At 43.8% G+C, this 72,089-nt stretch overlaps 2 protein-coding genes across 4 annotated transcripts in view; one reads left to right on the top strand and one right to left on the bottom strand.

Annotated features, from left to right (window-relative positions):
- The window catches only part of Zbtb20 (zinc finger and BTB domain containing 20), a 560,418-nt gene extending 545,674 nt beyond the window's left edge, over nt 1-14,744 (top strand). For all 3 annotated transcript variants that reach the window (XM_059276799.1, XM_059276800.1, XM_059276801.1), the window contains 2 exons: nt 2,636-4,240; nt 11,991-14,744. In XM_059276799.1, the coding sequence (XP_059132782.1) occupies nt 2,636-4,240; nt 11,991-12,412 (2,027 nt within the window). In that variant the 3' untranslated portion in view covers nt 12,413-14,744. The remainder of the gene's footprint in view (nt 1-2,635; nt 4,241-11,990) is intronic.
- A 27,587-nt stretch (nt 14,745-42,331) lies between these two features.
- Tigit (T cell immunoreceptor with Ig and ITIM domains) lies at nt 42,332-59,323 on the bottom strand. The gene is made up of 4 exons (XM_059277014.1): nt 59,260-59,323; nt 57,394-57,723; nt 53,922-54,019; nt 42,332-42,559 (listed from the first exon to the last, which is right to left on the bottom strand). Exons 1-4 carry the CDS (start codon nt 59,321-59,323, stop codon nt 42,332-42,334), a joined length of 720 nt encoding a protein of 239 aa, XP_059132997.1.
- Between the last annotated feature and the right edge of the window lie 12,766 nt (nt 59,324-72,089).

Raw genomic sequence — 72,089 nt, 5'->3', positions numbered from 1 at the left:
TGACCCAAACTAACTTGGGGAGGAAAGAGTTTACTACGTTTTACAGGTTAGAGTCCATTACTGAGGAAAGTTAAGGCAGGAATTAAGAAGGGAAACTGTGATCTGAATATATTGTGTATAAAAAATTTTTTTCAATTAAAAAAAAAACGGAAGGAGCAAGCCTACAGGGAGGAGCACCGCGTGGTCCTCTGAATAAGAATGGCCCCCATGGGCTCACATATTTGAATGCTTAGTCATCAGGGAGTGGCGCTACTTGATAATAAGGAGCCAAGTGGCTTGGTTGGAGTAGGTGTGGCCTTGTTGGAGGAAGTGTCTCACTGGGGGAGGGCTTTGAGATTCCAAAAGCCCAAGCGGGCTCAGTATCTCTCTCTGGCTGCCTGCGGATCTAAACGTGGAGCTTTGAGCTAGTTCTCCAGCACAACGTCTGCTTGTACGCCGCCAAGGTCCTCGCCATGATGCTAATGGACTAAACCTCTGGAACTGTAAGCAAGCCTCAATTCTTTACTTTATAAGAGTTGCCTTGGTCGTGGTGTTTCTTCACAGCTGTAAAACAGTCACTAAGACAACTTGCCTCCTACTCAGCCTTCTTTTTCCATACTCCCCAAGACCATCTGCCCAGGGCTGAGAGGGTCTCCTCCATCAATTAGCAATCAAGAAAATGCCCCCAAGCCGGGCAGTGGTGGCACACGCCTTTAATCCCAGCACTTGGGAGGCAGAGCCAGGCGGATCTCTGTGAGTTCAAGGCCAGCCTGGGCTACAGAGTGAGTTCCAGGAAAGGCGCAAAACTACACGGAGAAACCCTGTCTCAAGAAAAGAAAAGAAAATGCCCCATCGTAACAGTTTAATCTGATGGAGGCGATCTCTCACTTGGGCTTCCCCCTCCCTGGTGCCTCTGGTTCATGTCAAGTTGACAATGCCTAGCTAGCGCTGGCAGGAGAGATTTCTCTCAGCGCAGGGTTTCAACCCACGCTGGCTTGGCCCCATTGTAATAATGGACCCATAAGGCAGGCCTGAGTCTTCATTTCGTTGTATATAGGAAGCAGAGAATTCAAGAAGCCACAGCAAGATCAGCCCCAGAGGGTCCCATGACCAGTGGTTACCTCCTCCAACCAGGCCGACCTTGTCCCTTTCACCACCTCCCCAAAGAGTGTCTTATTTTTATCTATCTCGGGCTTAACCAGCTCATTAAGTCAGACCCCTCCTAATCTAGTCATCATTGATGATGCCCTCACAGACAGAACCAGAAGTGTCCCTCACTAATCTTTCAGGCACTTTTAATCCAGGCATGTCTTCTGTCAAAAGAAAACATTGCCGATTGTGAAGTTACAAGTGTGGTTCTGACTGAAGAATGACTTGTAGAAAGGTATTCTTGAGAGACATCTGAGCGGTGAGATAGAAAAGTGGAAAATGCCTGGGACTGGCCTGTAGCCGTCTGTTTTGTTCTCTGTGTGGACTGATGTTAACAATGGTATCACCTAGCCAGACAGCCTGAAGCATAGGATGGCAGCTGGTCAAGCTAGCAGAGCTTCCACAAAGATTATTGTCTTCCTTCTAGGAGCTGTTTAATAGTTCTACAAACTATCCTGTTGCTCAAAGTAAGCTTGTATCCCACCTCCAGTTTATTCCTGCTCTCTTGGACTAATTATTAACAGTGCTCTCTTTCACTCCGAAAGTGCCCATTTTGAATACTAAATGTGATCACCTAGTGTGATCACACTCAGCACATCCAGCACCAGCCTTTTAAAACATTTCTTGTACTGTAAAACATGTCCTTTTGCCATGTACTTTAATTGCAGAGGCAGGCAGATCTCTAAGTTCAAGGCCAGCCTGTGCTAGATAGTGAGTTTCAGGACTGCCTGAGTGACACAGTGAGAACCTATTCCTCCCGCCCCCCAAAATCTACCTCATTAAAGCCTCAACATCACCTGTATCATACATACCCATCCTTGAAAACGCTCAGACGGCCAAGGCCAGTATGAAGAGTGTAGGTACTGAGAGCAGCCCGAAAATGCCCCTCTGCATTCCTCATCCCTCTGGTGATCTGGAAATCATGGTGGAAGCAGTTTGGTAAACATCTTAGTCTGGGTTGAGTTTTCCTAGAACTTTTGCATATGTGATATGGGATATGGTAATATATCATGTAAACTAGGAAGGGATTCATCTTTAAACTATGAATATTGTTGCTGCCTACCAATAAAAATAAGAAACTTCAGCAACCTGAGGAGGGGGGAATTAAAATTTCCCAGAGGACTGGGATTAGGCCTGTCCAAAGCGAGGCGGAATATTCCCTGAACACAAATGCACCTTCGCCTACCCAGTTCTTCTTGCCACAGTTACAGGAATAGCAGGCATCAACCCATCTGGTTATCCTTTCAGAAGACAACGTTGCCTGAATTTTGGGGGGGATCAGTACAAATGTGATATCCAAAATAGCTGAAACACTAAGACCCCGAGGTGGGGAGGAACTCAAGGCATTGCTTGCCTAGGCTACATGTGCAGCCTGCCCAGCTTGTGTGTGCATCTGCAAGGTTCCGGCTTTACTCTTCTGAGACCTCAGTGTTAGAAATCTCAGTGTTAGAAATCCGGCTAAATCTCACTGTGTGCCCTGTCTTGTATTTGCCTCACTGTACTGCAGGTGACATCAGTTGCAAGGGGATGACCGAGCGCATTCACAGCATCAACCTTCACAACTTCAGCAATTCCGTGCTCGAGACCCTCAACGAGCAGCGCAACCGTGGCCACTTCTGTGACGTGACGGTTCGCATCCACGGGAGCATGCTGCGCGCACACCGCTGCGTGCTGGCAGCCGGCAGCCCCTTCTTCCAAGATAAGCTGCTGCTGGGCTACAGCGACATCGAAATCCCGTCGGTGGTGTCAGTGCAGTCGGTACAAAAGCTCATTGACTTCATGTACAGTGGTGTGCTGCGAGTCTCACAGTCGGAAGCTCTGCAAATCCTCACAGCCGCCAGCATCCTGCAGATCAAAACAGTCATAGATGAGTGCACACGCATCGTGTCACAAAACGTGGGCGATGTGTTTCCAGGCATCCAGGATTCTGGCCAGGACACACCAAGAGGCACACCAGAGTCAGGCACATCTGGCCAGAGCAGTGACACGGAATCAGGCTACCTGCAGAGCCATCCACAACACAGTGTGGACCGAATCTACTCGGCGCTGTACGCTTGTTCCATGCAGAATGGCAGCGGCGAGCGCTCCTTCTACAGCGGTGCAGTCGTCAGCCACCACGAAACTGCTCTCGGCCTGCCCCGTGACCACCACATGGAAGACCCCAGCTGGATCACACGCATCCATGAGCGCTCCCAGCAGATGGAGCGCTACCTGTCCACCACCCCTGAGACCACACACTGCCGCAAGCAGCCCCGGCCTGTGCGCATCCAGACCCTGGTGGGCAACATCCACATCAAGCAGGAAATGGAGGATGACTATGACTACTATGGGCAGCAAAGGGTGCAGATCCTAGAGCGCAATGAATCCGAGGAATGCACGGAAGACACTGACCAGGCCGAGGGCACAGAGAGCGAGCCCAAAGGTGAAAGCTTTGATTCCGGGGTCAGCTCCTCTATTGGCACCGAACCTGACTCAGTGGAGCAACAGTTTGGAGCGGGAGCCTCAAGGGACAGTCAGGCGGAACCCGCCCAACCTGAGCAGGCAGCAGAAGCCCCAGCTGAGGGCAGTGCCCAGCCAAACCAGCTAGAAACAGGTGCCTCCTCTCCGGAGAGAAGCAACGAGGCGGAGATGGACAACACAGTGATCACTGTCAGTAACAGCTCTGATAAGGGCGTCCTACAACAGCCTTCAGTCAACACATCCATTGGGCAGCCATTGCCAAGTACCCAGCTCTATTTACGCCAGACAGAAACGCTCACCAGCAACCTGAGGATGCCTCTGACCCTGACCAGCAACACACAGGTCATTGGCACAGCTGGCAACACCTACCTGCCAGCCCTCTTCACTACCCAGCCCGCGGGCAGTGGCCCCAAGCCTTTTCTCTTCAGCCTGCCACAGCCCCTGACAGGCCAGCAGACCCAGTTTGTGACAGTGTCCCAGCCCGGCCTGTCTACCTTTACTGCACAGCTGCCAGCGCCACAGCCCCTGGCATCATCTGCAGGCCACAGCACAGCCAGTGGGCAAGGCGAAAAAAAGCCTTATGAGTGTACTCTCTGCAACAAGACTTTCACAGCCAAACAGAACTACGTCAAGCACATGTTCGTCCATACAGGTGAGTGTCGCTTCTCTGAGAGCTTGGCAGCAGGATATGGAGGGCTTGGGGGTAGGGGGAGGGCTGGGGAGAGAACAGGACAATAGGTAGAAGGGAAGGGTTGGAGTCATCTTTCAAATTTCAAAGAAACCCCACCACGGGCCCCTTGTAGAAGTCTAGCTATACCCGTCATAGGAATAAAGTACCCCAAATCATAAAAACCCTTTATGGAAAAAGGATGCTCCAGGAGTGTGCAGCCTGCAGAAGAGAAGACTCAGGGCATCATATTCAAGTGCCTGAGTTTTGGAGGTGACACAGCATAGGTTCAAAGCTTGCTCTTTGGAGACAGACTGCTCAGCCTGGAGTTCAGGCCCAGCTACTTACTGCTGAACTCTGCCACCTTGGAAGAAGTCACTTAACTACTTTAAACTTGATTTCCTTTGGGGGTAGGGGAGAGGAGAGAGAGAAAGTAGTGATGTACCTTCCTTGTCCTGCTTTTGAGAATTATATTGGCATAGATGACTTAAAGGCGTTCCTAGCATGGTAAGTTCTGTGTAAGTTGTAGCTGTTATTACCATGATTAAGATGACTGGGAAGAAGAGGTGATAAGTTTGTTCTATTTGCTCCCAAAAATAGAATTGAACCACTGAGAGCGCTACAGAGTCTTCCAACTAAATAAAAGAAAAAGTTGACCAGTCCAGGCTGCTCTGGGCTGTTTGCTTCTCAAAAGGACTGTTTCGTAAAGATACTGTCCAGAGGACCAGGGAAGGATAGTGGTCTCCTGGACTCTTACAACTCCAGAGATAACGCTCGGCAGACCTCTGAGCCTGCCCTTTCCCTAGCTGTATAATGGGACACAAATACGAGTCTCCACATAGGAGATCATCCGAGTGGTTATGGCTTCCCACAGGTTCTCTTAGAACTAAAGTCACTGACTGCAACAATGATAGTCATATTTGAAATTCTTACAAGAGTCGCTCTCCTGGCAAAGTTTTTAGTCTAGGATAGTGATGTTAGATAAAACCATTCGTCAGGGAATTCTTACATGCTTGAATTCCCTCACAGAGCAGCCGCACATCTCACACCAGGCTAGCACAAATCTAAGGGATAAGGTAGACGGCACATACATTTCAATGGAGGATCAGAAGAAAGGGGAAGCCATTGTAAAGCTCCCTATGCAAGTGGGCAACTGAAATAGCTCATGACCTAAGCTAAACTTGGCCTTCTTTGTAGTTCAATCTAAGTCAGGACATGCAGTTAAGTGTATGTGGCATTATGTCAATCACCTGTGCTTAAATCTTCGTTTTCACACATCCAAATAAACACAGAGATTCATTGCTGGACTTAGAAAGAAAATTGGGTAGTGATAAGTCATATGTTTAATTTACTTAGGGCAAAGGTGAATGCAGCAATAACCTGAAATCAATCAAATGAGTTAACCAAAGAGCCTTTTTTACTTATGGAGTATTATATTGCAAATGGGCTCTCAAGTAGTTTTATCCTTTTCATCCAAAACTAGCTGATTTAATAGCCTTGAAAAATTAAGAATTAGCAATTAAAAATAAGAATAGTGGGAGAGCCATTTGTGCAAGTATGTCTTCAGCCCAAGTTGACTTTGTTCATCTTGGACCACATACATACCTTCTTTCCTCTTTAGTGTCTTCTATAGACCCATCAAACAGAAAATACATACATCCTGTCAGGTCATGTACTGAAATAAGATCTTAAATTTGCAACATAAAACTCTCATCCTACCACAAATTGTCTTTTCAATGTATAAATGCATTTCTCCGGTAGGTTCACCAAGGAATCCTGTAGTTAATCCAAGTAAATGGCTTTGCCTATGATAAAAATCAGCAGTGGTTTTGTACACTTACATATTACAGAAGCAAAAAGCTATAGGTAAAGACATTCTTATAAACCTGAGCTGTATTCAAAGTGTGGTCTGCATAATGCAGTAGATGACTAAGGTCCTCAGTAAATCCTGAAGCTATTTAAATGTATGTAATGCAGGCACATCTGAGAACAGTCTTGTACCTATGCCAGCCAGGCATTTAGTTCTTTCAAGTCAGCTCTTTACCTTCCATTCTAGAGTTATTTGGCACTGGCAGATTGGAAAGTCTTATCTCTATTTCAATAGTGAACATGGAAGCAAAAGAGTTAGAGAAAAAGAAAGCTAGCACCAGCCGTCCTTCATGGGACGAAGCAGGGTTCTCTCTCATTTCTCCCATCAATAGACAAAACAGAGGTCAAAATAAAGGAGCAAGAGGGATCAGAAGCCAGAGATGGAGGACATTAGAAGGCTAAGCCTCGCTGTTGCCATGGATTTCAAGGCAAGCAACTTAACAGGGTGTCATATATTTTATCTGGAAACTCCAGGTGGAACTTTCTTTTAAGATCCAAACTTAGGGCATTTTACTTAAAAAAAAAAAGTCTATAAATGAATATGGGCTAGCATATGTAGTTTCTTAGCAAATGTTTGTTGAGTGAGTATGTAAATGAATGTTCAAAAATGTGGACATGCTTTCCAGGAGAACTTAATTCAAGGAACTTATACATAAATGCATTCTTTTCTCTGCACGACTTTTAGATTTCTTTCTTTAAAAAAAAAAAAAAACAACTTTAGAATATACTGTAGGGTATCTATATTCCCACTTGTGGTTTTTCACCAACAAATTATAGTTCTTTGGCTTTTTTCTGAATCATATTATCAACAGCCCAGCCATTGGTAATGCTTTTTAGCCCATTGATGTCCTGTGCACTTAAGATAATTCTGCTCGTTTGTTTGGGAGCTCAGCTTCTCCAGCCATGAATTCCGTGTAGGAAGAGTAATAACTGTTAACATGTCAGTGTTAGCAGTAGGGAACTAAGAGAGACACAAGACAGTGCTTTGACCATCCATACAGGAATTGGACTTTGAATCTTGTCAAGATAGTGGATGTATTTTTAGAGGAGGAAGTCTTGTTTTACCACTTGGTGACTGAGTGACTTTAAGTGAGTTCTAGTTTGAACCCGAATCAAACTAGTTTTTCAGGTCTTAATAATAGGTTACTCTGAGGACTAAGTAATGGATACAAAAACTCTAGAGTGTAAATGCTGTAACATTATCACAGCCACTTTGGAATATATATTACAGAGACACCATGCATTTTTCAGCAGGAGCTAGGGGGAAGGAACTGGTCACATTGGGAGGAGGAGTTAGCAGGAACTGAGCGCTTGCTTACCTTACTCTCGGGTATTGTTCATCTTGAGGACATTAGTACAAAAGTAACAGAAGATACTATTTTCTGGGGTGTTAATATCTACCCCATTCATACCACTATAAGAGGTCAGATAATATAGACAAAGTTCCCTGGGTATTTAAAGTTCTACTTACCACCAAAATATCTGAGTTGTCAGTGAAGCCACAGAAGTTTGTGAATGTGTATGTCCCAGTTAGCAGTCCTTCCTAGACAGTCAGCAGGGACTAGGCAGAAAGGCCAGCAGGGTATCATACCAGCTATATCCTGTTACTACATGCCCTCCCTCACCAGACACCTCTGGATGGAGAGTTTGAGCAAACCTGCACTGTTGGTACCAAGCCCTTTCCTGTTTTCTGGTCCAGTCTTCATTTCCCCATTCAGTAGATCTGCACTTCCAGGAATACCTCTGTTTCCTCATCCTCTGCCTTCCTTGATGCTCTGTGCCTCACCAAGCATCCTGTCTGGGTTTTCTGACCACCCAACCATCCCCTCTGTGCTCACCCAAGGAAGAGGGTAGGCACTGTGCTACAGCAGAAGATGGAGAGGCAGTGACGGAGGGAGGCATAGGTAGAGCTGAAAACTGCATTTACTGCTCTCTACATAGCCCTGGAAAAGCCTGACTAGAATAAGGAATAATCAGTAGAATAAGTGAGTTCTTGCTGGGCCCCCAATGCTAAGATCACAATGCAGGCCTGTTATGACTCTCACTGAAATGGTGTGAACCCTCGGTACCCATTTTCCAATCATTATTTTTCTTCCTCTTCCTTTCTCTCCCTGTCTGTCATAATAGTGTTAAGTGTCAGAGCTGTTCCTTGAGGGGCCAAAGAGCAGGCTTTGAAAAACTGAGGAAAGCAAACTTTTACCACTCCATCCTCAAAAAGGCAGTATAGGCCTCTCCCCTGATTGTTCACCTGCTGGTTGGCCTCTCAGCCTCCAGGGCTGAGTTGCTGACTCCAGGAAATACCGCCCTGACCTTTTTCTTTGCAGTACCACTTCTTCCATTGACATGTAGACGTAAGACTGTGTGCTTCTCTTTTCATTGCTAGCTTCACCAAACGGCCTGCTTTAGGGCTCATCTGAAACATTATTTCCTTTATTTTGGTTTGGCTTTTGTTTAACTCAGGATTCACTCTCCTATGCAGTGAAGTGATTTCTCACTTGGTTTACTGTATCCTCAGTTCCTGCAGGCTGGGTGGGACATTTTAGCTTTCCTTAAAGTGACCTGTACTTTGCTTTAAGTGCCTCATCAATTTTCAAAAGCAGTTCACACACATGCACTTTTGGAACTATTATTAAGTTATCAATAAGGAAACCAAGATTTAGAAAGCTTGGATAACATGCCCAAGTCACTCAGCTCAAGAAATACAATTCCTCTCTGACTCCCCCAGAATGGATCGCTTTAAAGTGAAGGGCTCCTTGTGCCTGCTGCTTTTTATGTTATGGTTCACCTTTCCGCTTTGCATTTGGGGACCCTTCCTAAGCTCCCAGACTTGCTGATGTGAACCACAGGCTCCCACCCGGAACGCCATCTGTAACTGTTTACCCTCTTCCTCTCACGTTTCTGCACGTGGAGAACCATAGTCTACAGACCATTCATTTCATACGTAGTGCCCCATTTCCTCTCAGGTTTGCTGGAGGGAACATGTCGGGAAAGTGAGATGATAGGGAAAGTGTTAATTCCTGCTAAGTGACATTGTTTGAATGAGCGTGAGAAGAGCGAGTGTGGGCAGATGACTGACATGAAAATGCACCCAGGTCATCAGGCAGTCCCTGAAGTGCCCAGCTCCATCATCTCAGCACTGGAGTCATTATAGAGAGCACCTTTCTCAGGGCAGCTCCCAGGTGCCTTGTGCACACTTTTCTCATTAACTCGCACTCCCTTTTCCTGTGGCAGGGTAGAGAACCGGATACTTTGTCCTATTTAAAAATGGGGGACTGCCAAAGCATTGAGTGATTAAGCAGGTTGCCCTCAGGTCATTTGCTGACAAGGCCAGGACTAGAGGACTCAGGGGTTGTGGACCACCCTGAGATGAAGACCAGGAAATCCACAGAGCCATAGCAAGTGCTTCGTCCAATTTGTCACTCAGAGAAGGCAAAACAAACCCGGAGAGATGAAAACACTTCAGAAGCCCAGGGTCACACAAATAATTACTGGATAACCATACTCCATGCATACAAACAGCGTCCGTGTATGTGAGGTGGAGGGAAGATGATAAGTGTGAGCAATCAATTTAGAGTTGGATTAGAAGGGTGTGAAAGGCAGGAGCCCTGCTCGGTGACCTTGCCTGAGGAAAAGCACAGGCAGAGGGGAAAGTTGCCCACAGCAGGAGCATTTAACAGAGTCTCACCTTCCTAGCAGCCAAATACCATCTGCCCTGGAAGGCATGCTTCCCGTTAAAGGTGACAGGTGGACATGCTTTAAGAGATAGTTGGCCAGCGTCTCACGGCCACTAGAAATTGTACTGAAAGCACAGGAGAGCGAAGACCAGCCGAGCTGCAAGCATGTTGACAGCCGACAGAAATGCCTCAACTAAAAATAACACGCACGATTGTCTTTAAGGGAATCTCTCATTTACAAAAACGTTGCCCATGTAAACACCATGCATAGGCTGAGAACTTTAGCAAGCTGGACTTATTAGCAGTAAGTCTTTCCCAGATTCTCCTATTTTAATCTAAAAATTAAATTATTCTCTTTAGCCCTAGGATCCTGTGCATCTCCTTCCCCATTAGAATGCTTCAGTTCAAGCCCCCTTATGTTCGAAAATACCAAGAAAATTGTCTAATGTGAGAAAGTTCCACAAGGTGCAACATAAATATGAAGCATTTGACCCAGAACCTGGCATGATAAATATCCAGTGCATAGGTGTTTGTTTCATTGCTGTCGTTACCATGATACATCAGCCTCCTTCAGAATGGAAAATGAGAAGAGTGGTCAAGGCCCTTTTTATTTTATTTATTTATTTATTTATTTTGGTTTTTTGAGACAGGGTTTCTCTGTGTAGCTTTGCGCCTTTCCTGGAACTCACTCTGTAGTCCAGGCTGGCCTTGAATTCACAGAGATCCGCCTGCCTCTGCCTCCTGAGTGCTGGGATTAAAAGGTGTGTGCCACCACCGCCTGGCAAGGCCCTTTTTTAAATGGGAGTTAACTCAAGCTGAAGGAGTGGACCTCTTGTCTCGCTGCACATTTCAGATGTTGAAACATTGCCTGAGAGGGTCTCAGGCTTGAGGCTTTGGGCACTGAAGCAAATGCCTACTTCAGGCTATCAGTAATGAGATGGGAAAGGTGGATCATACACGGTAGAGAGTTGATGTCAGCCATCAAAATCAGAAAGCAGCAAGTGTTGCGAACCAATACTACTAACAAAAGCTAGTCTTTAAGCAGTTATCCAAAGTGATGCCCCACACCCATGGGCTTTACTTCTAGGAGGGTCCCTCATGTCATCATCCAGTGACTATTCTTACCTTACTATTTTTAACTGGCAAGATCATTTGGTTTCAGAGCCGATGGTCGACAAAACAGTAAACACACAAGAAAGAAGGGTTTATGCCAGCTGGCTAAGAAAAAAAAAATAGACAGAAAAAAACTATTTTAGAAATTGACCTAAAAGTTCAAAAAACATATGGAACCATTTAATGGGGGAGGATGTAGCCTTGTAATAAGAATGCCATGCAAGTATTCCCACACCACCGTTGGTGGTCTACAAAGTGATTCCATATGTATTTCATGTCAACACCGTCACAGTGAGGTAAGTGGGACTGTATACCTCGGAGACTCTTGGTGATTAGGATAATGGTGCACAGTGTGCTGGTGCCTGTTCTTGAACAGGGCCATGTGACTCAGAGATGAAGGGTTGGGCACCATCCATTCAGCTTCCACAGCCAGTGAGGTCAGTCTGCAGACCAGTGCAGTCAGCACAGAGCAGCCGGTTCACTCTTAGGTTTCATGTCAGGGAGATTTTCAGTTAGACACAGATAAACTGAAAGCATAGACCAGCAGCCCAGGGCAGGAGTCAATAATGGGGGCATTTACTAGGACGAATAGTGGAAACGGAGACTTCCCCCAAAAGAACCAAGTTATGTGACCAATAGTCTCACTTCCCAAAGGTTATAGAAAAGCCCTGCCTCCAAAGATATTCTCTTAATTCTTATATTTTTTGCTAATACTAACTGGAAATACATAGACCTTTAATAATGATACCGAGAATGACTCTTACCATTTTTTTCTCTTCCGGATGACCTTTGAAGAGTTGGGTGGTAGTATGCTGTTGCTTTCCAAGAGAGCCATTTTTGGCCATGGGGAAATGGAAAACTCTAGACTTTCCTGGCATCTTGAAAGCAAGCTTCTTCTGAACAAGAAAGGCCAGGAAGACCTAGATCTTTCCAACCCAGGATGATCCAGGAAACAATCAAATGTTATTTTTGTTGTAATTTTTTGTTTTTCTTTTTTGTCGTCTTGTTCTCCTGTCTCTCATTCTCCACTCTGGCTGTGTCTCCTTCTGTTCTGCTTGCTGTCTCTCCCGCCTCAACAGGTGAGAAGCCCCACCAGTGCAGCATCTGTTGGCGCTCCTTCTCCTTGAAGGATTACCTTATCAAGCACATGGTGACCCACACAGGAGTGCGAGCCTACCAGTGCAGTATCTGCAACAAGCGCTTCACCCAGAAGAGCTCCCTCAACGTGCACATGCGCCTGCACCGCGGGGAGAAATCCTACGAGTGCTACATCTGCAAGAAGAAGTTCTCCCACAAGACCCTGCTGGAGCGGCATGTGGCCCTGCACAGTGCCAGCAACGGGACCCCGCCCGCAGGCACGCCCCCAGGTGCCCGCGCCGGCCCACCAGGCGTGCTGGCCTGCACTGAGGGGACCACTTACGTCTGCTCCGTCTGCCCAGCAAAGTTTGACCAAATCGAGCAGTTCAACGACCACATGAGGATGCATGTGTCTGACGGATAAGTAGTACCTTTCTCTCTTTCTTATGAACCAAACAAAACAACAACAAAAGAAATAAACAAACAAACAAACAAACAAACAAAAAGCTATGGCACTAGAATTTAAGAAATGTTTTGGTTTCATTTTTACTTTCTGTTTTTGTTTTTGTTCCGTTTCATTTTGTACTACATGAAGAACTGTATTTTGCCTGCTGGTACATTACATTTCCGGAGGCTCGGGTAAATAATACTTTTCCCAGTCTCCCTTGGATGGTGGCCTTAAGGCCTGGTAGTGCTTCAAGAGGTCCACTGGTTGGATCTCTAGCTACTGGCCTCTAAATACAACCCTTCTTTACAAAAAACAAAACAAAACAAAAAAACAAAACAAAAACAAAAAAAAGCAAAAAACCACACACACAAAAAAAAAACAAAAACAAAACAAAAAAATCTTTTAAAAAAGTTTAAAAAAAGTTTAAAAAAAAAGAAAAATTGTTTTTCCACTCGTGAAGAGCACTACAAAATCTATAAGGAGATGTAAAGGCCTGCTGTCTTTAAAGTACACCGCTCACAGTGTTTCAGTGGACATTTCACAATTCTGGCCACGTGGACTTCACAGTAACCAGTTCAAACTGTGGAATATCACTTCTGGTTGAAAGCCCAGAGGAAAGGCCCTGCTGTTTCCACCTACACATTATTAAAGGGCTGTGGGATGGGAGGGGGCAGGGAACCCAGTGGTGTGGAGAGAAAGTGGCCCGGCAGGCTTCTCCCCCAGTTCTGCCGGCTCCACACACCCTGGCCCACCTCCTCCACCTCCCTCCCCCCACCCTTTCAGCAGAAGCCAGAAGACCTGGACAAGCAACAGTGGCTATCGTATTTATTCAGTGTCTTTGCTGGGCCACGGCCTCAGCACAATCAAGAGGGACTTTCATGAAAGGCAGGAATGCAGAGAAAACGATAACAGATTCACACCTATGTTTCTAGGTACAAGAGAAGGATTATTTCCAACAACCTTTGCAAAAAAAAAAAAAAAAAAAGTGTCAGGATATATTCTTGTGGAAGAGAAAAAGAAAGAGAAATGGAGGGTGGGGGGAACGATTAAAGTTCTTGAGGCTTTTTTAATTCAAAATTTTATAGAGGGGCAAAAGTGATGTTTACCAGATAGAATGCTGATTTTTTTAATATATTTACAACAGTATTTGTGTAAAAAAAAAAACAAAAAAGTGAGATTGTTAAAAGTAATTTTTTTCTCATTTTGGTTTTGCATACACTGCCACCAATCCCTTCTCATTCACTTTGTCTATCACACACATATATATATATATTTTTTCGTAAGTCAAGACTGTTAAGGTTAGCGATACTGCTTCCAGATAGAAAGAATAAAAGGCAACTAAAGTTATATTTGAAAGAGAGGAAGGATATTTTCTTCATATTTTTTTCTTAATTTTTTATTATTTTAAGTATTGCCTGGGTTGCTGAGGGCCCCAGAGGCCCACACACCCCTGCTGTAACTTCAACTGCTGCTCTGTTTTGCTGTGTAGATCTTTGACTTCTAGCAAGCTTAAGTTGTTCCACTGAATGTTTTTTCATCGATCCATCTAGAATTCTGTCCTTTTTCATGGGAGGGACATGATCTTTTAGCCGATTTCTTACTTTTCCAAAATTTTCAATGAGCTCTTAGGATTCTAGAGTGTCCAGTGACCTTGCTTTTTTTTTTTTCTTTGATGAAACACTAGTAGTCTAGAGATCTTGACAAAGGGGTTTGTTTCGTTCATGGTCAGCCAGGAGGACTCCACAAAACTCTACCCTCCCACTGTGTGAACGCCACTCTGAGAAGCTGTTACAAACGACAATGCGTCATCGATGCCAAACTCCTTTCTTCCTTCACACATCACCTGGGACTCTTCCCAGCATGGCTCAGAGGGTGAAGTAGGATGATCATTCTTTAGTTGATTCTTAACCCTTGCTTTTGGATGTTAACAATTTCCCTATGCTAACATCCAGCTTCCAGAAGGCCCTGGAACTGTGGCCTCATCCCAGATGCCACTCTTTCTAGTTGAGATTCCTCTCCGTGGTCTTGATCAAGAAATCCTACGATTTTCTAGTTATATACAGTGTCCTGAAGGGATTCCAGCTCAAAAATAGGACTTTCAAAACCTAGCTAACACTCACAAAGTAATTTCATGATGGGGCATGTTTTAGCATACTTAAAAGGAAAAATAAATATTCCAATAATGCAGAAACACCAAACTACACTTTTAAAAAGAAGAAAAGAGAGGATATTTTCGTTTCTAAATTACTCTACATTTTAATTTAATTTTCCTCCTAATTTTCCTGTTAGCATTTTATTTACAAAAAAAAAAAAATGCAGCAAACGAGGGAAAATCTTCCAAGGCAAGCAACTCTGTAATGACTAAATTGGTTTTATTCATATATTTTAGACAATTGGTTAAGTTGGATCTTTTCCATATGTTCTTTGTGATGTTTAGTAGTTTGTGCAACTGGAGTGTTTTGTGGAGTTTGAGTCCGTCTTACGGTGCTTCATTCAGTGGCTATTTTGCTGGAAGTTGTAGTGTGGATTTGGATGGTTAGCTGACTGCTAAGAATCACCCATCATGATTGCTAAGAGGACAACCAAGAACTTGTGTGACCTGTTTTAAAAATGAGCTTCAGAAATGCAGAAGCCTTCCCCAGCCTTCCTGCCTGCTGGTTTTGCTGTTGGAAGGGTCAGTGAGGACTTCAAGTTTCCTTAGCACCAACAGAAGGAGCATTAAGTCACTACATCATAGAATCATTTTCATATTTTGAAAAATGAGTCATTTAACCTATTAGAAAAAAAAAGACTGACATTGTGATAATTTTTTTAATCTGGAGGGAAAAAGACATGAAATTACTCATCATATAAAACCAATGAAAGAAGGTCAAAACCTAGTTTTAGTTATTTTCACTGTTGTCAGGGGTTCATTTAAAATAGTGTCTCTCTTCAAACCTTAGCAAAGTGGGCAGAGTTCATATTGTTTCTAGGAAAACTTACCTTGAGTACCATCAGGCTATACTTCCCCATCTACTTCTTAAATCTGACAGAGACCCATTTGCCTTATTGTCAGAAGCTAAGCAACTGGGTTAAAAATCCAAACTTTGTTGTAGAGCCTGTAAGGAAAAGAAGAGGTGTCTGGAAACCCTGTACACATCCTTTTCTTAGAAAAGGGAATATCTCCTTTAAGAAAGGGTGTGGATATCCCTAAAGAATTCTTGGTACTACTGTCTAGGCTCATTCCTACTGTATTTTTTTCTCCCAAACGTCTCATGGCCTAAAGTATTTGACATTGTTCTCTAGAACTGGGAGCTCTCAAGCAAAGATGCTTCTATAGGGGTAGTGACATATATCTAGCCACTAAAGGGCTGCTTCCATCTGACGCATGTCTTAGACCAACCCACTGCACCTATTCCAGAAGATACAGGCGCTTGATTGCCGCGCACACCTGCTGTCATGGTCACAAACAAGGGAGGGGCGAGAAAGAGGCTTCTCATTGTTTGGTTCCCAGCCCTACAGTTTTTATGATGGGATGCTTGTAAAACTAGAGAAGGAAAAAAAGTCTTTTTAGTATTCGGGAAAAAATAAACACAGAGAGAGAGAGAGAAGCAGAAGTTCCAGACAGAAGACCTTAAGAGAAGTTTGGGGAACAAGAGCTGGTATGCAAAAAAACACTAGTGTAATTTTTTTTTAACAATCTATGATTTTTAAATGGAATTTGTTAAATACAAAGACAGAAAAAAGTCCGAGGAATGTTTGTCTTAACACATTTATATTTTTCATATAAATTATGAAAAATAAAATTCCCTAGTTCTAAAAACATTGGTAGTGTCTCAGCATGGTGGGTAGTTTTTCCTGTATTAAGTACCAACATTTGTATAAAAAAGAGCCCCTAACTGTAAAATATATCCCCCCAAAAGACAATAATAACTAATGAATGTTCAGTTCTACAGTTAAAAAACAAAACTGAGAAACAACCCCCCCCCCCAGGAATCTGAAATGAAAATCTATATCAAAGTATTTTCACTATTGTAAAGCTACCCTCTTCACAGCCGTTTTGCAGGCTCTCCCATCCCAGTTCTGTTTGCCAGCAGTGAGGGTGGGAAGTAGCCCTGGCTCATGGCTCAGATGTACCATTCCTTCCTCCCTGTATCTAGGAGGTGACGGTAGCTCTTGGCCTTAAAAAGACGTGGGTTTGCCTTCTTTCTCTAAAAGTCAGAGCTTTATTTTATATCCTGACGCCATGTAAGGGCCAAGAAAACCCTCTGCAACCCACAAACAGGGAGAGTGTATCTGAGACTTAAGGAGCAAAAGGTGTCCTCTGGGTGTGCAAGCATGTTTCCATGTCAGTCTTCCTGTCAGGATCTGCATGTGCTTCCATCTCACACACCAGCCTGTGTCCTGCTCAATGCCCCAAAGCAGTGTTTCCTGTCAGCATAGGCATTAAAAGGAAAGTGGTGCCTCATAAAACCTGGGTCCCCAGGAAAATGCAGTAAAGTTCCTGGTTACTTTCCTATTGCAACCCTCTAAGACACTCCCAACACCTTTGCCCCAGGAATGATGAAGTGAGATCAACCTGGCCAGGAGGTAGCGGATTGGCCCATTCTGAGCCTTCCCCGGATGTTGCTGAATGAGTCATTCGATTAGTTAGGGCTGGCCATACAGAGTGTATGATTCTACAGCAGATCCCATCAGGCAGGCTCTGCTGTGACCGGTGTGGCAGCTGCAGCAAAGGAAACAAAAAGGTGTAGCCCAGGAGCAGACAGGAGATGCCCTGTGGGGGAAGAGAACAGAGGGTGGGTGCCTTTTCCGCTGTGACTTGACTCTTAACAGAAACTCTCCAAAAAGAATTCTTGAATTTAGTAATGAGTTGAAGTCCAGGGTAGTGGAAGCTCTGGGGAGGAGAACAAAAGAATTGCACAATGTATTCAGTACCCGACAATACCAAACCAGAAGACATCCAATCACAAAGCTAGGAAGTTTGGCAAGAGGTACTTGGGGAAACCTCCAGCCTTTTGCATGGGTAGGGTCCGCAGACTTTCTTTTGAGTGATTTCTGGCTCGGAGAAACCTCTTTACTCACTAGAAAAGAACTTTATTTAAATGGCCAATTTTGTCCCCCAGGGGGAAAAAAAAAAGAAAAATTTTAAAAAGACAGAAAAGAAAAATAGGACACTAAAGACAGAACCATGTGAGTTGGTAACAGACAAAAGAAAGGGGACGCTAGAATTTCAATAGACTCCCCAATTGGATAGGGAGGGAAAAAAAAAAAAAAACTACCCAGGGGCCTCCCAGCTCCAGACTCCAGTCTGCTGGGAGGGACAGAGTGCTTGAGCTGACCCAGCTGCTGGCTTTCTGGGGCTGGACATAGTTTCCCAACTGGGACCCTGGCAACCCCCACTTTCGTTCTGTGTTTTCATAAGGAAAAAGGACTGTTCCTTAGGTGGCATGGGGCAAACTTTCAAAAACAAGCCCTGCCTGTCCTTAGGCTGCCCCAGAAGAGCCTCAGCCTAGACGTGTGTATCCTTAAGTATTCCCAAGGGCTTTGTGTGCAGTTACCATTTCCAGTATGTCTCAAGCCTCCACAGGAGGCAGACTGTGTTCCTGTAGAGTTGCACATGTGAAAGTTCCTAACACAAAGCATCACTTCTAGCACAAAGATCAGCCCAAGCCAAATACCCCAAGGGGTCTCTAAGTTTCTCAAGATGCTTTTCTGCTTGACCCCTGAATCCGCAGCAGAAGTAATGTGCATTACTAAGTCCCAGGGATGGCTGTGGGACTTTCCATTCCCTCTGAGGTGAAGAGGCGAAGATAAAGGCTTGCAGGGCACACGTTCTTTTTCAGAACCACACTGGAGGAGGAATAGAAACCCCAGGACTAAAACAAGAGTCTTAACACATGGCTGACCGACAGCTGCCCTTCTCCCGTGGCGTCTTCAGACCCCATCTGTTGCACCACTGAAGTAACCTCAGCTAAGGAATTTTCACAAGAAACCAATAGGTTGTAGACTTATTGCCTTAAGTTATAAACCCTGGAGGAAAGCAGACAAAAAAAAAAAAATACAGAAAATGAAAGGCTGTGAAGATAGAGACATTTCTTACTTTTTAATGGTTCCATAATCACAAAAATAAGCTCTATTCATGACTGAGGACTATGGAAACAGTGACTTCCTGGGGAGGCACCAAACTTGTAGGGGAACCGGCTGCTTTCAGGAAGCAGCTATTTCCTGTCGACTCTATTTCATTGGTAGGTCGAGGCTGAATATAAAATGAGCATGTTGCTAAGGAGCGAGTCCCGTTAAACATAATCACAGGTGCCTGGATGAGTTTTTAAATGTCTCCTTAACGGGGAGAACAGTCACAACCAACATACAGCTTTCTTTTTTATAAAATCTGTATCTCTCCAGTCTGCACTTCGTTCCATCTCAGTTTTGGAGTGCATTTCATTTATCTTGGGGGTCTTCGTTTAATGCAGAATCAAAACTTTCAAGTCTTTATTGATGAGGCATAATGTGCAGAACACAGACAAAAGTTAGCCATAATCATGAAGCCCCAGCCTCGGCAATGCCTGGAAACAGTCAATCTCTCTCCTTGGATCTCTTGTGAATTGAGAGGTTTCTTGGTTCAGAGTACTTCCATGAGATTCTGATACTCCTGCAGCAGAGAGAAAAAAGAATTGACCCCACAGGAGACATCTGTTTTTACTGCGGTTGCAACAGTTGTTATAGCCTGCAGCATCAGTGATATGCACACATACGCTAATAACAGAAGTGGCTTACCCCATCCAGTTTGTCACAGCTGCTGGCCAGAATGTCTGTAGATGAGCGCACCTTATACATGTGCACGCATGGTGTGAGGTGCTCATACCACGAAACTTCATTCATATTCTCCAGTGACAGCAGCATAGACTTGGGAATTTACAGCTAGAGTCAAAGGCCTGACGCCATGCCTATACCTGCTTTCTCCTCTGTTACCTTGGTTGGGTGCATCAGTATCCGAGGTGAGGCTTTAGAGCATTGGGAAGTAGCCCAACCATCAATAGTTTGTGTATAGCCTTTTGAGAAGAAACTTGAACAAATGCTACACTTCTGTGGATTTACTGGTAGAATGTGTGTGTATGTGTGTGTGCGCATGCACACGACTACGCACATTTGTATGTTTGTGTGTATTTCTGTTGTCTGGGTGTGTGTGCATCTCTCAAAGGAATCACACCCAGGCAGAGTTCCTGGTGCATAGATACAGTTGCCTCTTCTACCATTGTGCTCAGACTCATGGCTCTCTTCCCAGGAAGCAGTCACCTGCCCACTCTGTTGCTTTTTGTAGCTTTTCAGAGTTGGGAGAAACAAAGGCAGCTTGTTGGCTCCACAGCAAACCCACAGGGACAGGCTGTTTCCCTCCAGGAGAGGGTTGAGTACACATATTCAACCAGGGAGCAGACCAGAGGGAGCCATCCAAGGCACCTTCCAGGACTCCCAGAGGAGAGGCACCCATCCAGGCAGGTAGCACCCAAGCATCCCAGGATTAAGCCTGAGCTCAAAGGCCATTCCTGGCCTCCCTGGAACCTTGGAGGCTTTCGAGAAGGAGCGTGGATCTGCAGATCATAAAGTCTAGCCCCAGGCATGAAGTCCCAGCTCACAGCATGTGCACACACTCACATACAGGAACTACATGGGAGTCCTGCTTCCAAACTGAAACTCCCTGATGCTGCCTGCACCTGCAGGACACCACTGTCACTCACAGGCTGTATGTATCTCCTGAGACCAGTGTGGCCTTCACCCGAGTCTTTCCAGGATGCGTTGTTTACCATGTCTAGCAAACCAATAGAATATCAGAGGGATAGCTTGAGGGGAATCTCTAAGACTCAGCGGCTCTTGCCTATGTCAGACACTAAAGTCGAATGCTACCTTAGTATAATATACTGAATGACTGGACTTAGCTCTCATAGGTAACTCTTGATGGCTTGATGAGCTGGAAACAGTTGGCTTTAGTTTTCTCACTCCCATGCCCTTCTTTTACTAGATGGTTTCTTTCCTTCCCTTTTTTTGGTGATATGTAGATTATTTCTGCTTTACAGAATTCAGAGGACCTTCTTTCCTCTTATGTTTTAGTGACATTTCCCCTTCCCAATGCAGTAAGGCAATTATTTTTTGTTTGTTTGTTTGTTATTTTTCAAATGTGTATTGTCTTTCTGTATTCAAAAGAAGTCTGTGACCGTAACCACAGGTATTCTTTTTACTGGAAAAGAAAAAGTTCATTTCTTGTTTTTGTTTTTATTGTTTTAATTAACAGTACTAGTGACTTTGTGAAAGACTATGGTTACTATTTAGGTATGCTTACTTAAGTACAATACACTACATTGCAGTGTTTCTGAGACCTAGAACATACACATTATAGATAACAACTCTGTATTGAAATATATTACATTATATTCTTTTTAACTTTGAATCTGCAATGATCATGAGTTGATCGAAATATTATTTCTTCACATATATCACCCATCACCACCCGCTGCAGTTAATCTGGTGCATTTAATCACCATTATGGTTCTAATTTGCTTTTTATATTATCAGCTTCAGTATTGTCTTTAGAAGATTTTAGGATTTTTTTTTAAGCTCAGACTTAGCACATGTAGGAAAGTGAAAACTGTTTAAACTTTAAAAAATTATTTTGCTGTGGCTAATACAAAGAAGTTCATATTCCATGTGATCTTGTTTAGCTGACCCTGTCAACATCTGAAGAACAAAGGAAGTACATATGAACGTATCTGTGACCTTCCTCTTTAGGACTGCCATCGTCTATATTTGCTTTAATAAATAAGACCAAGAAGCTGCGTGTCCGTCACATGACCTGACCAACTATCCTAAGCTGCATTTCAAAGGGCTGCTTTGGTGAGAAGCAAAGACAGGGAAATGCCTCGCTGTCCCAACTGTATCTCCAAACACTGCTTTTCAGTATTGATCCTTCACTGTCTACTCTCTCTCTTTGGTATGCCGGCCATTATTTTCATTAGTCCACAGCATTTCCCTGGAGGCATCTTGGCAATACACTGTTCATTTCCCCCGGAGATTTATTTTTAAACTAAAACCACATTTCTGGACACTTTTTATTGACAGAACTCAAAAACATATATGGCATTTTCCAGCTTCGGTGGCTCTTGGTTCCCTGGTCCTCAGCATGTCTGCTTGCTTTCTTCCAAGGGGGCATTGAGAAATCAGATAACCTGTATTCTAACAGAAGCACTTTCAGGTCATCTTTTCAATTAGGAACTTTCTAAGCTGCCCCCAGCTATTCCATCCAAAAGTCTGGACATCAGAATCAAGTCAGCCGAATCCCATCTCATTCTTCACACTCTGTATTCAGGACAAAATGAAGTAGAAAACCTCCCCGTGGTGGACCAATATTTAGGCTTCTCAGTGTGAATGTGCCACTTTCTTCTTCAATCTTCCATCATCAATTATTGTCTTGATGTCTCATCACATTCTGCTGTGTCTATCCAGTGTCTCTCTGCCCCCATCCCACCCACACTCTCCTTAGCATCTTCCATTTGTGACGCCTGGCATTCATTAGGGAGCTCTCCTTTAGTCTCCTTTGATGGTGCTAAACTAGAACCGAGTAGGAAACTGCTTGTGTCTCATCTGTTTTCAATGAGAGACATGCCAGCTGAAGAGCGTGATTCTGAACTGAGTGATAGTGAGGCTGTCCCTTCAGTGATCAGGTATGAGGTAATTTGTCCCAACTCCATTATTTTTGCTTTTCTTTCCTTGCCACATTCTCATTTCTTCTTGTTTCTTTTTAAAGGTAACTTTGAGCTACCCAATCATCTCTTCAGTACTCCCCCCCCAAATTTTACATTATGACCCCCAACTGTTCATGTCTTTCTTTCCACCCTTCTTAGCATCTTTCTTTAAATGAGTTCATAAACTTGAGACTCGTAGGCAGAATGAAACATGTCTTCATTTCAGCTTCAGATTTTAAAGGTTGTCAGTATCTTTTGAGAGTAGGAGGACCTGAGTCACAGTTTTAAATGTCAACTGTACTAGTTGAGATCATTAATTCCTCTCACCTTTACATTAAACCAAAGATAAGTATTTTCTGGGGTTTTTTTTTAATACCACAATTTTCAGATTCTTGATATGAGTAGACCATTTCTGAGGGAGGAAAAAAAACCCATGTTGATTATTTCTGATTGTGCTAATATTTAGCCAGTGACATGTTTACCAGATACTAGATTTACAAGAGTCTGAATAAAGAGGTAAAATTTCAAAATAACTTCGGTAGCTCTTCATGTCAAAAGCCAGTGCCATTGAAAACAACGTAAGAAAAGTTTGAAAGAATTTCTTCATGTATTACATTTTTGAAAAGCCAAATATTGGTTGGTCTGAAACTTTTGAGAGGTAATTTATTAATGAATAAAAGGACCTATAAAATGTATCAAATGCCTGTTTTATAAACAAAAATTGCCTTGACATAAACATACTCTATGTTAAAAAAAAAAAACAAGAATAAGGCTGACTGGGTCCTATATTAGATTTGATTTGAGGACTTGGTTTATAAATACACGGTATGTTATTTGGCCATCAGTCTAGAGGTCATTCCAGTTACAGCTTTCTGGTCTCCAGAACACTGATGAAGAAGACTGAAGTCATTGTGGGTGTAGCCCTTTGGGGATACTTGTAATGTCATTCCACAGTGACCCTTTAGCACAATGCCCTGACTCACTATGATACCACATTGTCCCTCTGCTCATACAAAGATGGAGTCTGAGACAGTTTGGAGTACCTAGGCACTCACTTTTTGCTCTACCTTGACACTCAAAATCTACACTTAATATGAAAAATGTATTGTCACTCAGCTTGAGGCTTGATCCAGCCTTTGTCTTAAAACAACTTATAGCATCAGTTCGCACACAGAGAGCAATGAGATAAACGGCAAGTTCAGAAGTCTTCCTGAGGCCAGCATCTCTCAGGAAGCCACCATGTCTTAAGGCCAATGTTTACGTTGCTGAAGACTGTGGTCTTTGCTTGGCATGTCCTCCAACCTAGTCTTCCCTTCATCTCTTCCTTTTGCCCTTTGGAACTCCTGCCATCTCTTTTGAAAGTATTCTGTATCCTAAGAACACTTGTCCTCTGGCACTGCTTTCTGAAGGCACAGAAGTCTCTTTCAGATCACCAAATACTGTCATCTCAAGTGCAGTGTGGAGTGGGAGAGTCTGGATCAGAAAGATCTCTTTTGGTCCAGTTGATCTAGGCTGCCTTCTTACCGTTGTTCCTTCAAGCTCTCCAAAAGATCCAACCCTAAGACCCAGGATTTCTCACCAGAACCTCTTAAGTTCGTCACAGATGAATGTCTAAATCCTGTTTAATATTCTAGAGGCTCCAGGGTGTGAATTCTTATTGCTCAGGAGCCTCCTGTTTTTACAAGCTGGCACCTGTCAAGAGCACCAACAGCCCCGGCAGTAACTAATGCAGCAAAAGAATGGTCAGAAACTCTATAGTGTATATTTGAGAGATTAGCAAGTGATTTTTTTTCCTTCTTTTACCCATTTTTTTAAAAGCCTGCATACCACCCCCCAACACATTTCAGAAAACCTGCATCTCATTTTACAGTTAAGTAGTTTTAGTTTTGTGAATGTAGATTAGGAAATGTTCTGGAATTGAAGCTGGTAGCAAACAAGTTTATTTTCTGCACTGGACGTTAGGACAAGTGTGTATGGATGCAATTCCTTCAAAGAAAGTGAAACATGGTAAAGCAAAGGGACAATACTTTTACACATTAAAACAGTTGTCTGCTATCTGTAAACCTTGATTTAAGCATAATTATTACTTTGTAGAAATTTGAAACTGGAGGAATGTGTATTTTAGTAGAGTTTGTTTGTCGATTTGTTTTTCTTTATGTCTTTCTTCTCAAGCTAGGGAAATGTTTGGACTCTCTGATTTGACCCTGTCCCTGCACATCAGGTGCCTGCCCCCCACCCCACAGTAGTCATTTGCCTCTTAGGAAAGCCTTCAATCTTCCGCTGAGAAGTCCTTTCTCATGAAAGTTGTATGTTCCTTTTCTCCTGTCACTTAGAGCTTTGAGAAGAGATTCTTTCTGCACTTTGGGGATGGAATAGTTAAAACAAAAAACTATTCCTTGAAGAAGAAACTCTCTTTATTTAAACGAACAGGTCTGGGGCCAAAGAATGGAACTGACTGCTGTTGAAAGTCATTCTTGTACTACAGATGGTCATTGCTTCCTCAAATCCTTTTTGGAATACATCTGGGGATAAATTTATTTTCTCTTATTGGGAGGTTTCTTATGAGTATCTAGTACAGAATTCCTAGAAAGGAAAAAGAATGAGCATTAATAAAATATCATCTAGTCTGTCCATTTTCACAATGGTAGGGATTTCAGTCCTGTTCATTTTAAGCTGTCTATATTCATAAGGTCTTAAGTATGGAAACATCTACTTCCGCTTCACTCCTAACTCCTCCCTGGCACTGAGATGGACATAAGCAGGAAATCTCCACACTGCCAGTGCTTTTCCTGTCCACACCCAGCATCACAAAAGAGAAAACCACCAAATTAAAAATGGGGAGAGGTCTTAGTACTACTCATCTGAAGAATACTCTGTGCAACTCAGCTTAACTTACAAATCGCTGGACAACCTTTTATAACCTGGCTTTTGTGCTATAGTTTACATTCTTGGCTCAAACTTGGGAAATAAATGCAATTTCAATTAAGTGAACAGAAGGAAAGCAGGGGGAGGGCAGGGTAACTCAATGGAACTAAACTGGTACAATTCTACATTCTTGAAACCTGTTTTCAGGGTTACCAAAGAATGACCTCACCCTGGCCCTGTCATTCTTTCCCTTCTCTCTTTTTGATGGTTCTGAGAATTAATACAACTATATTCTTTTGCAATTTGTGACTTCTCTTCATGCTATTAAGACTATCTAAAGCATGTATAGAAGTCCTTGACTGCTCTGCACCTAATCTTCTCTCCAGGGAACATGTGATGTGTGCATACAGATAACCAAAAATGGACTAATGCTTCAATAAGGTTTTGCAATAGTCTGAAGTGCTTTAGCTCACAGCTAGGGGATCTTTAAAAACAAAGCTCACTGTTCTACTCTTGGCTCTTCATGGGACAAATCTTGGCTTGGAATCAGCAGTAGAGTCAAAGGAGAAAATGCCCAAAGATGCTTGAGCAGTAAAATTTCATCCTTACTCCCATCGATTTAGACTTCAAGTTTCTAGAGGAGCCTATTAAAGTATACATTAAGGATAATTTGCTTAGGCATATCTAATTAAGATCCATTTTGCACCATTGTTAAAAAATTGTGATTGTCAGGTGAACAGGGAGTCTCTTAGTAATCCACATCCTTCATAGCACACAAAGGTAAGAAGCCCACGACAGAGGAGGTCTACAATTGCTTTGTTTTTAAAAGTCCCACAGTGCCAAACGTCCTTGTTTCTCTCTATCTGACACTACATGTTGATTCTCCTCAAATGCCAGCATGTGTGTGTGGGTGTGAGCAGTCAGGCCGATTCACATGTGCAGAGGGAGGTTTCAGATACACTGACGAGAGATTCTTGAGGGTTACCACATACCAAGTGCTTCTCCAGATTCACCCACATGGTGAATCCCAAACTGACTCTTTGTCAACTTTCAGAAAGACATAAGCTCCATAAGAAATCCCACTGCAAAGGTTTTCTTTTTTAAACGGAATAATCCAAGAAGAGTTACAATGTAGAACCTGCATTTTCGTATAATAATTCACTTGTATTTAATAGTTCTGCTTTTTGCATAAGTGTCACTGAGTCATTTGTACCAATTTACAATCCATCATTTTGAGAGAGGCCTTGCAAATTTCTGTGTATGTGGACGTATGTCTGTACATCTGTGTAGCCAGACAAAACCAAAAACAAAACCAGAATGACATGAGTGAAAAGTAATCGATGCCGAAGCAGGCCTATTTATTGATACTATGTAAGGTGGCTGCTGTGTGTAGACCTTGATGAATAGCTGATTCTGCTACTCTAAAAGAGCCGTGCACTGTTAAATTTAGGACTGAGTTTTAGGAAACAGAAAGGCTCTCACTCTTCTTTCTGTACTCATCTCCTTAGTATCAGTCACCTGCTATGAGAAACCCATTAAGTAAAAGCACTACTGACCTTTTCATTGAGGAGCCATTTTCCTCCTCCAGCTAACCTCCTTGATTGCAACTCAACTGTATGCCTTTCTTTTCTGCCTGCCGGCTTAATGCTTTCTAGAAGAATACAGAGGTACAAGCTGGTTGTTTCTCTCCTTTGAGCTGAAACAAACAGGAACCACAGAAGAGATGAGTCACACAAGTATGAGGCAAAGACTGTGTTTCCCACTTTTGTAGGACTAGTAACCTTTAGTAAGAGCTGCTTATGGTTGGGCTTTGAATCTGTAATCATTTTTAGTAGTTTTTTTGGTTTATGGGATTTTTTTCTCTTCTCTCTCTCTCTCTTTCTCTCTCTCTCTTTTTTTTGCACTAAGCGTGACTGCACTGTGTTGCACTACTGAGATGCATTTATTCATGCCAGGAGCGTGTGTTAGGGACGGGAAGAAAGAGGCAAGCTGGGAGACTAGGGACATCACAGAGATGGAGGTTACTTCCATTATGGTCTTAGCAGAGCCAGTGAGAATCTGTGGAATTTTTGCCAACTCTTAATCAAGTCTAGAAACTGCTATGCTGACAAAAACCTGTTTTCTTATTGTATAGAAGTGGGTTAGTACAACAAATAGAGAATATTTCAGAAGAAATGTATCCAATCTTGTTTCCAAATAAGCATACAATAAGAGCCACAATAGCAAGAAAGCTGCCTGAGCTGACAGGAAGCCTCCATCTTGGCTCACAAGACAACATGAAACCTCTCACTACAGCACACCTCGGTGTTCCTGAAGGTCATGGTGTCCATGTTCAGATATCCTTTCTATCCATGGCAGGACCTAGATCTGGGTAACCAAAAAGGAAGGCCGTGCACGTGGTGACATTGTAAGTGACAGCAAGGGATCAGTGCAATAAACACTGCCAAACAGTGAGGTGAAAGGCTTATTCTGAAACAAGGTAGGCCAACTAGGAAACTGGAAGAAGGGTCAGAGGTGTCGTCCGAATCCACGAGCTGCTCGAGCTGCTCCATCCTCGACTATCCTTAAGCAGAGACCTTGATAGTGCCTAAAAGTGGACAGTTGTTGCATTTCCCCCCAACTTTTCAATTTATTATTATTGCCTTTTTAAATCTCAGAAGCTCGGAGTTTGATAGCTCTTTAGTAACTATTAACAAGAGGATCTTGTATCACAGGAAAAGCAATAGACTGTGTGGGGAATGAAACAAGTGTGAGGATTCTGAGGGACTCCTCCAGAATCCCGGATGACAGCTTTTGAACAGTCTTGTTCACTAAGAATCACAACCCATGTTGAGCTAATGTTGGATTTCTTTGAACACTGTCTCATGTGAGGGCATCAGTTTGGAAAACTCGTAGTTGCGTCACTTTCTCCTTCCTCCTTATCCTCTGTCTCAGTCTACCTTTCCAAGCTAAACGTTTCTTCTTAAATATACAAAAGTGTCAGCCTTGCTGGGTGAACCCCACATTAAACCATCCAGAACCACCTTAAAGAGCCCCTGAGGCACTCAAAGCATTATCTGTATTTCAAATAGGAATTCTAAATAAGAGATCTTAGCAGATGCTGAGAATGCATCCTGGGAAGGCACAAAGAGGTCATGGAGACTCCCAACCAAAGCTATGAGAAGAAATAACTGGCCTTTTAAAATACCCTCACATTGACTATTCTTGGATACCTTTCTTGAGGCTTTGGGGGACAAGTTTTTCTTGAAACTTGGATATCCAGTCCAGTTCTGTCACCAAAGATTTTCTTCTCCAGATCATAGCCTCCTCTCTCCCAGGCAAAAGTACCATGACAGGCCTAGGGATGCTTTCAGTGACTGACAGAGGACACCTTCCTTCTGTTCACAGTAGTAATCACAGATCATGAGTGTAGAGGGCTACTGAACACTCTGTGACTTGGGAGTTAGTTAGAAGGTTAAAAAAAAATACACAGTACTACTTGACACTGTAAACTGTGCAAAATACACTTGTAACCTGGAGACTTGTGGAGAGAAAGAAACTTCCATGGAAGAAAGTGAGTTAAATCATTTAGAACCAAGCAAGGATCATTGGCGAGAGGGTCATTGGGCAATAAGAAACAAGAGCAAGCCAGGGTCAATGACAGTGGCATGTGGAAGTGTAGACAACAGGCCAGGGGACTCAAGTCCTGAGAAGCCACAGTGTGGTAGGTCTTTGGTGATTGCTGAAGTGGGTGAAATGCTCATGCCATAGCAAGGGAAATATGTGGAAGCAGATCTGTGGTGATAGTGCCTTTCTTGTTGTAGCAAGTGATGTATTCAGTTATGCTTGTCTGGACCATTGCCCCTATCTTCTGAGGAGGTCTGAGGGATGAAGGGATAGGATATTGCCCCTGGAATGCTGTGATTTGAAGATGTTTGCACTAGATTCTAAGCTCTCCTTTAATGAGAGAATGAGAGAGAGAAAAAAATGACAACTCAAAGTTAAAAGAAACCCAAAGCAATGTTTCTTATAACATATCTCTCCTTCACTACTACATCTTTCCTCCTTCCCTTCCTTCCTCTCTTCCTTTTCTTTTTCCTCTTCCTCTTAAAGGAAACTTCACATTTGTTATTACCAAACCCAACTCTTAACAATTCTTTTTCTTTGTTCCCCTGCCCCCAACACTGAACCATAAGTTCACCAATCAGTCATTGACTAGGGATAGCTAGTAAAGAGCCTCCGCCCCTACAGTTTTGCTCACCTTCTCTGCCTTATCAAGGGTGGGCAGCAGTGAGTGATGGGAGGAGAGATGGACTGGACCCACCCAGCTTGTATGGAAGCCAGTGCATCTGGAGTTCATGTCAATAAATGAGCTGACACATATTTACCCAGAACACATTATGGTCTGTAACTCATCCAAAAGGATGCTAGAAACAAAATGAAGCCACTGTGTTTCGGCATCTAATGAAGGTAGTGCCCGAAGCTCCCCTGCTCCTTCTCTCTGCTCTTTCCCACCTCATCGCCATGTCCTCTCCACCAGAATTAAACTTCATCTCTGATATATGTCACCAGAAGAACTCTTTGATTCCTTGGTTTCTCTCTTTATCACTAGGATGGTAACTCTTCCAAAATTAAAACCAAGCAAATACTATTAACAACTCCCTTATGGTTGGACAGTTTCCCAAGTGGTATCTGATCTTGATTATCGGTTCTGATAACTTGGTAGTTTTGGCTGGCTCAAACATCTGTCAACTTTATTTTCATTTTGTTTCCATTTCCATTTGAATCTTGAGTGAGAGTGGAAAGGTAGAATCATGGGAAAGATTTGGAGGCTGCAATTCTAGGGTATAGCTTGTCAGAAGTCTGTATTATCCAAAATAGAACTTTCTACACTTGTTTCCAATTTAATGTTACCCTGAATATTATTTCTATTACATTTATTGTTATTTTTATAAAGATAGAGTCCATTTGCTATGTCTAGTTGAGTGCTCTTTTTCTATTTCCCCACATGGATGCAGTACCAACCTGTTACTTAAATATCTTTTTATTATATTGTTAATATGTAATTCTACTGTAGACCAAAAATATAAAAACAAATTTGCTCATTTTAAACATATAAAGAATCTAGTGAGTAAGGATGAAGAGAAAAGATGAAGAGCAGTGGTTAACTGTGTTGTTAGAAATCTAAGAGTAGCCTTACCTATTTTTAACCAGTGCTTGTCAGTCACACCATAGTTGGGATTATATTATCTTGGCTTCTTCATGCTTATGTTCTACAAATCTTGTTTGTCTGTTTTCTCTGATGTAATTGAGGTTGCACATGATGCTTTTTTTTCTGGTAATGCCTGATTTTATTATACTTTTATCAGTCATTTCCTTTAGAAGAATGAGGGGGAAAGTTTTATTTCTTCTTTTAATTTAAATTTTGTTAAATGCACTGGAAATAAAATTGGACACATTTCACTGTTTAAAAATCAGAAACAAAACAAAACCCCAAAGAAAAAACCAGCAAGCAAATAAGTAAGCGGCACACACAGACAAAAGCTATGGAAAACAATCTGTTCATATGGAATATACGTATAAGCTATATCTAACATGAGAGATAAATACTGTCAAGTAAGAAAAACATAGAGTGTAAGCTACAGTGCAGAAAACTGTAAGAGGAACCTGAGTCTAAAGTGTGTGGAGAAAAGAGGCCATTCCTTTCTGAGGAGAGATCTTGTCATTATTCCAATAAAAACCAACCAAGTTAAATGTGGAAGAGATTAAAGAGAGAGTAACTCTGACTTTCCTTACACATTGGAGCTCTGGGTTACTTTTTATCACGTGTCTCAGCTACACACACACACACACACACACACACACACACACACACACACACACACACACTGGCGCACTTTTGAGAAGGGTTTGTAATATCCAGTGCGAGCATGTACACATGTCAGTACTCTGACAGTCCTCATGCTAATTCACATGGTTCTCTGAGGCTTACCAGTGACATGGAAGACTATTAGTCACTGAAATTGGTGTGCGCTAACAAAGCACTTGAATCCAGCCTGTTCCCTTCTCCAGCACCCCCCAGTACAAGGCCAGCTGCTGCACACGAACGCACAGTGAGAGCTCAGACACAGGTTACTTCTCTTAGCCAACCGGCTCATTATTTGCTTCAGTATTTGCTGGGTTTTTCTGGTTTTGTTCTGTTTTAGAATGGGGTGGGAGTAGATGTAACTTCACAATCCTAATACAGTAAAGTTTTGCATCTTCCATGTCTTATGCAAAAACAGACATTTAAATCAATAAATAATTGTGCCCTAGACTGAAAGTTAATGTTTAGGAGAGGGAAAAAATTGTTGGAATTTTTTCTACATTTTTTTGTGAAGAATCTTTTTTGGAAAGGAAGGATACATATTTTTGTTGTGTAATATTTTCTATTTTTGAATGCATTTTATTGGTACAAGACTGTTTTTTTGGTGAAGACATTATTTAAAAAAAGAAAAAAAGAAAAAAACTAATCGAAAAGTTTGCCCTTAAGGATATGCTGCAGTTTTGAGGTTAAAAAATAATAACTGATTCAAGATGCGTGTTAAAAGTTGGGATTCTATTGTTGTTTTTTGTAATTGTTACAAGAAGAAGTTTGTAACCACTGCTGTTTATTTTGTTTCAGATGAGTAAGTAAAGGGATTGTTCTTGTTTTATTCTTTTTTTAGAGAAAAAGCTATTTATGAAATGTCAAAAACACTGGACTGTGAGTTTAAGTGTGGAAGCATTTTTACCACCCTGTGTCTTCAACCAATTATGGGACCCCTTTTCTCTCCCCCCTGCCTTAGCCTTGCCAAATGAGGAAAACATAACAGCTCTCAGATGACAGAAGCCTCCGAAGCCCTGCTTTAATTTTTATGGTCTGAAAAAGTTGGAAAACCAAAGTTCAATTTGTTTCTGAAATCCCACTGTCCATAGCCCCTTTTTTGTATAACACAGCCGGTCGGCTCTGCCTCTCTATCTTGGATCATTGCCTTCTTAGGAACCTGGGGCCAGCTCTGCAGAGAGAGGCCTGAAGGAAGGTGGTGAGGTCTCCGGAAGTGAAGGGAGACTTGAGCCTCTCCATCCGAGGCCAGGCTGCCAAGAGCACACACAGCTAACAGTGCCTGGAGGGGTGGCCTCTGTCACCTTCTGCTTCTAAGACCCTCCAGTTATCATGGCTCTGCCTTTCTCAGCAGCCCACGTTCCATTGATGGGAGGGGACGGGATCCAAACCGAAAACATGGCTGCGGGTGCTGTGAAGACCCCGGCCCTCAGGAGGTAAAGCAAGGGACCACTCAGCACAGGGCTCTTGCCGCCCGCCCACCCGCCCGCCTCCTCTTTGACTTTGTGGATTGTCCATCCATCTGCTCACTGTGAAGATGGAGAGGCAGCGTGCCCTGAGGCTGTTCAATAGCTTTTCCATATTTTTTCAACATTGAAAAAATAATTTTTAAAAACTGTGATATTTTTTAAAGAAATCATTTGGCTGGAGGGAAGGGAAAAGGGAACCACCAAAAGCTGTAACATGATTAACTGGAGATATTTACAACTGGGGCACTTTCCAGACCAAGACAAATAAATTCTTTTCTGGACCCTAAAGCAGCAAAGTCTTGAGACTGTCAGTGACAAAAAACTGAAGAGAGGCTTCCCTTTCCTCCTTTCTTCTCTCTGTCTCAAAATCTCTCCTTTCCTTTTCTAGCTTCCCTTGGTAACTGTCCAATGGGCTTCATACTTCACATGTGTGAAAACATGCACACACACACACACACACACACACACACAAACAAACACACACACAAGCAAAAAAAATCTATTTTTCTTAAGGATTGTGGGACCGAATTAAAATCATGTGCCTTCATTTTTTTCCTTTTATAGTTAAATGAACCTCTTCCTTTTTACAATGTGTTGGGTTTTGTTTTCTTTTGTTTTTAGGAGAAGAGGGGAGGTTAAAGTGTTTCTGGAAGATTTTAGGCATCATTTAGAAGAAATTTCTTTTTAAACGTATTTCCCACTAAACATTAAAGCCGACCATCTCAACCCCTTCACATTGCACTGTGCACACTTAGAGCATCAAGTCATCAGATCCTGACAACCTAATCCGCTTGATTTTAGAGCAGTTTCTGAAATCTCGACTTCGTAGACTTTTTTTACTATTATTTATCAAAATGAGGTGAGTGAGGCAAGTTGCCTTGTTCTCCTAACTTGGTGCTTTTGCTTGTGGGGTGGGGGTGGGGTGGGCATGGGGAGGTCTAGACAAAGGGTGCATTCCTAAAGATCTCTGGTGCTGAAGGGCCTTGAGTTCCTTTCAGAAAACGTGTTTGACATAAAAGTGTACAAGTGAATGGTATTTCACATGCAATATTCGAATGGAACAAGTCAAGAGGCTCTCTGAAGTGGGGTGTTCCTTTTTTCATAACATTTGATTTCCCTGGTGCCTTACTCCTACTCGAAGCTGGCACTCACATACCCACAGAACAAACGCTGACATTGGCCTCAGCAGTAAGGGCCTCTAGGTGATCCTGGAGCATGTGGGGGACCTGAGACATGGGAGTCAGTTGGTGGGGAAGGAACTAGATGGCATCTCTTAGCTGAAACTATACAGGGACTGCACAAGCCCATCACAGTCAAGATTAGCAGTGCGTGTGTGGATTCACGCGCGCGCACGCTCACACACACACACACACACACACACACACACACACACATACCAAACACACTCTTCCTTCTCTGAACTTCCCTTCCTTCTTCATTTACTATCTCTGCCTTCTCATAAAGGTGCTGCTGCTGCTGCTGCTGCTGCTGCCGATGTGCCCGGAGTCCAGAATGCCCAGTAATCACTCAGGCACAAGCCTGGTACTGCCACGTCAGCCCTTGGCATGACCAAACCCAGGTTTCTCTTGCCTGGGGCTGAAAGCCGTCAGATTTTTCTCATCAAAAAATGTTATCCAAGGAATCAGTGGATTACAGTTACTCTGCATTGAAAATGCACTTTAAAAATTACTGAAAGCTCCAGACTGTTTCAAACACACAGAGGGAGCAGGGGAACGATAAACATGTGCTAGTGTCTGAACCCAGTTCAGCTTATCTCCAGTTGAAACAATATACACTATATTATGTGTAAATGTATACACACTTCCTATATATGTCCACATATATATGGTGTATATAATATACATGTATAGGTGTGCGTGTGTGTGCATACACACACGTGCACATAGCCGATCAGATGCTCATTTTACACAAACAGCAGCAGAGGAAACAAGGTTGGACTCTTGCAACAGATCACAAAAAAATAAAAACAGCCACTTGCAGTGACTTTGGTCATTTCTGTATGTTCATAAGGAATGGATTGTAACAAAGAAAAAAAGGAACAGTGTTAGCGATAGAGGAAAACTGGGCGAAACCATCTTGATCCAATGGGAATGCAGTAATGTTCTATACCATTTCATCAGTTATTTCTTTTAGTCATGATGATTTTAAGTTTTGGCTATTCAAAAGGTTTTAGACTCAAGTGATTACATTCAAGTGAACAAAACAACTACCGTGAAGGCCCTTTTCAGTAGGAAGATGTCAGAAATCTCAAAACCCTTGGCCTGGCTCAGAACTACCATGTGCAAACCAGAACGCTCTCAACGTTTGAAATCAAAACTTTAAAACTCTTTTGAAGCACCTTAGCGTGGCCATCCATGTGACGAGTGGGTGCCACTTGTTCCTTTGAGCACCTTATTGACGTGTTGCTATCTGCTGTCTTTCTGTTAACCGTTAGCTGAATAGCTACCTGTTAACACACACACGTGCCCAGATCAGACATCTGGCCATGTGTGCTCTCAATGAAGTTTACTGTGGTGACTGCTGAAAGGCGAACTCATTTCCTGATTTTCCTGCCACAGTGTTGTGATAAGACTCGAAGAAACCCTGTCCCTGCACGGAAAAAATGTTCCTTATCACATTGTATATTAGGGTGGGAAGGAATATGGTCCCTTTTTTGCAATTGCTACTGTGTATACACACACGTGCACACACACACTGTATATTCAGACTTAACAAACACATATATACACATAACTCATTTGTCCAAGTGATATTTCAGATGTCTCTGTGGGTGTCACAAACTGTATGCAGTTTTTCATTTCCCGGAGAATTTTGAATGGAGGGCAACCTTTCAGACTGAAGAACTGGGCACGGGGAAAGAGTTTGGAAAGAGTGAGAGGCAAGGAAAGAGAGACCATTAAATCGAAAGAACCATTTCCTAAGAGAAACCAGGTGGATGGCTGTCCTCGCAGGTGGGTGTGGAACACTGTCGTCAGTCTGCGCTGTAGAAACCCAAGCACACATCAGCACACACATCCTCCCACAGGGGCGTGGTCTGGGACGAGCAGGTCAATAGTTTTGAGAGGGAGTTTGTTCCTTTTTTTTTTTTCTCATTATAACTCTTGTTGTCAGTTATTAAACAAACAAAATTGTTTTGAAGAACCTTGCATACGCCTTTTTCTATCAAGTGCTTTAAGATATAGACTAAATACACACACCCTGCCAGTTTTTCTTACAGTGACAGTATCCGTACCTGCCATTTAATATTAGCCTCGTATTTTTCTCACGTATATTTACCTGTGACTTGTATTTGTTATTTAAACAGGAAAAAAAATTCAAAAAAAGAAAAATTAACTGTAGCGCTTCATTATACTATTATATTATTATTATTGTGACATTTTGGAATACTGTGAAGTTTTATCTCTTGCATATACTTTATACAGAAGTATTACGCCTTAAAAATACGAAAATAAATTTTACAAGGTTTCTGTTTTGTGTGGAAGAGTAATTGATGTTGCTAAGAATGATGTTTGTTTTTTGGGGTTTTTGTTGTTTTTTTTTTTTAAATGTTACCAGCACTTTTTTTGTAAGTTTCACTTTCTGAGGTATTGTACAAGTTCACACTGTTTGTGAAGTTTGAATATGAAGGAATAATTAAAAAAAAAAAAACTCTTGGTCTCCTTGTGTCTTCTTGGGGGTATGTCTGCTTCGGGCACTGTCCACGTTCCTTCACACTTTGAGGTCTGTTGAGTCTGAGATTGCCCAAATTGAGATCCATACCTAGAAGGCCAGAGAATCACACCAGACCTCTTGACACCCCAAAGAGGGATTTCAGGACCTCTAATGGGAAAGAAAATCACTTTGAAGATCTATATGGTGGAGACCTATAGTAGAGATCTACAGTGGAGATCTAGATAGTGAGTATCTATAGTGGAGATCTATGGTGGAGACCTATATGGCGGAGATCTATGGTAGAGACCTGTGTGGGCATTGTTCTGTGCCTGTCAGCCTCAGAAGCAATGACATGGCTCATTTACTGCTTATCAAATCACCTCTCACTGTGTCCTCCCCATGTGAAAATCAGGGCCTAGTACCTAGTACCTAGTACCTAGTACCATTTCCTTTGGAAACAACCATCTCATATGATGCTGTATCCTGTGAATCTATCTCATAACCAAGTCCTAATACCCTGGACTTCTGAGCTCTAGCAAAAAATAAAATTAAATTAAAAAAGAAGGTTCATAGCAGAAAATGCACCTTGATGACTTTGGAGAATGCTATGAGACTTCTGTGGGCTCCATGGATCTTGGAGGGAACTCCACCTGAACATGCTTTAGCATTCTCACAAAAATGGCCAATGTGATAAGGAAAATGTAGGCCTTACTTGTCCCTAGTGAGGTCACCCAAATTGAACTCCTTGAGCCTTTAGTAATTCAATACTGTGTAGAGTATGGATGAAATAGAAGAAGTTATTTCAGCCCTGGTAGGCCTTCAAATCTAACAACTAGAAATAGACATTCTATAAAAATCAAAAGCAATACTCTACAATTCAAGCTGTGTTTTCAATGCTATGGGAATCGGTGAATAATTAGAGATGGTGGGTGAGAAAGGTCAAGGAAGGGTCCAAGTCTAGCCTGTGGGACCCACAAGGACATGAAGGTTTGAACTGGAGGGGCACTGTGGGTAGCCATTTCCACTCAAGTAAGAGCACAAAATCCCCCAGACACAAGCCTGATAGAATCAAAGAGACCTCTGCTCTGGAAAGTCATTGGTAACCTCTAAAGATGCCAAAATGACATTAAACATTGGTGTCTTGAATTTCCCTAACTTATCTAAGTTAACCTAATTTTCTAGAAAGTTCAAAAAAGATGAAGAGATGCTGAAATGGCTCAGTAATTTAAGAGTGCTTACTGCCTCTGCAGAGGTTTACCCCCAACACCCATGTGGTGGCTCACAACCACCTGTAACCCTAGTTCCAGGGGATCCAATGTCTCTGATGACCTCCACAGGTTCCTGCACACATAGGACACACATAAACTTACACAAGCACACACATACACATAAATAAAGTGAACAAATAAATTTGTTTTTAAGAAGATGAAGCATGATTTGTGCCTGCCTGATATCTGTGAGCATTATTGGCATCATAATACCAATCAACTTCACCCCGGGCTTCTGCATTCTGCACCGTCCACAGACTTGCAAAGCCTCTGTTATACTTGTTCAACATACAGTGGTGTAGTTTGTATATGGACTGTCAGACTGAACAGCACATATACTATCTATATAGCGTTTAATAGCTTATACATTATTATCCAGTTTATATTGGCAAAGACTCTCCAGTAAGAGCAATTAAACACTTGAGCTTAGATTTTCTTTCATGTTCATACACACCAGCATTTCTCAAACTTGAATAATGGGTTTATCCCTTTAAAAGAAAAGAAATCTCACAGGTCCTCTTCATAGGAGAAATTCTGAATACTTTTACTATGCTTACTAAATAAATTCACATATACATACATTTTTTTCCTACAAGTATTTCTAAATATGCTCAGACATAACTTCCAATAAGCCTGTTTGCCTTACAGATTCAAAACCAGTTACACATTAAACACAAATACAACTATAAAATTATTCTTGCAATAGCAATGCTAATGCATTAGACATTGCTTTAGTGAAGCTGTGTCCTAGCCCACAGTGAAGTTCGCTGCTGATGTTTATGCCCTGAACTCAGCCTCACAGGCGTGTGTAAAGAGAAGACAATCCTCTCTGCATTTGCTGCTACCTCCACTACTGCAGAACCTTCCACTGTTCCACTCCCCTGGAGCAAATGAATCATTTATGAGGAAGCTTTTGTCCCTTGGAATCAATGTAATTATAAACATAAACACAGGGAAAAGAAACCAGTGACAGTGTCCTCCTGTAAGATCACCAGCATCCACAATGTGCTTGACTTTTTAAAGGGTTATTTCACTAAAACCACAAAATCTATAAAAAAAAAAAAAAAAAGCTCACAGGAAACCCATGGACCCCAAAACATCAGCAACTCATCATTCCTCAAATCCCAATTTTGGAGGACATTCCTAATTCCAGATTCCTTGGTTTCCTCCCAACATGCTTTGCTCCTCCATTGGGGACCCCTGTGACCCCATAAGCAATGTCAGGCACATGTACTCAGGGGACATAACTCAGTAACATCTTTAACTTAGCCCTTTACTATTTACTTAGCAACAACTTCCCCGACCTCATTCTTTTAAGGTCTTTTGAAGCAAATATTACTGTTATTGATTTACAATGAGATATTGGTAGTGAGGGACTGAGAGATGGAATAACTCACCACCTTCGTTACAGTAGCTCATGTTTGGACCAATGAGACCAGTTTCTACTCCACAGCACACCAGAGTCACTTCTCTTTCAGTTGTATTTTCAGGCCCAGGGAAGGGTCTTTCACAGTTTACAGGAAATTACTGTTGTCCAGAATAAGTCTTGTGATGAAAGTTGATTCCTGGATAAACCTCTTGAAGCTGCAAACTTCTTGACACCCCTGGCCCTGTTGCTGTGAACTGGACCACTTGGCAACTGAGATCACCATGGTAAGAACTGGAAATAATGTGCAGCCTGCTTTTAACCTCATAGTTTGTTTGATTAGAGGAAGGACAAGGACAAAATGGAAGTAAAACATCCGTGTTTCTTCCTGACGGTAACTCTGTCAAAAGATCCACAGAACCATCAGTGCCTAGAAACACAGCAACAACTTGAATTAGGAGCTCCAGCCAATTAAAGGTCACTGGATTTCCTTTGTCACATTTGACAGATTCTAGGTCTCCATAGCCTCCTGTGGCTAATGGCCATCGCATTGGACAGTAGGTATAACATTCTCACAGAAAGTTCTACTAGACAGCCACATCGTATACACCACCTCCCCAAAGAACTTCCCTAGTCATTGGGCATAGTCTGACTTTGGGAAAAGCTCAAGTTCTTGTTACAAGTGAGATTCTCCTGAGCCTATTGACAGTTGTGCTTTGAGGTGACAGACATGAAGCAGGACCAGGAAGAACCCAGACTGAAAACTGACTCCCCTCCCCAAGCTGGCAGACGCAGTCAAGCTCCATATTAGATCCCTTCCTGCTTGGAGCACCCTGCCCTCCACAAGGCGCCCATTTGTGCAGAGCACACACAGCCTCCCTGCCTGCCCAGCTCAGCCCTAATGGACTCCATATGAACACAAGTATGTGACAATTCATTCCCAGGGCCCAGAGGCCGAGAAAGGACACTTTCTGAAATAAAATTGCAAGGTAAGGTGCTGTCCCCTGATGAGGGCTCAATGCTCTATGACTCAACATTTCTCAGTATTGTCTTCTGGCTTATGGAGCTGAATGGAGTCCAGAATCAGAATGTGGGCAGGGAATCAGTAAATGCATTCTTTCCTGAACCCCAGCTCCTATCGGGAAACTCAGGAAGACACCCAGGAGAACTTGGGATCCCTTTCTGCCAGCATTTAGGGGCCCTTACTTCATTTTCCCTGTGATCTTTGCCTATGTACTTCTCACCAAATGTGGTAAGAGGAAGAGACTTCCTCAAACATTATTTTAAAAGAAGGAGAAAGAGACAAAGACCAACAGATTCACACCCCAGGTTCCAGCTGGCTCAAGCTTATAGAAGTATAATGGGGCTCCATAAGCAAAATTAGATTTCCACAAGCCATGTTTAAAAAGCAAAAGGAAGCCAGACAATTAGTTTGTAATAATATATTTTATTTAACCCCAGTATATCCAAAGCATCATTTTGAAATGTAATGAATATTTTTAAATTAGATGAGATAGTTTACATTTACAATTCATACTGTCTTCAAAATCTGGTGTGTGTTTTAGACCTACAACAGCAAGTCCCATCTGGGGTGAACCTCACGGCACCTGCACTGGGACAGCCACGTGGAAAAAGTGCCTGCTATCCTGGGCAGCATGTGTCTCCAGGAGTCTGGGCCTTCAGCACTTGTCTTCTGTGGATCTCAGAAGAGAATCTAGTTCACTTCCCACTTTGAAATTTGTTTTCTGTAGAATCGAATCTCGTTTTAGCAACCTGACCCATTTCCGACATCTATAGGCTCCTTTGTATTTTCTCTCCATCCATGGTATTTGTAAATGTTTCCCAATTACCGTAATTATGTTAAGTGACACCGAAATCTCAATCCAGCCTTAGCTCAAAATCGATCCCCTCCAAGTCAGATTACCTCTCCTTTTTATCATTACATTTATTTCCTTTCCAATTTGTGAGCTGTGTTCTACTTTCAACCAATTTGCATTTGTTCTGTAAGACAAGTCCTGTGGCCTGCCCCAGCAAACAACAAACTCCACATTACCTGTAACCATCTTTCTTCCCAAGGGCTGGGGCTCTGGACCAATGTTACGACCCCTTATGACCCATCTGAGAGGAAAGTGAGGTGGGGTGGGGATTCCCAGGAGGAACAGGAGTTGAACTGTCTTCCTGCTAATGCTTAACTTAAGCCTGTAGAGAGAGACAAGCTCGCTTCTCTCTCTTCAATCTGTGCCTGTGAAGAACACCACTCACAGGTGAATTCAACCTCCTCATTTCTCCAAGAGAGATGAGCAAGGGACGACGTCTTTTTAGATCCAGCCTGAAAGCAGTTCCACATAATTTAATCACAGACACCCCATCCCCAGCATGAAGAGGTTAAGCAATGAGGAAGGAGGGTCTTATTTTTTAAATTCTCAATCACACACGTATCTGCTCACCCTATTGTTTTGTTTTCAGAAGTCCTTATTTTAAAAAAAAAAAATTAGACTTTCCTTTTGGTGGTAAAATGTTTCCATTTTTAAAGGCCCCGTGGCAGATTGATCCAGAAGAGGGGGGTTTATCTTGGTCCAGGTGCCAGGATGTGGCTTCCCAGGTGGGCAGGAGTTTCCTGAGGGCTTCCCCAGATGGGCTTCCCCAGACCACAAGTGCGAGGAGCCTGGCATTCTGTGACCCAGGAGTCCTAATAGACTCTGAACTCAGCAGACCTGAAATGCCCAGCTAAAGAAGAAAGCCTGACATTCATTGCCCATGAGTGCCAGGGCATTTCTCACAGGATTTCAACCTTGAATTCTTTTGAGTTCCTAGGAAAATGCCTCTACCCACCAGACCGGCCTCATCAATCCCTCTGATCTCTGTGGGGACTTCACCACACCCTGATTAGCATATTTTCCTAAGGGCCCAAATCATGAATCCTTATCTCCTAGTACATCTTATTATAAATGTCACCTCACTTTCGGAGACTGTCATCTTTGAATCTCCCATAGAGGTTTGTACTTTGCCCCATTCATAAATAAATGTCTTGAATTGTTGGTTAAAAAATAAAATAACAATGAGAAATAAGCCCAGTGGCCATTCTTATCATCTGCCTCAGCACCTGGAGCCAAAACCTCTGCCTGAGTTCTTATGAGGAACGTATTTCCCAAAGCCACAAGACCTGCTCAGACCACTAAATTCAAAGCCAAATGTCAATTCATTTCCAAAGTCAATGGGAATGTTGGGGTTGTTTTTATTGTTTTATTTTGTCTTTAAGAAAAAAAAATCCAGGCTATTGAGAGCTGTTAGGAGCACTTGCTGTTCTTGCAGAGGACCCGGGTTCGATTCACAGCACCCACACTAGCTCACAACTGTCTCTGACTCCAGTTCTAGGAGATCGGATACCCTCTTCTGACCTCTGCATACACCATCCACATGTGGCACACATATGTGCAGACCAGTCATATACATAAACTAAAAATTCATTTTCAAATTTCCATTTATAATCAAGGTACAAACTTTTTACCTTGGGTCTGTCACAGAGAAATGGAAGAGAAGGATAGAAGAAATGAAGTTTGAAAAGAAGTTGCCTTTCATTCACTAACTAAACACAGACATCGATACAGACACAAACACACATGGGGGGGTAGATAGAGGGAGGGAGGGATGGGGGAGGGAGGGAGGGAAGGAGGGGGAGGGAGGGATAGACCTGTTCTTAGACAGTCTTCGCTGGGACACTGAAGCTCTCTAGGCTTCTGTAGCTCAGGACGTTAAAGTAGTCTCGTGGCTCGGCATAGTCATCCTCCTCTCCACAGAGGCCAGCAGGGGCAGCTTCCATCTGGACAGGGCCTCCAGAGGACGAGAGAATCCTGAGGCTCATTTCCTGGGACTCAACTGCCATTCTCCCAAGGCCACTGTCTGTAGAATGGATTCTAAGCGACTTCTAGGATTAAACAAAGGAAATACATGGGGATGTTATACAAAAGCCACCTCACAGATGGACAAATGGCACACAGTTATCATTACTTCTCTTCCTCTCTTACAAGAACACACACACACACATACACACACACACACACACACACATACACAGATATGCACACACACATCACACATGCAAGCAAACTTGTGTTTTTATCAGTACACAATCCTTAGCCTTGAGCCCTTAATTTCTCTACTTTGTTGTAGGTTTTTTCTTTATTCTTATTACTTTTTAAAATTCTCATACAACACACTTTGATCATATTCTCTGCCCTCCCCCAACTCCTTCCAGATCTTCCCTATCTCTCTCCCTACTCAACTTCATGTTTCTTCTCTCTCTCAAAACAAACAAACAAAATCATTAAGACCAAAAAAACAAACAAACAAACAAACAAACAAACAAACAAACAAACTCAAACAAAAAGCATGCAAAAACCATAGAATTCATTTTATGTTGGCCAACTATTCTTGGCCATGGGGCCTGCCTTGAAGTGTAGTTTATATATATATATACCCAATGTCACTCCATTGGAGAAAACTCATTTTCCGCTTCCCAGAAGATATCTATTGCAAATAGCTGCTTCTTCTTCTTCTTCTTCTTCTTCTTCTTCTTCTTCTTCTCCTCCTCCTCCTCCTCCTCCTCCTCCTCCTCCTCCTCCTCCTCCTTCTTCTTCTTTCTTCTTCTTCTTTTTTGTTTTTGTTTTTTGAGACAGGGTTTCTCTGTGTAGTGGTGGCACACGCCTTTAATCCCAGCACTCAGGAGGCAAATAGCTTCTTGATTAGGGGTGGGACTTTGTGTCTACTTCTACTTCTCCACATAACTCCTTTTCAATAGTAACAGCTCTAATGAAACTAACGTGTCATCCTGCGGCCCTTAGTTCCTATTCTCTTAACCTGGCCAGCCTTGTCTTGTCTCCATCTCTCTTTGTTTTTCTCTCCTTACTGCATGCACACTGTTCATTTCTTCCTTCTCTTTGGTTTTCAGGCCACCACTTTCTCCTTACTCTTCTCCTTTCGGCCCCCATCTTCAGCTAGCCTGGCCCTTTTCTCTTTATATACCGGCTCTCCAAGCCAAGGTGTTCCCAGGATTCTGTCCTCTGCTTTCTCAGTCTCAAGTCTCAGTCTCAGTCTGAGTCAGTTCTTCCACTGTAAGACTCCCAACAGAACGTGTCATCTAAAGACCCAAGTAGCCCAGTCTCTGCCCTAGCTCTAGCCCACCTGCCCACCTACTCAGGATGGCCCATGAGAGAATCACAGCAAGTTCATTCACCTTGTCTCCATGGGCCCCACCCCACATCTCCAGCCCCACTATCTGTTCCTGCCAACATTCTCCCTTCTGGCCAACAGCACAGGCCCTTCAGAAACATGGAGACCAAAACCAAGTTCCAATTACCCATAATGCCTGTGATGGCTATTCTTAGTTGTCAACTTGACTACATCTGGAATTAACCAAAACTCAAGTGGCTGTGTACACGTGTGAGGGATTTTTCTTAATTAAATCGTTTAAAGTGGGAAGACCCACATTTTAATCTGGATATTTTGAGGCAGGAAGTTCCACATTTCATCTGAACCTCACCGTCTGGTGACAGCCTATATAAAGGATGTGGAAGCAGGAATCTCTTTGACTGCTTGCTCTTACTCTTGTTGGAAAGTCCATTCCTTCATGGGCATTAGAGCTACTTTGGGATTTTGTACAATGAAGACCAGCTGAAACATTCGGCCTGTGGTCTGAACAACTACATCCTTGATAGACCACCAGTGCTGGACTAGCTGGACCACAACCTGTAAGCCACTCTATAAATCCCAGGAGATATATAACAAATATACATATATAAATATAAAATCGACATATATGTGTGTATACACACAAACACATATACACATCCTGTAAGTGCTGTTCCTCTAGAGAACCCTGATCAATACACAACCCCCAGTTTTACCTCATCCCCTCTTCAATCCATCCTTCTCACCTGCCGGGGGAAGAACAAGTCTGGCTCACATTTCCTCTTACTGCTAGACTAACTTTCCACAAACCTCCACACAAAGATTTTTCAAAAATAAAAATCGAATCTGTCCATACTTCTGCTTAAAACCCTTTAATGGCCTCTACTGGACACCAGAAGGATGCTTAACCTGGAGTGAGCTATGATGAACACCCTCGGGAATCTGACTTCAGACGATTTATGAATAATCGCAACTTATAATGAAAGTTTTAGATAAAGGTGTATTCTTGTGGGGAGAAAATCCATACTTCATTCCATTTCCAAAGGAATCTGTGGCATCCCAGACACTCTTTGTGCCCCAGTGGTGCCCATCTCTCTGGCTCCATCATCGCTGTGTTTCACAACCGAGGTGCCCAACTTCTGAGGCCCAGAGAATGTCACTGGTTACAACCTTGCTTTGAGGTCAGACCCAATGAACTCTTTCATCTCCACAGCAACTCTGCTGACATGTCTGGTTTGGGATGAGCTAATGGGCAAAGACAGAACTCCCTTGACGAAGGACGAAGGCACCAGTTGCTCAGATTTGTCTCACTCTGCCTGTGCTCTCCTTTGACCACAGTGCCTCTCACTTCAGCTTCTCTGTGAAGGCAAATCCGTTTATCCTTCCATCTTCACCAGGCTCAGAAGTTCAGGTTCCCTAAGGGAAGTGCTGTGTTCCTCTTCATAATCTCAAAACCCATATCGGATGTGGATGTTCAAGTTATAATGTCTTAGGACTGTAATAGACATGCATGTTCAGTTGGGGACACACACACACACACACACACACACACACACACACACACATTCATTTTTAATACAGCCCCATATAAAAGAATTCAGTTTTCCAAGTCAAGGTATAGTCTCACAGCCAGGAAACTAATGTTGCATTCACTGAGACAAGACAGAGTGGTGAAATCTGTTCAATGACATCAACCATAGAATCCATGTTACAATGTCATATTTGAGGGCTGTAATAATACAGGGAAACTGGAGAACATTAGCCACCAGTAGGGTGATAAAAGAAGTGCTTAATAACCTTTCAAAGTTGACCCACCTTATGTATCTAAATGACAAAAGCACAAAGATCCAGGGGCTTGGGAAATGGGAGCAACCGAGGCTCATGGAATCTCTCTTCATCACACCCTTGGCTTCCAAGACAGAAAATGCCACCCAACTGGTGCCAAGCCCAAGTGTGCACCAGTGTAGGCAAGGAGGTAGAGAAGGGAGCTTAGAAGGACCCTGTAGATGTGTTCAATGAGCAGATGCCAAAAACTAAGGATGGCACATCACTACAGGCTTTTAGGAGTTGGCCAATGAGAGACACCATAGTCTAAGAATAACATACACAAGTTATTGGTCTCCCCCCGCCCGCCTGCGCCCCGATTCCTTCTCAATAGAAGTAGCTAAACTTTAACACGAGTGTGAAGGAGGGAATGGCTTCATGACTCATGCAGGTGCTGTGTTTAAAGGACTCTGACATCCCTTGATACATACACTCCATTTTTAATATGAATATTCAATTATTTCTCAAAGAGCTAATTATGACTTTTTGTGCTTGTGTGTTTTTATTCTTATTCTCGGTAAGGCTGGCCACTCTTTCTTTTTAATTTTAAGACTATTTTGAGCTCTAAAAGTCCTCTGGGAAATGCAAATATTCCTGAGACGGGTCCCTAAGCTGTTCCATTTCCATTCTACCCTACATGGAGACTCTATAATTGTAACTAGTGTTAAAAAATAGGTCTGAGATTAATGTACTAGCATAGTCCTAGAGACCCAAGTGAAACTACAGAAATTGCAGCTGAGTCCTCTTGGGACAAACATTGCTTTCTAGTAGCATGTGAGGAGGAGCATGAACAGCAGACAGTGGGGACGGCAGGGTTATTGTCCAGTATCTGACACATGTAACTTCTCAATAAATAACACTTATTCATACAATGCATATACATGCATAATAAACACTTGCCTATACTATCTTAAGATATGCTTAAGATATCTCCAGAAGAGATGGTGCTCGTGTTGAGCTTTCTTCCCTCCTGCCTCAACACAGCAGGTGTTCTCTGCATCTGACCTAGAGAAGCCAACAGAATAAGGTGATAGATTTCTGAAATTATTTAGCGCAGGGATTGTCAAAGTCACCCCCATCACCAGCCCTGTCCTTATAGGATGCCTCTTAGCATCATTCTCAGGAGCTCCTAGGTTAGAGCAGGTCCTCGGAATAGAGGCAGGCATGTCAGTTCTTGTGCTGGTGACCTGGGTTCTCAGAGGAAGGCCAGAGGCAAGGGGATGCAAGGGTAGCACCAGTGTTACTGACTTCCATGGTGTCTCCTCCACAGACTGATGCTGAAGGAGGAGGTGCTTCTGCAGAATGGGATCCCTAGCAACAACCAGGATAAGAGGACCTCAAAATAGTAGAAGTTGACAATGTTTAAGAAACCAAGTAGATACAGCTACAATGATAGAACTATGAACATCTGCCCTGGGGATCTTAAGATGGCCCATACAGCACAGTGATCCTAGATAAATAGAGATGTATAAATAGACAGCCTACCGTAGGATTTTGTTGAGTGTGTGTGTGTGTGTGTGTGTGTGTGTGTGCGCACATGCACACACACGTATGCTTAAGTATACACGCCAAATACTACCAAGAATACATGAGTGAAATCAAAGCCAGCCATCCCCATGAGAAGTCTAGATCTTTTGTCCAGTTTCCAGGCATATGAACAGTACTATATAGGTAGAGCATATTCATCCCTTGGTTCCAGTCCCAACCGTCTCTGTTCTTCTGTGCCCTAAGAAGACTTTCCTGCATGCACTACAGCAGTGGATCACTTGTCCTCCATGCAGAACGACAGGGAATGAAGGAACAGAGTGTGGGCAGAAGGTATGTATTCCCCGCAGTCCATGCAGGGTGGGCCTTGAACTGATTGTGACCCTTACTTGAAGGGAACAGCACTCCTCAACATGACCCTTCCCTGTGAGCCTCTCCTCCCAAGCTCCAATAGTCATCCTCTCTGCTCTCCTCCCAAACACAGTCCATGGCTGCTTTCGCCTTCATGGTTTCCTTACATTCTCCAGGTCCATATTAAGTCTCTGTGACCAACGCAGTTCCAGAGGACTATGTGTTCCCTGATCACACCTTGAATAATGTTTTGAACAAGAAGAGAGCAAGCCCTGGAGACTATCTCCAGAGTACAAGATGGTGGCAGGAGGTCGCTAGACTAGACAGGTGACAATGAGGGTGTCCAAGAGAGGGCTGCTGAGGGGCATCCTGTACAGGGGAGCGGCAGGACTTGAGATCTGCTGGTTTCCCTCTTTCTCAGTCTCCATTATTACCAAAGTTAGTCTGGGTACCTGACATGAAAATTAACCAGCCTCGTGTCCTTCATAGACAAATACGCTCTGCTGGCTCTGCAGGGTCCCTAAGCCCTTTATTCCAGGCCAAAGATGGCAGAAGACACCTGTTCTCCAATCACCCTCCCTGTTCCAGCTCCAAGGGAAGTTGTCATTCTTGTCACTTCTTCCCTGTGGTGAAGCTCTTCTCCTGTCCTCGTCCTCTCTTAGACATCTCATTTCCTGATCATGTCTCTCATATCAGGATCTATGCATCTATCATATCAGGACAGCAAGGACACAACTGAAAATACCATGGTTAATCAGCTTCATCTGCAGTGGCAGCCACAGCTTAGGCACTGCTGGTTCTTGGCCCCCTGTTCAGCCCGTTCTGGGTAACAGAGGGTCCGTGGTCACGTCTCTGTGAGTCACATCAGTCAGCAGCTGTGGTGTTCATCTCATAACCAGGAAGTTAAAGGATGAATCGTAATACAACAAAGTCTTTGGAAATCAATAGGGCATCTTAATATAGGGCCATAGGTAACTTTCCAGAGCAATCAGAACTCCTTCTGATGTTTGGGTCCTGTCTCGTTCCTTTGGAATTAAGTTAGCAAGACCCCCAAGGTACCTAGAGAACTGCCTAGGAGAGGCCTGAGTGTCAGACCTGAGTGATCTGTCATTCACTGGGGGGAGCACAGCTTTGCTTCTGCTGCAAGACATCGTCCCCACCCCCACTCTAATCTCTTCTCAGTGAAAGAAGTTTAGAGTGAAGCACTTGGGGCAGGGGCTCTCTTGATTTGAGGACCAGGTTTGAAGATATAATGTATTGAACTCCAGCATAATGTGCTTACTACACCTGTAGTCTTGGTACTGATAAGAAGGAATAGGCAGCAGGCTCATCTACAAGGATAACCGACAGAATTTAAGTTGGAAAAGATGAGGTGAAGGTCCAAGTTTTCTAATAAGTGTAAGTAGGAAGATACATAACTCTAGAAGCAGAATTAATAACCGGACAAAACTATGTATCATGGGGTCATAGCAAGAGTGTAGAACTATGACTTTTTATAATGAAGAACTGTGAAATCCATGGAGACCGTTACAGTGTCAGTTTGTACAATTCGCCCGAACTGTGGCCTGAAGAAAGATCTTCATAGGATTAAAAAGTCGAAGTTAGAAAGAAAAGAAAAACAGAATGTGATCTCCCTCTGAGTGAGAGAAAGAGAGTCCAAGAACTCACAGAGCAAGTGAAAGGGAACCATAGGCTAAGAACTCTCCCTCCATAACACTAACATAACCCTCCTTAGGTGTGGACCAGCAGACAGAAGATGGGTGCCGGCCAGGACTTGGGGTGGGGTGGGATGGGAGGAAGACTCAGGAGGGGGCTTGACCCAACAGAATCAAGACACCAAGAAGGTAGCCCAGACAAGTCTTGACTTCATAGTCAATCTTAAAACGAAGATACAAAATATAACATCAAAAACCAAATCCTCTGCTGATTTGAATCTATCCTTCATTTGAAAACAGGTAAAAATAAAGATGAGAGCCGGGGAGATGGCTCAGGATGTGTAGCTCCCAGCACTGATGCAGAGGTGAGTGGGTATGGTCACCTTCCACAACCATTAACACTCCAAGGCAGAGGTAACAGATCCTTGGAGCAGATGCCTAGCTAGACGAACAGAATCAGTGAAAGACCTTGCCTCAATATTAGAGCTAGAGAGCAACTGAGGAAGATATCTTATGTCACCTTCTGGCCTACATACTCACACACACACACACACACACACACACACACACACACACACGCACATGCACACGCACAAGTATCTGCACACACATGTTCGTATATCCACATTTGAACTTGAATAAACACATATACAGCACATATACATGTACACACAAAAGAAAGAGAGAAAATAGATGAAATATTAGAAAATGTTTGAAGAAATAAGGTATCTGCCAGTTGAGTAATTTTTGATCTTTGGACTGTGAGCAAGATCCAGGAAGAAATACCCCATGAGGAGATGAGCATTTGGGCCAGCTGTGGTGGCTCATGCCTGTAATTCCAATACTTAGGAAGCTGGGGCAGGAGGATTAAAAATTCCAGGCTTGCCTGAGTTACATAGAGAGATCCCAGGTTTGGAGGGGTGCTGGGTAGAAGGTGGAGGGGTGTTTGTGGAGGAGGTTGCTCTGGATTGCCTTTCCTTCCACTGACAATCTCAAAGACTACACCCTGGGAGCGAGGAGTAGCAGGAACTGAAATCCAGTCCCAAGGCCTCAGTGATAGTTAACCTTCATTGTTAATTGGATGAAATTTAGACAGGCTTCTGGCGTGTCTATACAGGCACTCCAGGGAGGTTGAAGTGAGTTGAGAGGACCTGCCCTGAGTGTGGATGGCACAGTTTCCGGTCTGTTTCCTGGAAAAAACACTCTGACACCAGTGACTGAAGGCAGGAGAGCTCCTAAAGGCCTTGGTCCCAGGTCCCGTTGGTATTCTCTTTTTATACTCTAAAACCACAAGGTAAAGTGGGAAAGCAAGCAAGGTTTTACAGAAGTATGAGGTAGTCAGTAGGTTGTTAAGGGCAACAACCCGTTGTTTTAGCTATTTCTCTAAGCCATTCTGTTCCAGATAGCAAGTAATGTCATGCCTGGCATTACAAATGATGCTTTAAGTAAATCGATAAATCAATCAATAAATCAATATCTAATAACTGGTCTTTTCTGTGTTATTCCACTTCAGCACCATCCCTGTGGTCCAGGCCTTCGGTCAAGTGAAAGGGAGAAAGGGAACGGAATACCAGCAGCCATCTGGCTTTGCTTCCTGACTGTGATCAGCCACCTCACACCCCTGCTGCTTCCCACAACTCCCCATCGTCACGGACTGCACCTCTGTGGTTGTGAAAGAAAACGGCCCCCATAGACTCCTAGGGAGCAGCAATATTAAGAGGTGTAGCCTAGTTGGAGTAGGTGTGGCTTTGTTAGGGGAAGTGTGTCACTGGGGGTGGGCTTTGAGGTCTCAGATGCTCAAGCCAGGCCCAGTGTGGCCCTTTCTTCCTGCTGCCTGTGGATCCAGATGTAGAACTCTCATCTAAATCTCCAGCACCATGTCTGCCTGCAGGCTACCATGCTCCCTGCCATGAGTGAACCTCTGAACTGTAAGCCAGCGCCAATGAAATGTTTTCCTTTCTAAGCATTGCCGTGGTCATGGTGTCTCTTCACAGCAATAAAACCCTAACTAAAACAACTTCCAAACCGTGAGCCCAAACAAGCCCTCCCTTCCGTGAGCAGCTTCTGTCCAACACTGTATCACAGCAATAAGGAAAGCATCCCAACCTGCCATCCCTGATTTAATTCAGGTGACCTGGGTTTGCTAACACCTGAAAATTGTCACCTACTGGCTACAAAGGGCTGAATGGAAGAAGATGCTGCCATTTTTCATAGAGAATGTCCAGCACACCATGAAAATTACCAGGCAAGAGAAGAACACATGACTAATAATCAAATAGACACTAGAAAAAAAAAACCCAGGGAAGATGTAATTAATAGGACTGTCAGGCACAGACCAGAATAACTGATAAATTTACTCAAAGGTTGGGAGTTTTGCCAGGCTATAAACTGCTTAAACAAAGAATAGATACATCAAAGGAGATACTTGGTAACCTGAAAGGTAAGCTAGAAGAAAAGACCCACTACAAAACAAGGCGATACGAGTGGGCAGAAACTACAAAAGAGACTAGGAGACATATGGAAGAAAGAGAAGTGTCGAAAGTCCCTGCGATAAGAGGTCCAGAAGGAGAAGAAATCAAGAATAGAGAAGGAATATATAAAGAGAAATGGCCAGGATTGACCTCAAAACTGACAAAAACCCATCAAACCGCAGACTGAAAAAAACCTCTCAATCCAAACCCCATACAGAATAAATACAAAGATAATGACATCTAATTATATCATTGTACAAATGCTGAAAACTGAAGACAGAAAATGTTAAAAGAACAAGAAGGAGGAAAAGGCAGTTTAAAAGAAGTAAGGATAAAACCCAGTTTCCAAAAAAAAAAAAAAAAAATTATGAAGTTAGACAATGGGGTAATCCTTTCCACATGCTAAAAGAAAATAATGGCCAGCACAAGATTCTACAGCTCGTAAAACAAACGTAACATGTTTACAGTCATGGGGTAAACAAGTTTTAGGTAAACAACAACAAGAAGAACAAAATAATTCTTTGCCTTTGCTGAGCTGCACTGCGGAGATCCTGCAGGCTATTCCTGAGGCAGAAGGAAAATGGCAGCTAGAAGCCCAGACAGGAAGGCAGAGAGAAGAGCAATGGGGGTGGGGTGGACCTAGAGGGTTGTGGACTCACAACACAATCATGTGGGGGTCTAAAACAGGGAAAGGACTAAACAACAAGGTGATGATGGAGCAACATGGTGGAGACAGATAAGAAGGGCTGCTCCGATCTAAGGTTCGAGAATATTCCGGGGAGTCATAGGACACTAGTTGATGTTTACTAATAGAGCGGAACTTGAATAAGTCCAGGTACATTTTGTAGTTCCTAATATAACCACTAAAGGACAGCAGAAGAATGCATTGCTAGCAAGTAGGTCTTCCATATAGTAAAATGAACTTTACTTTACAGAACAGCAAACGGGAAATAGAAAGGAAAAGGCAAAGCTGTGGAGCTGGGTCGATGGTCAGCAGTTAAAGGCACTTGTTCTTCCTGCAGAGGACCCAGATTCAATTCCCAGCACCCACACGGTGGCTCACAAACATCCGTAACTCCAGTTCCAGGGGATCTGACCCCCTCCTCCGACTTCCAGGGGCATCACTCATGGTTCACACACATACATGCAGGTGAACACCATACATATAAAATAAAGGTAATAAACCTGAATACCAAGTGGTCAGCCCTGAGATCACACATATTCAAGTAACACTCTGCAGACCGAGCAGGTTGTCTTTATGTCCTCATGCATAGATGTAACTATAAAGGAAGGAAAAGAGAGAATCAAGGAGAGAGAAAGGTGAGGAAGGAAGACAGGAGAGCTAGAGGGAGGAAAGGGAAGGGGAAATGATGTGGTTATATTTTAATTTCAGTATTTCTGTTTATTTATTTATAAATAAATCCCAAGGACCTAACCTGGAGCGTAAGCCTGGGGCCAGCAAGCTGCGGTGTTGGGAACCACACTGGGAGAGACATGGAAGGAAGTGTCAGAAAAAGTAGAAACAGTGTGTGTGTGTCAGCTGGGCTGCCCTAAAGGGTCCAGGCAACCAGACCAAAAAGGATTGAGAATTTTCTAGCTCATCCCAATCAGTAGCCACCAGCTTAGGACATAGTGAGAATGCTGATACCTTCCTCCCTTACCGAGAAAAGCCTGGTATGTGACAGCCATGTATCACAATTTTGTGACATAGGACCAACCTGTAGCCCCCACCTTACATACAAAGCAATGGAGACCTTGAAAAGTTGAGTAACAAGCTTAAAATCATACAGTCAGTGCCCAGCTAGAAACCAGACCTTCCCTCCAATTCCCCCTTCCCCAACTCTTTCAGCCAATGGCCTCTTAAACTCAAGTCAGCGGATGTCTGATTTTGCCGTGTGTCTTCAGCTCCCCAAATTTGGAATGCTGATTTCTCAACCTACAGTAATATGGGGCAGCCAGTAACTTGTGAAGAAAGAATGAGCTACGAAAGTCCTAGCACCGAGAAGACACCCCCTACAATTCACCAAACTCATAGTAGGTGAACTCTCTGAGCAGTGACTTAAGGGACAGGCAGGAACTAGCAACTGTGGTAGGCAGAGAGATGGGCAAAATGGCGGCATGTCCTTCTGGGAAGGGACCAGAATGAGCATAATAAAGAAGCACATTAAACCACAGAATAAGAACCATGAAAAGGGCCCCAGACACAAGGGCAGAGATCACACCTGGGGCTCTCTGAGTAGAAAGGGGATCAGAAGTCACCAGAATGGCAAGAATGGGGCTGACAGGGCCTGAGACAGGCTGTCCTATCCCTTACCTTTCTAGCCAGTACAGTCACCCCTGTGATCACTAAGCAGAGGAGTCCCAGCACAGCAGCCATGGCTCCTCCAAGCAACGGAATCTGGACCTGAGCCGCTGCAGGGAGAACAAACAGGGGTGAGTGACAGCGGTGAGGAGCAAAGCCGCCTTCTCTGGGGACGCCTCAATCGTCTCAAAAAACAGTGCCAGTCATGGGGGTGCATGCCTCTGACCTCAGTGCAAGAGGCAGGCAGATCTCTGATTTGGTGCCAGCCTCAAACGGTGAGTTCGAGGCCAGATTCGAGGCCAGAGGTGGGATTTTCTAGAACGCTCCTCGGTTGGAGTCTTTGATCTTAACTCTTTGGTCAGCAGAGCATCTACCCGGACCCTGTGGAGTCAGTGGCAGATCTCCCGACGAGTGACGCACCTTGTGTACACTTTGGACCAGGTTCCTAATCAACAACTTGTTTTCAGAAATCATGAAATGAAACAATGCCATCTTAAAGGAAACTTGGGGAGGGATGGAGAGATGGATCGGTGGTTAAGAGCACTGGCTGCTCTTCGAGAGGACCCAGACTTAATTTCCAGCACCTATATGGCAGCTCACAACCTTCTGTAACTCCAGTCCCAGAGGATCCAAACTCTCTCTGACCTCCACAGACACCAGAACCAGGTGCTGCTGCCCAAGACACCCATACACATAAAATAAACAACAAATCTACAATAATAAAAGGAAACTCAGAAAGTGAATTTTTTCTTTCATCAGTCATACACACACACACACACACACACACACACACACACACACACACAATCCATAGTAGTAAAACTGGTTAATTCATAATTGAAACCAAACTATGGAAAGAAAAAGCATGTAACTTTTCACCTTAGCTCTGTAGCCCGGGTCTGAAAGCCCGGAGGAGGGAGGCTCTTGCCGCCTCACCCTCTGCTGATTTCTGTCCTCAGTATGTAGTAGATGCTAATTAAATAGCTGTGCTATGTTGAAGAATGATTTCTAGACACTTTCTCCCACATTTCCCTCTTCTCCAGGGACTCAGGCAGGATCCCCAGAGTCCTGGGAAGACTTGAAACAAGAGGAAGCCTGGTCCCACTTCCCTGAACTCCAGGGTTTGAGTGTGAGAAAAGAGACTATGGTGTCTGCTCCCTCAGGATAAGGACCGTGCCTGCCAAGTCCAAGGTCCCAGCTTGCTCCTCCTGTTCTGAGGACTTAGTCAGCGTAGGCCAGGCTGGCCCCTTGGTGGACATAGCTGTGGCTCACTCAGGAAGAAAGTGGATAGAAGACCGTGGTGTGGAGACTGCAGGGGTGCAGAGGGCCTGGAAGGCTCACTGTGGAACAAGGAGAAGACATGGACAGAAGAGAAGGGCAGAACCACCTTGCAAGTCTGGCTTAGTACCGGGTTCTCTTAAAGCTGAAGGGTGAAGCAAGAAGCAGCTAGACTCCTCATGAAATTTTAGGGAAGATTATGACAATGAATGTGGTCAAATTTAAGGGTGAGTTAAGGTACGGTTAAAAGCAGAGGGAATTTGGGATATTAAAATTGCCAACTTCACTAGTTGTTTTTGGTTTAAAACGAAAGTGCCAATTCTTCCATCCACAGCCACAGTTTCAGAACAAAGACTCCAAGGTCTTTGAAACTGAAAGAACCTCAGGGCACCGTGCAGGTGGGGGAGGAATATAATCTACATTAGAGATTCGGTATTATTTGTGGTACCGGGGATTGAACCCAGGGCCTTGTGCATGCTAGGCAACCACTCTACCGCTGAGCTACATCTCTAGCTCTGCTTAGAGAACAGTTTATGTAATACCGTTACTAGGGACGTGGATCAATGTTTGAGATCAGTGTCAGTAGGAGAGCAGGGAGGGAGTTGAATCGAGTAATTGAAGGAGGGTTTGACTTCAGGTAACTGACCCCTTGAGAGCCATCCAGAGAGGAGTTTCACCGGACCAGTAGTGTTCCCTGGCATTTACGATTACAGGAATGGTAGAACCACTCAGGGTAGACACTGGAGAGGCATGCATGCCACAGACAGAGTGGACTATGAGAGCGAGGAAGACATTCTTGCCCTCACATCTCTATGGTCACAAAAAGGCAGCCGTGCTGCCCTGACCAAAGAGGTGTTTCCATGTCAGGGTTATCAGGCCCTGAGTGTTCTGGCCCAAATATGAGCAGACACACAAGGCTCCTCTCTGGCTTCTGGTTCGGAGGCCTCAATCTATTGGTCCTGCAGTGTGGTGAGAGGCTCTGAGAAATATAACATTGGGGTAAAGAACCTATAGCTGCCACAGACACCACGTGCTTACTGTGACCTAGAGCTCCTGTCCTCTTTATTGTCCAGGCCTCCCCTGAATAAGTGTGACACACAACACTGCCCCACGATCTTATTTGTAACAGCTCAACATCATAGGCCAAAAGTACAAGAAAAATATAAATATCACAAATACCCAGGATACATGACAACATTTAGTTCCAGGCTGTATGATTCTAGAGCCTGGGCTCTTGTCTACTCATTGTATTTAATCTATAATAGAGCCAGCCAAGAAGAAATGTTTGAAAGGAAACTTTAAGGGAAACTTTTATCTGTACATATGTTCTTGAAACTCATGAAGCCTGGGGACCAGAGAGATGACTCAGAGGTGAAGAGCACTGTCCATTTCTTCAGAGGTCCTGAGATCAATTCCCAGCAACTTCATGATGGCTCACAACCATCATACTCATGGTTAATACCTAACATGGCACTTGCTATATTCCTGGAGCCCTGCTAAGGGCTTTTTCTTACAGTAGGTTGTTCAACCCCATATAGCACCTCATAAAGCCTTAAACCCATCCTCACTGCACAAATGAGAAAAGTGATGCACAGAGGAATTAAATTCCTGTCTGAGGCCAACCAACAGCAAGGTTTGGACCCAAGATGTCTGACATCAGAGGCTGAGCACTTTAATACCCTGCTAAACTATATCTCAGATGTGATTTTAATAATCCTTTCCCTCAGTAAAATTGGCTCATGTTTGCAGGAAAATAATCATTATGAGAACATTTGGAAGCTTTGAAGCTTCATCATACAAAGGTGGGTGAATATTATACATTTACACTCGGCACATGCTGTGCCTTGAGAGCTAAGTCCAATTTGTATGACTGATACTAAATCATTAAATGAGCACCTTTCATGTATGATCTCATCCATGGGTCTCATCAGTTTAGATAAGATGTACTTCTCAGTGCAAAAATCAGTGGTTGTGCATGAGAATCAGCTGGATGTTTCTGGAACATATCAGATGTTAGCCCTGTCCCCAAGAGGTTCTGATTTCATCAGCTTGATTGAGTTGCTCTATCTTTACAATGCCCTAAAAGTTCCTCCAGTGAGTTTGATGTGTTTCAGGATCAAGACACGCTACTTCCTAGAATGTCTCAGAATGGTCCTTTCTATGTGAGAGAAAGTGGTTCACCACCTCCCTGCTTCAAGGGACGTACCTGAGCTTTCCTGGACCTTCAGGAATATTCTCCCCTTGTAAATCCCATCAGGATAGGTGTAATAGGTGCAGAAGTACTCCCCAGTATCATTCACTGTCAGCACCTGGAAGGTGAGGCCTAGGCTGGGGCCTGGGACCACCCGCTCCCTGAAGACTGAAGTGACATGCCACCCCTGCTCAGCACTATAAACTGCCAGAAGCTGGTCCTGTTGCTCCCAGTTGACTTGGGTCACTTCAGCTGTGTTGGAGAAGAAGTGACACTGTAAGACGACAGAGCCACCTTCCTCTGCAGAAATGTTCCCCCTTGTCTCTATTGTTCCTGCTGTGGCTCCTACGGGAGAGGGAGAAGAACATGTCAGTCTCTAGCCAGCAGCTGCCCTTCAGCCTTCCAGAAGAATCTCAGGGTGTTCGGAGGCCAGAACTGGCTCTAGGAGCAGAAGTCTGTAGTCTGCCATCTATCCTGGCATTCCCTCATAGAGACTATCATCACTTCCTCTTTCCTGTCGTTCCAGGCTCCAAGTCCCACCCAGGGCCACTTTCCAGTCTTCTTGCCCTTTTTCCATGCATTCTATCCCAGCCTGTCACTGCTACTTCCAGAGCTTGCTTCTGCCTCACTCTGTCTCATTCTTATCCGTTTTTCAGAGCTGTACCCCCCAACCTCCTTGAGGACCCCAACTTAAAAGACCTCCCTTTCTCACTGCCTGTGTTGTATAACACCTTATTAAATGCCTGGCTTATTACTATATGGCTTAGCACTTTGCCCGCTCAGGAAATTCTGTGCAGCTTCCTGGCTAGGTGGTTGATTATTTTCATGAGCTTACTTAATCTTCCCAACTAGAATATCAGCCCTGTACTGCTTCTCTACAGTTTCCAGCAGTCTAGCCTTGTGTCTCATCCTATCCTTTGAAATAGAGCTGGCCTATTTGATTGCCATTTGGGATATCAGGAAAAACCTTGGGGGGGGGAAATCCTGGGGAAAAGAGACTTGGCAAGAAACCCTGCTGCTCAGCCAGGAGTAGCAGCGGGGGCTTTTAATCCCAGTACATGGGAGGCTGAGGCAGGAGGATCAGAGTGAGTTCCAGGTCAGTCTGGACAACATAGTGAGTTTGAGACCAGCTTTAGAAATGTAGTGAGACTCTGTATCTGTCAAAGAAACAAACTAAAGTAGGAGAGAGAGAGAGAGAGAGAGAGAGAGAATGGGGAACAGGGAAAGAAAGGAGAAGGGAAGAAAGGGGAGGGGACAAGAGAGGAGGAGAGGGAAGCCTAGAAGAGAGAGGAGGACAGGGTAGACTTCTGGATGAAAGCGTCTTCATCGCTTACCAGCCGCCCCACCTGACCCCAGCTCCTCTCTACCCTGAGAATGTTCTAAGTTCGGCCTTTAAACTACTTGGCAGTACTGTCTTTAAATATTTTGTTCTTTTCCCTCAGAAATTTTTATTTACATTTCTAATATAATAGAAACACAACAGAATTTAGCCAGTGGTATTAGTGGTAGACCCTGAAATTCTGGGAAGCAGGTATTTCTGATCCACAGAGAACTAGCTGGAATATTTTTCTAGAACGTCCTCAGAAAGAGAAAGGAAGATGGAGTGGCCTCCCAGAAGGCTTCTGGGCTTCCATTTCAGTCCACTCCCCAGCCTCCTTTCTTGTACACCTGACCAGCCAGAGTCCCTAGCCCAGAGGATCTACAAAGTCTGTCTGCGGCAGTCCCAAACACACCTGTATCCCCTTCCCACATGGTCACATAGGGCCCCAGAACCACCCGACATACATGCATATAGCATGTACCCAGAACCTTCTCCACCTGAGCACCCCGGTCTCTGTGCTAAGCCCGCCTCCCCAGCTCTGGTACGTCTGCCGGCCTTACCTGAAGTGAGGAAGGCAGCCGGTATCAGCCCCTGGACCCAGATCAGAAGCAGCCAGCCATGCATGCTTCTGACCAGAGGGCCTACAGGAAGCAGATGTGGCCTCTCCTCTGACTGAAAACTGGCCCACTGCAGGTGTGAGGTGAAACCAAGCCTGTGAGAAGAGGGTCTCGGAAAAACTGAGTTAGGTACAAGCAGCGTCAAAACAGAGAATGCTCTTAGCAAGTACACAAGCTGCGTAGAGTGAGCCACAAGAAAGGCCGTGAAGGAAACACAGCGAAAAATCAACAGAACGTGTGGTTAGAGGGCTACGGGTCTGGGGTGACTCGCAGTCAATCTGTTGTTTTTACATTACCTTGATGCACTTTTTGAAACACCAGCTTTTATCCAAAGCATTCAAGGGGTGTCTAGGTGAGGGACAGGATTCTGAGGAACTATTTCTGGTGAGTCAGGTCCCCTGCCATTGCCCTGCTGAAGAATGTGCAGCCACAGGAGAAACTTTGGTGTGGGCACTTACAGAACCATCACTGGATTTAGACTCTGGTGGCTAGGGACAATCCATGGGTGAGACAAAGGCCCGGGGTGAACAGCAACTCTCCCTTCCAAGAGGCCCTCTCCTCAACTCTCATTCCTTTTGGGCTCTTACTATCCAGGTTTGTCTTTGCTTGCATTGAGGGTCAGCTTCCCTAATGCAATAGAAACAGCAGAGAGTAGAAAAGTGCATTTTCCTGCAAGCTGTTGACCCATGAGAGTTGAAGTATAGAAGAGTGAGCCCCAGAGGTGACCAGGAAAGGCATTTTCCATGCTTATCTAAGGCTCTTAGCTGCTCACTAGGCCCAGCTGTTGACCTATCTACTGGGGTAGGCTTAACTGTCAACTTGACCCAAGCTCGAATTACCAGGAAAGAGTCTCAGGGAGGGACTGTCTAGATCAGCTTGGCCTGTGGGTGTGTCTGTGGGAGAATATGTTGATTGCCTTAATTGATGGGGAGAAGACCAAGCCAGAAAGTGGTGGCTCCAGCCTCTGATCTTGGGCCCTGGACTACGTAAGAGCAGAGAGCTAGCTGAGTATTAGACACGCATGCATTCCCTTCCCTCTGCTCTTGACTGCAGATATGACGCCAACAGCTGTTTCAAGTCCCTGCCACCGCGGCTCTGCCACAGTAACAGATGTGCCTGGCATTCCGGCCTAAACTCAACTCTCTCTCTCTCCTCTAAGTTGCCTTTTGTCAGGGCAGCAGCAACATAAATGAACCAAGAGCAGCATCTTTCCTTTGTCTCTCCCTCTTTTCCTGCACTTAAAAGTTCCTGAGTGCCAACGAGCATCAGGCTCTCAAGATGCGAGAGTGAGCAAGTATCGGTTAGCACTCAAGGAGTTGACAAAGCTTGGTCTCTGTAAAGCCACTGGGAAAAGGAGTTGGAGGGGACGCACTTACTTGTTGCCTAGGCTCTTGACAGAGCTCTACTGGCCATGCCCATGGTGTACTGAAAATCTGCATTCCCACCCAAGCCCCACGCCCTGCCCATTTCACCAAGTGCACAAATCATCTTCAACGTCTAGGCTCCTGTTCTTCTCCTCTGCGTGCAGGGTTCTCTATCTCAGATCAGTTTTTTCCCCTCCCTGGGTTCTACAAATCTATACCATGACTCATGCATGCCTGTGCCCCTCCTCCAGACACTTAGATAGTATTTGCCTTATCAGCTTCTCCGTACCCACTCAAGCCCAACCTTTAAGGCTCATATTAAAATGTATCTCTGACACTTTTTGCTGTTGTTGTTTTGTTTTGTTGAGACAGGGTTTCTCTATGTAGCCCTGGCTGTCTTGGAACTCCCTATGTAGACCAGACTGGCCTCGAACTCAGAGATCTGCCTAACTCTGCCTCCCAAAAACTGAGATTAAAGGTGTGTGCCACTACCACTTGGCTTCTCCACGACCTTTTAACATCCAAATGTCTTTCAGCTGAAGCAGCAGTAAGACCAAACACGTGTCCAGGGGAAGATGCCGGGACTAGACAAGGTGAGTGTTGCCAAACTTGGTCACCCAGGCAGATAAACCACAGATACAAGAGCAGGTAGAAGGAATACACAGAAAATGGCCAGAAAAATGAACAGCCTGATTTTGCATAATGGTGTGGGTAGAAGCCAAAGGAGTTAGACTTGATCCATTTAAGAAATGTAAAAACTTAAGAGCTGGCTTTAAAAAGGTAAAGTTAAAGACTTTTTGCCCCAGAGAGATGGTTCAGTAGTTAGGGGTGAGCATCACTAAGCATGACCACCTGAGTTGGATCACTGGGACCCACGTGGTGGAAGGAGAGAACTGACCCCCACAGCTTGTCCTCTGACCCCTATACTGAGCCTGTGGTTTGTGTGTACCCTCACACCTACACCCATTCACCCACACATATACGCATTCATACACAAATACATGTGAAGATGTTTTTAAGACTTCTCTGAGGTGGCTGGAGGGATGGCTCAGCAGTTAAGAGCATGTGCTACTCATCCAGGGAACCAGAGGCTAGCTCCCAGCGCCTGTACCAGGCGGCTCACAACGGCTTGTCGCTTCAGCTCGAAAGGATCAAATCCCCTCTTCTGGCCTCCTCGGGCACCTGCAGACATGTGGCGTGTACTCATACAGTCGCACACATAAAAAGAATATAATCCTTTTCAAAAGACCTTTTCTGAAGAGGAACGTGGTCAATTCCATTTCAACCAGCGCTGGCCTTCAGAAACAGTCAGGGTAACAATGAGTAGATTGTGGAGCCAAATGTCTGAGACCAAAGTCGTCCTTGTTTGGCATGCTTTTAAAAATCAGGGAAGTAAGCCTGGCCTGCTGTGGGGCCGGTCAGTGGCCCCTAGAGCAAAATGTGACCCTCTGAGGTCCATCAGGGCTAACATGAGCCCTGTACTGCCTTGACTCTCCTGGCTATTGGACAGAGAACTACGTAGGTCTGCTCAGCCTTCGTGCAGCTAGCTGGAATTGGGGAGAAGTTGGGGGGCAGAGGTAGGTGCTGGGGGAGGATTTCATATTTGCCTAGGAAGGCACAAGGAGTACTTACCTAGCTGGTCAGTGGTGGAGCACACCTTTAATCCAGCACTCCAGAGGCAGGCAGATCTCTGAGTTCAAGGCCAGCCTGGTCTATAGAGTGAGTTCCAGGACAGCCAGGGCTACACAGAGAAACTCTGTTTTGAAAAAACCCCACCACCACCCCCTAAAAAGAAGTACTTGCCTAGATGTAAAACAATGCCCAGACATCTCTTCACAGACCCTGTCTCTCCCTGAGCGAGCTCTGAGCCCCAGCCAGTTCCTCAGGACCAGACTTGAAAACCTGAGTCTGCAGATGCCACCTCTCTGAGTGAAAGGGAGCTCAGAGTGACCATGCTATCCACAAGGCTGGTGACTTGTCCCAGTTTCACTCAGCAGTGTCTTTGAGCTTCATCTCTCAGCAGCCCACCCACCCCTTCTCACCCCCAGCTTAGAAAGAGCGACAGGAGCTCCAGACCTCTTCTAGCTGTCTTGTCCCTCAAGTCCCTGCCTCTAACCAAAGGAAACAACCCTACAGACAGAGGGGCCAGGGGCTCAATTCTTATCAGGTGTTTTGCCTCAGTGTCCCCAGGACTAGGACCTCCTGCTAGTCCCACACTCCCACCCTCACCCCCCAACCCCTGCATTGTGGCAGAGGGCAGCAAGAGGTTCTACTTACCCTGCCCCTGCAGGGTGCAGAGAGAAGAGATAGGAACAAGCCACTCCCAACCCTAGGAGGAACATGCCTTGTCTACCATAGCCATTATAAAGCTACCTGTGGATGGAGATGTCTGCCCAATGGAGTAGACCTGAAGCCGCCTCAGAAAATCAGATACTCAATCCAAAAGGAATGTTTAGGATCTGAGGCTTATGAGCAAGCCTGTGATCCCTGGAGACTATGGCTAACAGCAGCTCACAGCGAATACAGCTGAGGATTTCTGACTTGGTTGTTGTTCAAGTGCTTTTGGGAGAGGTGACTGGATCCCTACCGCTCCCATAAGCCGCCACATTCAGTGGACTCTTCCTGGCTGTGAAAACGGGACAGAAGGCCCTAGAATTGATGGGCATGCCGAGTCAGAAGTCACCAGGAAGAAGCAGCTGACCCTGCCTCTTCAGCCTCAGCCTGCCCTCAGCTTCTTGCCACAGATCTGCTTCTCGATGACCCCCTTCCCTTTTCTTCCAGAAATTGCATGACACTGTCGTATAGTTAGAAAAACTATTCAATGCACTTGCTGAGGCATGGTATCAGAACATCATCATGGATATCGTTATAGATATACAAATGGGATTTTGACGGTGGGGCAAAGAGTTGGGATCAACTCCAAATACAACATGTGCAACTGGGAAGGAGTAGCCAAGGAACCAGAGGCCACAGTGCCTGGAAAGCTACAAAGAGGAGCCTCAGGTTAAGTGGACCTCTTCTTAAACTGGCCTAACAGAACTGTTGCAGGTTCCAGCGGAGAAGGTCCAGACATCATCTGAGAAGTGGTGGAGGAGACAGGTCAGATAAGCAGTGTGATGTGGACGAAGGTTCTTGCTCAGCTGAGTTTTGCCGGGTTCCAGGCTAACACTGGGTTCTAGAGGAGAGCGCACGGATGGGTTAAGAAGGTTCACAGTCTGCCTAAATTTGGTGAAGTAAATAATCGTCGTCACTGTGCATCCTTACCCTAACAAGTGTGCTGTTAAAGAACACTAACCATCCCTTCCCCTGTCTGCCTTTGAGATTGTTACCCCTGGAATCTTCCTACTTCATAGTCATCCAAGACAACTAGTTCTGGGATTGAGGCACAAGTGGGCATACCTTCCCAACAACCCTGATCACAAAAGGCTCCCTCCACCACAGCAAAGAGAATGGCAAGCCTGGATGATTTCACAGGGGACCAAGACCTTTAAAGAACAGGTATTTTTCTGTTACCAAAAGCATACCGGTGTAAACATAGAGGAATTCTCCTAATTAGTTCCATGAACTGGAAATTAATACAAAAATCATTAGGACTATAAACAATAAAAGACAACCAAATTTAAATCTTTCTTCAAAACATTGAGAGAAAAATCCTCAAAAAAAAAAAATCCTGACACAAACTCAGGAATGTATTAAACAAAACATACAATGATTAGGTAGGGTTCATTCCAGGATGTTGAGAAGAATTGAAAACTGGGAAATCCATTAGTATTAAGTATTATATCTGTATTTTAAAGCATGTGGTCATTTCTTTTTATTATGATAAGAAACCTGAAAAAAACATGACTGATTTTTAAAACGCTCAATAGAATAAAAATGAATGTATTCTTTCTTCCTTCGCATAATTATGTACACTCAGCTCCGAAGCTAATGTCTCTTTTGATGACAAAACACTATAGGTATTTCCACTAAAATCAGGAATGAAGTACCGGGAGTATTAGGCAATCCAATTAAGACCAGCATTTAAAGGTATAATTAGAAAAAAGGAAATAGAATTATTTCTAGTTATAGCTGATTATGTGTGTTAAAGACTCAATGGTAAGAAAAATACCATTAGCAGCAACACTTTTGTAAGCTGGAAGTATATAAGATTAGGATAAATAAACAAATAGTCTCTCTATATGCAACTAGTAAAGAGTTAACAGCTATTTTGAAAGAAAACGCCTACTTACCTGCAAAGGCAGAGGGAAGAGCCAGAAAATGTACAAAAACCATAGAAAGAAAACTTTGCTCCAGTGAACTTTCTATCCACATGTATGGGGGGAGGGGTGCACGAAATCATGGGTGTGGAGGTCAGAGGACACCTGGAGAGAGTCCTTTCACTCCCTCCACCAGGTGGGTCCTGGGGGTCAAACTCAGGTCATATGGATTGGTGACAGATGCCTCTAATGACAGTGCCTTCTCACCACCCCAAAATATATTTTAAATGTACTGAACACAGAGGTGAATTCCTTTAAAACCCTGTACCCACAAAATGTAGTCACAAAATTGGCAGGAAAATGGGTGGACTTAGGATGAATCTTATTAAGTGGGGTCTCCTAACCTCAGAAAAGAAACCATAGCCTGTTCTCCTTTATAGTCAGACTCTAACCAACAGTGTAGAAGGTTTGGGTGGGTCTGGGTGAGTTTCTACACTGGGTTAATTGAGGTGGAAAAATCCATTGTATCTGTGGGTGGTACCATTCCTTAGGCCAGGATCTTGGACTGAATAAAAAGAAGGAAGCAAGAATTTCTCTCTCTCTTTTCTGACTACAGGTGCAGGTGACCAGCTGCCTCCAACACCTGCCACCGGGTCTTCCTGACTGACTACAGGTGCAGGTGACCAGCTGCCTCCAGCACCTGCCACTGTGTCTTCCTGACTGACTACAGGTGCAAGTGACCAGCTGCTTCCAACACCTGCCACTGTGTCTCACTGACTACAGGTGCAGGTGACCAGCTGCCTCCAGCACCTGCCACTGGGTCTTCCTGACTACAGGTGCAGGTGACCAGCTGCCTCCAACACCTGCCACTGTGTCTTCCTGACTGACTACAGGTGCAAGTGACCAGCTGCCTCCAACACCTGTCACTGTGTCTTCCTGACTACAGGTGCAGGTGACCAGCTGCCTCCAACACCTGCCACCGGGTCTTCCTGACTGACTACAGGTGCAGGTGACCAGCTGCCTCCAACACCTGTCACTGTGTCTTCCTGACTGACTACAGGTGCAGGTGACCAGCTGCCTCCAACACCTGTCACTGTGTCTTCCTGACTACAGGTGCAGGTGACCAGCTGCCTCCAGCACCTGACACTGTGTCTTCCTTACCATGATGGACCTAGAGTCTCAGTATGAGCAAAACAAACCGTCCTGCAGTCCCTTTTGACAAGTAGTTCATCATAATAATGAAAAAGTGACTGATGTCCCTTAACATACGGAATTCCCAGAAGTCAAACTGAAAAGGCCAACAACCCCTAATGTATCAAAGTAGTGGGCTGACAGTGCATTGAAAAAGAAATACCAGTGTTCCTAAATCACACGGATAGTTCTCGACTTCAGTCTTAAAGGGAGAGGTGAGCATCACAGGTACACTGTGATTCCTGTTTTCCTCCCATCAAATTGATAAAATCAAAATTGGATAATGGATTCTGTTGGGGAGGCTGTGAAGAAACACGTACTATGTATGTTGTTGGGGGGGGGCAAAATGATACAACTTCTGCAGAAAGAAATTCATTGGCATCTCCCATGACTACGGCTGTGTTTACCCTTTAACCGGAAATCCTACTTCTGTAACTTCAATGAAGTGAATGCAAAAATATAAAATGACACATGACTGAAATTCCTTATTAGAGCATTATGTATACAAGTTTTGTTAAAAAGGAAATGAAGTATCTATTAATAGAGGAATAATTGAATAGACTAGAAACTTCATATAATGGAAAACTAGACAACTATTTAAAAAATATTAGGTTGATGAGACTGTATGGATGCTCAGTGGCTAATACCCAGAGGATCTGAGTTTGATTCCTGACACCCAAAAGGGTAGCTTGTAACAGTCCTTAATTCAAGTTCCTGGGGATCTGACTCTCTGTCCTGGCCTCCATTAGCACCAAGCAAGCAAGTGCTGCATGGACATACATAAAAGCAAAACACCCATACACATAATATAAAATAAAAATGAAACCAAGCTTTGTGGCATAAATGTTTCATATCAGCACTTGGAAGGCAGAAGTAGGTGGATCTCTGTCAGTTCAAGGCCATCCTGATTAAAAGAAAGAAAGAAAAGAGAGAAAGAGAGAGAGAGAAAGAGAGAGAGAGAGAGAGAGAGAGAGAGAGAAAATTGGGTTGAGCCCAGTGTTTTATTACAGAGTGAATCCTGTAAGATCTTGTCTAAAGAAAAATGAGGTGAGACCTTTGTGGAAAGAAAGGAAAGGGAAGTAAAAATTTGAGTATGCATTTGCCTCTGTGTGTGATCTTGTAAAAATTATAAGAAATAACCAGAAATGATTTTTAAACTAATTAGTTATATTAGAGAACAAAAGATTCTTGGGGAAGAAAAGATTGGGATGAAAGAGGAATTTCCTCCAAAGTATAATACCTATATGTAACTATATTCAAAAATATATGTTGTGGTCTGAATGTTTGTGTCTAGCCAAAGTTGACATGGGAACCTCAGCGTGTAGGTATGAGGAAGTGGGATCTCTGGGGAAATGCCTAGTGATGAGAATGAAACCTTCAGAAAGCCTGGTACCCTTACTAAAGAGGCTGAAGTCACCACCAAACAATATTGAAGAGAAACAACCGAACTGGGTCTAAAAGCAATAGCAATCACTCAAGAAAGCATCCTTCCAAATGAGTTTGAAACTCAGCACTTGGCTTTCCTTTGGCGGGATATTCGGCTGCTCCTTGACTTCTATACCGCCCCACCCCACCCCCCAACCAGCCACCTGTGCTGCGATAAACCCATCAAAAGTGAGGAAATGGGACTTCTGGGTAGACACTGAATTAGAAGCCCCACTAAAATGTGATGAAAAACCAAGTAGTCAAGATAACATACAGTGAGTTTTTGCTGCATATTACTGTATACTGTATACTACAAGAGACAAGGTCTACAGACAAATTTATTAAGCCAGGGAAGATCTCTGCAAAAAAAGCGGGCAGGAGAGCTGAGAAACAGAGCCCATTTGCAAGCCTTCAGGAATCTGCACCACAAATTCAAACTAAACTGCCTAGGAGAAAACAGTAGGAACTGACAGGGAGGTATGCACAGCTCCCCCATACACGGATGCTTGCATGGGACCAGAAGAGGCCATGATGGAGGATGGAGCGTGGAGGGGTCCGGAAGGACTATCAGGAAAAGACTAACATTTCTACTCTCCCCTTCCCCATACCCAACACACATGAAAACTGCATAGAATACAGATGTTGCAGATGCCAAGGGCCCCCACGCCCCCTGCCCCATGTGTTTGTTGCTCTATTTACAACAACTAATAAATGGAATCAACTTAGACCTCCATAAACCAGTGGATGGATGATGAAATCAATGTACATATACATAATAGAATTCTATTCAACTAAAAAGGAAAAACTGAAATTATGAATTTGCAGGAAAATGGAGGGAACTGAAAAATATTAAGTGAGGCTCAAGAAGGATTATCACTTCATGTTCCCGCTCACATGCAGATCATGCTTCTCATTTTCATGTATGCATATTTACATGGGAAGGGAGGGGGTGCAGAGGCCAGAAACTCGAAAGGACTCCTCTGACAGAGGAAGAAGTGAAGCTCTGAGGGAAAGCAGGAAGAAAGGCACTAGAACACAAGGAACACGAAAATGAGAGTACCAGGGGTGAAGGGTTTAGGCGGGGATGGATGGGGCTGGAAGAGATATGGGAGGGTAGACAACCAAAACCCACAAGGTGCGAACGCATCAAAAGGAAGCCTGCTATTTCATATGCTAAAACATACAATAATAACAAGCAAAAGTTAATTTTTAAATGCCGTGTGTTATTTGGGAGATAGACATTTAAAACTGTATCTGGAATTGTATATTTTCATCATAAAGATAGCTTTCATTTGCTTAATAAAATGGATGCAATTACACACTAAAAATGAAATACAGGTTAGACATTAGTAATAACAGCAAACTAATCTTAGTGTGTATTGTTAACTGAGCAGTGTTCCACCAAAATTCTTTTGTTGGAAGGTAGGACTTTAGAATATGACTAAAACAGGGCTTTTGGAGAGGTAATTAAGAGAAAATGAAGTCTTTAGGGTGGTCTTAATCTGACCAGACTAGAGACAACAGAGTTATAAGCCCACAAGAACACAGCAGAAAGGCAACCATCTGCAAGCCGTGAGTTGAAAGAGGCTTCGGAAGAAACCAAGCCTGCAAGACCTTCCTCTCCTGCTTTCAGCCTCCAGGACCGTAAGAAATTCTTATTTGTTGTTTAAGAAAACCTGTGGTGATATTGTGTTCCCCAAAATATTGTGCACCCTAATAAACTTATCTGGGGTCAGAGAACAGAACAGCCACTAGATACAGAGGTCAAAAAATGGTGGCACACACACCTTTAATCCTAGCATTCCAAAGGCAGAGATCCATACGGATCTCTGTGAGTTCAAAGCCACACTGGAAACAACCAGGCATGGTGACTTACTCCTTTAATCCTAGGAAGTGATGGCAGAAAGTAGAAATGTATATAAGGCATGAAAAGCAGGAACTAGAGCCTCTGTGCATATTCACTCATCCCACATAAAGCCAGGCTGGGGTTGAAGTCGCTCCAAAAGCTGTGGTCTTTAACTCCTACTGAACCTGCCTACATCCCTGTTCCCTTGTTACCTCAAGCTTCAAGCCTGATAATCATGAGTGCTTAGAAGCTCTTGAACTTTGAAAACAAAATAACATTTAATTAGTCAGGTTTAAGATTGCTGTGATGAAACACCATGACCAAAAGCAACTTGGGGAAGAAACAGTTTATTTGGTTTACACTTCCATGTAAATATTTGTCATGGAAGGAAGTCAGGACAGGAGCTCAAGCAGGGCAGGATCCTGGAGTTAGGAGCTGATGCAGCGGCCATGGAGGAATGCTGCTTACTGGCTTGCTCATTATGGCTTGTTCAGACTGCTTTCTCAGAGGCCCCAGGACCACCAGCCCAGGGATGGTGCCACCCACTGTGAAGTGGGCCCTCCCACATCCATCACTACGAAAATGCCCTGCAGGCTTTCATATACCCTGATCTTATGGAGGCATTTTCTCAATTGAGGCTTCCTCCTCTCTGATTACTCTAGCTTGTGTCAAGTTGACATAAAACTAGCCAGCACAATTAATGTAAATGTTTGCTAAGGTGGAACGCATACTTCTCAGACATCAAGCATTGCTCCAAGTGCTTCGTGAGACAAATCATATTAATGTTCCACTGGGCAGCTGAGGGACCTGGAATGGAGAAGTCAGACAACATGGCCCAGATCCCATAGTTGATAAGATGTAAAATCTGAACTTGGACCAACCCACAGTCCATATTCACTTGTGGTACCTCATGGAAGGCTGCTTGCTCTCATTTGATCCGTGTCTTTGGGATATATCTGTACTGAGGGAAGCTCTGCCTGGAAGCAAAAAAAAAAGGACACATGTCCCTGTCCTCATGATGCTTTCAAAATCCTTACAGGTTCCTTGAGAAATCAAGACTAATGCAAATGGAGTAATTAGAAAAATCTTAGCAGACAGCCTGTAATTAGCTGTAATGCAATATCCCCATGGCTAAGGAAAACCACTTCCTGGTGGAGGCCCTGAGACCTAACCCCCACCTCCAGAGCTATAATCACTCTTTTAAAAATTCAGAATCTGGGTCAGACGGGGCCCTGGGCCTGCAATCTGCTGCTGTAATTCTCTCTGCCAAGGAATCCCACCTGACCTAATGGCACATCCACGAAATAGCTCTATAAAGCAGCACTGAACGTAATTTCTCTACTTTTCTCAAACAACTGAGAGCATCATTTTAAACCTACGTTAGTGGATCTCAAGTACCACAAGCCATAACTGGGGCCCTTGGCCTTCAGCCCCATCTTCTCCACAGGCCTCTCTCAGTTCCTTAAGTCCACCTGCTGCAGTTCGTCTGACACAGACAATTCGGAAGGAAAACTCAAGAGGAATTTCGAAGTCCAAGCTCCTTGCCATACTGGTGGAACAAATTAGTCCCAAACTTATGACTTAAAATAACAATGATACTATCACCATTTTTGCAGGTGGCGCATCCTCAGCTGAGTGTGTGTGCTACTTTACCCAGGCTGCATAATGATGTACTGCAAGTTACAAAGCAAAGACGCCAACCACAGAAATAGATCCTCTCATAGTCCTGGAGGCTAGAGAGCCAAGAATAATGCACTGGCCGGGCTGATTGCTTCCCAGGACTCTCTCCCTGACTTGTAGATGATAGCATTTTCTCTGTGTCTCTGCACGCCCATTGCGTGCACACATGTTTGTGTGTGTGTGTGTGTGTGTGTGTGTGTGTGTGTGTGTGTGTGTCTGTCCTCAATTATCTTCCAATGAGAACGCTAATCAGAAGTATAGGATTTCTGTGTGTAAGAGTGTGTGTGTCTCTGTGTCTATATGTGTTTCTTGTGCTTTTTCTTTGTCTCTTTCTTCTGTGTTATTTGTTTTGCCCTATTCTGGTCTATTTGTTTTTATTTATCTTATTAATATTACTTTTTTTTAGATAGCAGCTTGTTTTCTAATGAGAGAGAAAGAAATGGTGTGGATTTGGGTGGGTGGAGAAGTATGGAGGATTTGGGGGAGGGGAAACTGCAATCAGAATATATTGTATGAAGAAATCTATTTTAATTGAAAAAGAGAAAGTAGTACAGAATTAGGGTTTTTCATATGACCCCATTTTCCTGTGGTCACCTCTTTAAATCGTATCTCCGGACACAGCAGCATGCTGATGTACTGGGTGGAAGGATTTTAACATAGAATTTGGGGAGGAAAGAAGGCGCTAATCATCTTATACCAGTGCTCCCCGCTCCCCATGTGACATTCACTGATACCCTTCAGTGAGACTCAGCTGACAGATGAGCTGCCAGGATGGTCTAAAAGGGCTTTGATCGCACCGTGTCTCGGTTGGTTGTATTGGCTGCTTTTCTCAACACAGTGATAAAAAAAACAAACAGCAAACAAACAAAAAAAAAACCCTGATGAAGCAAGTTAAAGAAGGGAGGGTTTACTCTGGCTGACAGCTTGAGAGGACACACCTCATGGCAGAGAAGAGTGTCAGGGGCGTGGCTACGGCAGCAAGGGTTTGTACCAAGGCTTGTTCCATCTCAGTGCATCAGGAAGCAAAGAGAAATCAGGCCCTAAGCAAGACCATGCTGTGACTTCTAA

This window comes from Peromyscus eremicus, chromosome 12, assembly GCF_949786415.1.
Source record: "Peromyscus eremicus chromosome 12, PerEre_H2_v1, whole genome shotgun sequence".
Classification (NCBI taxonomy): Eukaryota; Metazoa; Chordata; class Mammalia; order Rodentia; family Cricetidae; genus Peromyscus; species Peromyscus eremicus.
This window is presented reverse-complemented; position numbering and strand designations above follow the sequence as displayed.

Bases quoted from the DNA above. Each gene is read 5' to 3' on its own strand.
- Tigit (XM_059277014.1), bottom strand. From the start codon at position 59,323: ATGCATGGCTGGCTGCTTCTGATCTGGGTCCAGGGGCTGATACCGGCT. The intron at 54,020-57,393 runs GTACGTCCCTTG...TTCTCCCTGCAG, and splicing joins GAAGGTCCAGGAAAGCTCAG to CGGCTCAGGTCCAGATTCCG. The intron at 42,560-53,921 runs GTAAGGGATAGG...GTTTAATCCTAG, and splicing joins TGACTGTACTGGCTAGAAAG to AAGTCGCTTAGAATCCATTC.